Raw genomic sequence first — 72,089 nt, 5'->3', positions numbered from 1 at the left:
AAGAAAATCAATCAGGAAAACAACAGAAAGGTAAGGGAGTAAAATTCTGAAAAAGGCAGAACCTATAGGTAGATTTGGCAAGGATATACTGAATTAATTAAATGTATGCATGAGATGAAACACATAAAATAACCATATTTATTTTGTTTCATTAGCTTGTGACCCATGGAAGAAGGGGGTATTTGTCAAAAGCAGAGATATGAGATTATAGCAGAAATGTTGCTACGTGGTATATACAAATGATAAACAGCTGTTTACCAGTCTAGTGGTTAGGAAAGGGGGGTCCCACAAGCTGCAAGAGAGCAGTGGAGCAGGTACTAGCACATATAGTACGGCATAATTTAAACTGAAGGCAGCAGATACTAAATTAAGGTAGATTACAATACATAAAGAGGACAAACATAGGAACAGTACCCCAGTGGAAAATTAAGTAGCTGAGAGCATATGTTTGCAAAACTTTGTTGAAAAGCTGGTGGGGAAGGGCTGCAATGCAGTGTTTTTGTACTTAGTGCAGTGCAGGTTACTTGGTGAATTATTTGCAAAGAGAAGGTACCAGGCAGAAGACTGTGGGAGAAAAAGAGAAAAAAAAGAAAAACAAACAAATGTCAGTAACAGATGTATGAATTAATCCAAAGTTTCAGAGTCAAAACTTTAGTCAAAGAGTAGAAGGGAGACCAAGCTGAAGGCAACAGTGAACAGCAAGACATTGAAGAGCAGATGAAGGTAAATGGACACCATTAATAAAGTCAAAGAACAGGAGTGTGCCACCAACTCACAACATTAACCATACATTAAAGTAAAACTTTGTAAACTGCAGTTTAGAACAGACAAAAATAACATGCACACAGTGGATGAATAACGGCTATATTAAGTAACAGCAATTGTTGCAGTGTAACGTGTGAACACTTATTATGAAGCAAAATGTCCCAAATACTGCATCTTCAAGCATTTCAAACCATTGTTTTATCACTAAGAGTGAACTTGTACAGATAATGCCTGGCCAATGATACAACATTTGCTAGTTCGAATTACCTTAAATGGGCACCTCAGGAACACTAGAGAGCAATGAGGATAGGCAGTTATACAGATGAGTCCACACTCATATGCACATCAGACAACATGGCACATCTCCAAAAATTACTCAAAAAGCTTTAAGAGCCACTAAAACATGGCTTTGTATGTGACAACTCATGCTCAACATCCCCCCTCCAACCCCCCCCCCCACAAACTAGTTATATTTCCCCTTCTCTCACATGAAAAACACAATTTAAAATCCAATTTCTTAGTAATACAAATTATTAGGGATGATACTTGATGATGATCCTAAATTCAACATGAATAGACAAAATTAAATAAAAACTCACCAAAAACTAGGGATGCTTTACAGAACCAAAAACATTCTCATTAACACAATTATAACTACACTTGCCACTACTTACCTTCTCCACCCACTAATTTCTGGCACTCTGACCCTTACTAACCTCTGGGCATGGCAAAAAGCAAAACTAAATAGTGTTATAATAAAGTGGCTACCTTAGCAGCAAATGCCCTTTCAGAACCCACCACTGTATAGCACTAAGAATCCCAAACTGTTTAGAACTACCCCATCAACTAACATATGCACAGCTTCTCGCCACCTATAAAATTATCCCTCATCCATGTGCTTGTCCAGCACTAAATACTATTCTATATATTTATGTTCCCACTCAGTAATTATGATCCACTGACCAAAAACTCCTGTCTGTCCACAAAGGTATCAAATCTACAGGGGATGGTCTGCACTTGTACCATGTTGATAAGGCTTGGAGCTCCTTACATGTACCCATCAGGTTAATACTTTCCCTCCAGTCCTTTACAACCATTCTGAAAAATTTCCTAGCCAAAATATGGTTTTGTTCTTGCTTAAACCCAGGATGAACTACATCTCTAAATATGAACAAGTACCTGTTCATACCTTGTACCTCTTTGCCCCCCTTCTTCACTCACTTTCCTACTTTAATCAGTTTATTTCACCTTACTCTCCATCTAAATATGCCATAACCCTGCTTTCTTTTCTCCCACTTCACACTGCAATATCTGTTTGCATTATACTAACTTACCTTGTTGGTTACAATTTCTATAACTATTAAATCATTGTCATATAAGTTGTATCTATTCTTAACCAATGCTTTCACATTATGTCTAATATAGTATAATTGTTTAAACTATAGAATTTTTTAAATTTTTTTTATCGTATTATTTTTGAAGATTGTAAAATTACTGATGTCCTTACATTCACTGCTGCCTTATTCTTAACAGATGGGATTCCTTGCACTGAAGCTTGAATGTCCAGCCAGTCTACCAAGGACTAATTGTTGCTTTTAAAAGGTACACTGGACAAAACCCAAATGATCCTCGCATAGAGTAGGGCATAAAGGCAACATTCAAGCCTGCCATAATCAGAACTTCCTTGCTTCCAGTCTGAACATATCTTTTTTATCATTGGTCTGTTTACCTGTATCCATTTTCTGCCAGTTGAACACATCTTCATTCTCTAATGACTACCTACACCTTTTTGCTGATTTCTTTTGAAGTTGGAGATAAGTACCCCATTAGGGATTTTGTTTTTTCTTACTGTTTTGTGCTCTTTGGGGTTATTGTCATCCATAAAGGGAAAATACCAGTGTGGGAGACAGATTCCTCATAAAGACTGTGACGATAAGTGTCTTTTTTGTCTAGGAGCTTTTCATGACCATACATCTTCCTCTATTTGCCAGTCGTTCATTCCAAACACCCTTTGCAGTAGACTTTCTTCCCTTTACTTGTGTCTTGAGAACCAGTGTTTTAAGCATCTTGCTAACAATATAGTGGAAGGAATCTCCCACCCTGAGGGTCAGCCGTTAGGGAACAAGAAGGTGAAAAAGATACGAGTGGAATCTTCCACTGTCCAGCCTCTGTCAGGTGTTTCTCCAGAGGTCATTACAAACCTGGAGGCTTGCCCGGCTGTGTTGCTGGATTTCTCTGCCATAAGTAAGGGTCTGGCTGGTAGCACATCCAAAGAGGTCCATCTTGGACATTCAGGGGGAACTATGGTTAATTTTTTTTCCGAGGAGTCTAGGAGAGTTCCTCAGTTTTTAGTTGGGGAAGAAGCTCCTACTATGGTTCTTGACTGCTGTCCTGGGTCTGAGCCTTCTCAGTTTATTTTGGAGGGGACATTCCCTTAAAAAAGAAACAAAAAATTTAACAAGTTTCTTCTGCTCCTAGGGATCTACCAAGTGAGTGCCAGGCCTTCACTCAGGGGCTATTTGCTGCTTTAATATCCTTAAAGCCTCCTCAAAGGGTTTTGGTTCCTGCTCCTCCTTGGTCTTCTACTCCCCTTAAAAGGCCTAGAGATCAGGATTCTTCTGAGGATGAGTCAGATTCAGATAATGAATCCCTTACATATTTTACTCAGATTCCTTCTCTTTTAGACTATGGATCAGAGGAGGAGGAATCTATTAGTTCAGATGTTCCTTTTGAGGAAATTTCCTTTGGAGACACACTCTCTAGGATGACAGATTTTTTTTCAAGTGGGATTGTGCTCAGGTCTCTGATATCAATAAGAGTTACTATGAGCTGCTACAGTTGGAATCCCCTAAACCTGTGGCTATTCTTTTTATTTTGGCTGCTATGCTGGATGCTTTTTTCCAATGCCTCTCATGCACCTGTTTCTCTGCCCCCTGCTCTTAAGAAGCCTGACAGGTTTTATAGGATGCTCGAGGATTGGTCTTTCCTATATAAATGTCTTGCTGCTGATCCCCTCTGTCATATCTGTAGCCTCTGATAAGCCATACCAATTGCTTCATTCACCCAAATTACTGCCTTTTGACAAGAATAGCAGAACTATGGAAAGGTTGGGTAAAAAAGTTTACACTTCTGCTACCCTCACTTTTAAGGCTAATAATTATCAGACCCATATGTCCAGGTATGTGCTGACTCTTCTTTCTCAGGCCTGTAAACTTATTTCTGATTTTCCAGACTGTGAGGGTAAAACTTCTGTTCTTTCCTTGCTAGGGACTTCCTCTCAAGTCATTCATCATTCTATTAAATGTAGTTATGATGCAGCAGATGCCTCTTCTAGGGCTGCTGTTTTTGATTCAGTGATGAGGACGTATTCTTGGATTAGGCTTCAATCTCTACCTGATGATATTAAATCTAAGGTGATGGGTGCTCCTTTGGATTCTAAACTTTTGTCTGGGGAAGCTGCTGCTGATTTGTTTAAGTCCCTTCAGGATAAAGGTAAGGTCTTAGAGGAGCTTAACATGAGTTTGTTTCTCCTGTGCCTAAATTTCAGAGAAACTACCCTGCTAAGCCTGCCTTTATTCATAGGCAATCCTGTCCATTTACTAAAGGTACAGGCTCCTCCTGCTAAGGCTACTCAGTTTTCAGGGACTCGAAAGCTTTCCTTTCTGGACAAACCAGGTACTATATTACTGTCCATCTTTTCCCAGCCACATTCCTCTTTCTGTTTGTCTTTCTCTTTCTGTTTGTCTTCAGATCATTCATGATTCTTGTGTTCTGTCAATTATTTGTCAGGGCTACTTCATGGTGTGGAAATCCAGTCCTCCTTTTATGGGCATTCCTTGGCCTCCTCAGGAACAACTTTCCTTTTTCACAGAGTTTCTTCAAACTCTTTTGACTCAGGGTACTATTCAGGAGGTGCCAGTGTCCCAAGGGGGGAAAGATTTCTATTCCAGACTGTTTCTAGTGCCCAGAAAAGAGGGCACTTGGAGACCTATTTTAGACCTCTCTCATCTAAACACTTTTCTGAAAGTGCCCTCCTCTCAGATGTTGTCCCTTCAGATTCTGTTTCCTCTCTTGCTTCCTCAGGCCTTCATGGTGGCTCTGGATCTCAAGGATGCTTATCACCATAATCTGATCAATCATCTTTTCAGGATGTTTTTGCATTTCTCTTTTGCTTCCTGGCATTTTCACTTTTCTGCTTTGCCCTTTGGCCTTTCTACTGCCCCACGGATGTTCACCAAATGCCTTGCTCCTGTGATTTTTTGCAGGCTTTGAGGGAACCAAATATGTCCTTACTTAGATGACCTGTTGATTCAGGTGTCCTCTCCAGAGACCCTTTTGAAAAATCTTCAATTTGCCATTTCTCTTCTTCAGAGCTTGGGGTTCACTATATATTTCAAAAAGTCTTCTCTGACTCCTTCTCAGGATCATGTTTTTCTGGGTTGCAGGATTCAGACTGTGCCAATGCTTGCATCCCTGCCCCCTCCAAAGGCCTTAACTCTCATTTCTTTCTTTCAAACTGACTTCCATTACCACCATGGAGTTTCTGAGAGCTTTGAGTTTCATGGCATCCACCATTCCGATCCTCCCTCTGGCCAAACTTCACATGACAAAGTTTCAGTGGTTTCTGAAGTCAGTGTGGCTTCAACATGCACATCCTCTAGACTTTGTAGTTCCTCTTCTTCCTTGTCTCAGATAAGAACTGCACTGGTGGATTCAGCAGTTGTCTCTGAATCTAGAGATCCCTTTTTATCTCCCTCTTCACTCTCAGGAATTGTTCTCAAACACTTCAGACAAGGGATGGGGTGGACATTTGGCCCCCTAAAAGTACAGGGGGAGTGGTCGCTTTGAAAGCAGAAGGGACACATCAGTGTCAAAGAGATGAGAGCTCTTCTGCTGGATCTTCAGGTCTTTCATCCTATTTTCTCCAGGGCCTCTCAAGATGTTCACAGACCATACCACTGTGATGTGGTATGTCAACAAACAGGGAGGAATGAGATATTATCTTCTTTGCTGGTTGACACGTCTGGTATGTGATCTTGCTGAAAAGTATCATGTGACTCCTCAGGCTATTTATATCTCTTCTGGTCAGAACATTGTGGCAGACACTCTAAGCAGGTCTTTAACTCAGTCCCATAAATGGATGCGTCACAGGGATATGTTTCATTATTCGCCAGTGTGGTACTGCTCAAGTGGATCTTTTTGCCTCCCCTCTGAAAAGAAAACTTCCTCTGTTTTGTGCCAGAGTCCCAGTTCCTCTGGTATGAAAGGTGGATGCCCTCTCATTTTCTTGGAAGGGGATGTTTCTTTATGCATTCTCTCCCCTTTATCTCATTCCAAAAGTCCTATTCAAAATTCAACAGGATGCTCCCAAAATCTTGTTGGTGACTCCCTTTTGGCTGCTGCAATACTGGTTCCCTCTACTTCTGCATCTTGCCAGGGGCAGTCATCACAAATTACCTCACGGAGTGGATTTAATCACACAAGACAAGGGATCTCTCATCCATCTCCACCTGTCCATACTTCAAATGACACTGTGGGTGATAGGATTTTAATTCTTCAGACACCTTTTCTCTGAGGATGGGCTGCAAGTCCCGCAGGAAGCCAGGAGACCTACTACTAGGAAATCCTACTTATTCAAATGGAAGAGGTTTTCTATTTGGTATCTCTCTCATCACCTGGACCCACTTACTGTGGATGTTCCTTTGGTTCTCTCTTATTTGGGTGAGTTGCTCAATGCTGGTTTGGCCATTTCTTCTATTAAGGCACAGTTATCACCTATCTCTGATTGTCTGCCTTTTTCTCCTCCTTTAGCTTCTAGATTTGAGGTTAAACAATTTCTTAAAGTCAGCCTTAATATTAGACCTCCCAGGCAGCCTGTTTCTCCTCTCTGGGATCTTAATTTTGTTTTGGAGAAATTGACCGAGGCTCCTTTTGAGCCTACTGCTTCAGTTTCCTTGCTACATTGTTCCTGGAACATTGTTCTTTTATTAGCTCTTACTTCTGCCAGACGGGTGTCTGAGTTGCAGGGCCTTATGTCTTGTCCTTTCATGAGGGCAGGGTGTCCTTGCACACTAGCCCTTCTTTTATGGCTAAGGTGGTTAATGAGCTGTCACTGAATTAGTCTATTAATCTGGATACTTTTATCCCCCTTTGCACAATCTGACAGTGATAGGGTGCTGCATATTCTGGACATGCGTAGGCAACACAGGATTTATTTGGATAAGACTAAGTGTATTAGAAAATCTGATCAGTTATTTGTTTCTTTTCATCCAAGATCTTTGGGACTTGCTATATCCAAGCAAACTATTTATTCTTGGATTTCTAAGGCTATTTCCTTTTTTTACACCTTTCATGGCTAGAGCTTTCCTTCTTCAGTTGAGGCTCATTCTACTAGAGCTGTGGCTTCTTTGAGCATTTTTTTTCAATGTCTTAGATACTAATTCTATTCTTGAAGCATCTACATGGACTTCAGTGCATAACTTTACCAAGCACTACAAGTTGGATAGTATCTCTAGAGCTAGAGCTGGTTTTGCTAGTGTCATTCTTCATGGCATTTTAGGGGACTATTCTGTGCCTTCCCCCTCCCAAGTTTCCTCTTGAACTTTAGCACTCTCCCATCTCTTAAGAATGCTGCAGCAATGAATGTAAGGACAGTTGTGTAAAATCATACCATAACTGTAGATGTCCTTTATTTATTTTATTTATTTATTCACATTTGCTTACTGGGAAATTCCAACTGGACACAGGTCCTTTTTCAGTCGAGGCCCAGGGAGAAAAGCTCCACAGAACAATAAATGAGCAGCAGAGTACATGAAGAACAATTGAATATACATACAATAGCAAATAATACAAACTGCAGCAAACATTAGCTATACATACAATATGAAACATAGTAATAAACAGATTCATAGGTTCATAAGTTCATAGGTAGGTACTAGGCTATTGGCTCTAGGGCCTGTATAAGCCTAGCCAAATGGTACCCTGGCTTTTGCCACCCAAGAAAATTATTTTCCTGTGCCCCTGTCAAGCAGAGCCACAGAAGTGATCCCCGGGGTGGATTTCCTATCTCCCATCCAATCATCAAGATTTTTCTTGATGAGTGCTAATGAGGATCTTTGTTTGATATAGATAGGTAGCTTGTTCCAGAGTATGGGAAGTCTCTGGGACAGGACTATATCCCTCCAGCATGTTCTGTTTATTGTGGTGACAAGGTTTAGGCCCCTAGAGCGTGTAGCTTGGAGGGATTGGGATTTCTTTAAGTGGAGCATGTCCAACTGCTCTGGGTTTGACATAGCTTTGTATGTTAGGCAGAGATCGCCTCTGAGTAGGCGATATGCGACAGATTAAAGCTGGAGTTTTTTGAAATGGTCTGCACAGGGCATCTATTTGAGGCCGGTAATCCTCTTTGTGAGGTATTTCTGTGGCCTTTCCAGTTGTTGTAGATGTAGGAGCTGCAGCTGCCATGTGCGTAGGCCTGCGTCTGCTAGCCACGTGTTGCATACTGTCTACGTTTGCTCTGGAGCCTGCTGAAACCATGCTGTTATCACTTGCAAACATACTTGTGTGCCTTTCTGTGAGCTCATGGATTTGACAAATCTCAATAGCTTTGCTCAATGTTAAATCACTGTCATGAAGCAAAACCTTTCTCACTGCAGAATTAACACCACACACAAGCCTGTCCTTTATTAACTCGTCTTTCATATCACCAAATCTGCACGTTTTAGGTTTGTTTCTCAAGTTAGTAATGTAAGATCAAAAGTTTCTCCTGGCTTTTGGTCTCTTGTAGAAAATAAGTGCTTCTGTAATGCAACATTTGTCTTGGGGTTACACATTTATCTAAATTTACGTTTCAAGCACTTGGGGTCTTCTCTTAACTCAGCCGATACAACAAAACAATTTCCCCCCTCTCCTGCATATACTGTCGGTGCATACACAAATGAACATTCTCTTTCAGTGGCTTTTGACCCAGCTAAGTTAAGCAAAATGAATGACCTGGTATGTGCATCTTTATCAGAAAAAGGTGCTTGCATGAAAATATCATATCCTTGCTCAAATACTCTCCAATTCTCTGCAATATTATGATCAAATACAAGGGGACTTGGTCTGTGAAATGCCTCTGGCATATTAACACACACTAGTGAAGGCTTTTGTAATTATGTACAAACATACACACATATACATATGCCAGAAAGTCATGCCAGAATTTGTAATCATGCCCAATAGCACAAGAAGCCTCTAAACAACTGAATTCTGCAAAATACTTTGCAAAATAAGTCTCTGTGGCACAAGAACACTTTTGAAATCACTGTACTTTGCAAAACCACCTCTTAGTGTAAGAAACATTTCAAAATAACTGCACTTTGCGAATAAACTGGGCAAAACAAGCTCAGTGTAAGAAACATTTTGAAATTATTGCACTTTGCGAATAAACTGTATACAGCATACTGAAACTCTTCCAGAATGGCTGTACTTTGCTAAATAACTCTGTACAGTGTAAGAAACACTCTGAAATGGCAGCACTCTGTGAATAAATGCACACAGCACAAGAAACTTTTTGAAATTGCTGTATTCTGACTGTACTTTACGAAATAGTTGCACTTTGCACACAGTAAAACTCTTTGAAATAAAATCACAGTAATAAAGCACACACTGTAAGCACTTCACACACTCTGAGATACTTTGAACAACTTTAGTTATACTTTCAATAGTTTTGGTCAAAGTGAAATAGTAGCTCATGCCCAAAATACAGTTGTTTACCAAAAAACATGTAGTCGGCTTGCTGTACTTAATCACAAAACTAAGAACACAAACTCTTTAAAACACAAAAAACCCACAAAAAACCCCACCAAGGCTGGGAAGCGGAACCTTCGCAGCTTATTGTAAGCGCTTTCGTCTTGAACAATGTCAAGATTTCATCAGACAAACACTAACGTATCTGGATACATTTTAAAAAGACTACAATGTCTGACATCATCAATGCAATTAACATTTAAAAACATATAATACCTCAACTTCACAGCAAACACTGGAAAAGAAATACAAAAATGATATACACATATATGCATCAAATATTATATAAAACACAGTAAATACAAATATCTGCCCCTTATCTACACAAAGCTTTTAATTTTAAAATGCAACCAACAGAAGCAAGTTCATTAAGTCCTGCCCATCCAACTGCCTTCAGCCGGAGAATCCAATATAATTCTTTTTTCTCCAGCCATAATTGCCATGGACCTCCCCTACTATTTGGTTTAACTTGTTCAGTCACAATAAATTTAAAACAATTATCAGGAAGTTCATTGATATGACGGTATAAAGCATTCATCATTTTTTGCTTTTTAATATCATCACAATGTTCATAAATATGGGTCCTTATTTTTCGCTCAGTATTCCCGAGATAAAACCCCGGGCAACTCTGGAACAAAGCCCAATACTCCACACAGGAAATGTTGCAATTGAATCTCCCTTGAATGTGTAATAAATAACCGTTCAAACAAAACAGTTATCCGGTGCTAATATATGAACAATAATTACAGCACCCACATCGTGACATCTGACAAACTCTATGTTCATCAATTCTGGGTTTCACTGGTCTTTCCATTACATTTTTCAAATTGTTACCCTTCCTGTAAGCAATGGAGGGTTTAGCACTAATACTAGTTCTAATGGCACTGTCTTCAATTAAAACAGGCCAGTTCTTAAACAAAATATCTCTTATTGCACTCGAATCCACAGTGTATGTAGTAATATAAGATAACCTATACATCGTTTCCCCACTTGGATCAACATTCACCCAAATAGTCATGATGTTCCTGATGTCATTGACATCCATATTCTCCATACCCAAAATGGGGCTATAAAACCCATGGGAACATTTATTAATCACTTCCAGCTTAATGTCACCCACAAATTCACCAGGATAGACTCTCCTTATGAACATACTTTCCAATAGGGTAAATTCATTCAGAAAATCCTCAAAGGTTGAGACCATTCTGGCAGCTCTCATGCATTGCCCTTTTACTACAGCTTTTTTATGGGTCATAGGGTGACAACTGGAAAAATGGAGAAAAGAATTAGAGTATGTTGGTTTTCTATATATGGTGGAACCTTATCTACCATTCACCCAATCTTTAACCAACTGAACATCCAGGTAATTTATAACTTCAGAGTTAACAACATGGGTGAATTCCAAAAAGGTAGTAAAAGATTTAATAAATTCCATTAAATCATTGATTCCATCCATGTCCCCATTCCGAATGATAAACAAATCATCAAGGTATCTGAGATATAAATCACAATGTAAAATTAAAGGATGGCTAAATACAAATCTACGTTCCTATTCGCACATAATGTTATTCGCATATAGGGGCCCACAGGCTGCCCCATGGCCACCCCTCTGTCCTGTAAAAATAATTGTTCATCAAATATAATATAATTATTTCTAAGGACAAGTTCCATCATTTCTACATATAAGTTTACATTATCCTATATAAGTCCTTTCCTCACTAAATATTCCTGGAGCTATTCCAGCCCCACATCATGGGGGAATACAGGAAAACAAATCTTTTACATCAATCAATAAAAAATAATGCATTGGTACAAAATGAATTTTATTACATTTAGTCAAAAAGTCCCAGGAATCAATACATAAATACAATTCTTGTTTCAAATAACCTTTTAATTTCCTATCCAAAAATGTGGCAATTGCCAAAGTAATTACCCAATTTAAATTATGTGGAGTATGAACTGGTTAATTATCTTAGACAACTACCAGTGAGTGTTATCCAGCCGGATAAAGGTGGGGGGTTGTAATTATGGATCATCATGATTATGTTGAGAGGATATATGCTATTCTGTTCAGTGATCAATATAGAGAAGTGTCAAAGAGTGAATTAAATGTAGCCTATGCTAGAATTGCATCTCAACTCAGTGACATGCTTTTAGAACAACGAATTACGATGGATGAGTTTAACATTTTGAAAGTCCAATTTCCAGTTATTCCTACAATATTTGGACTGCCCAAGTTGCTCAAGGATTTAAATAACCCCCCATGTGCCTGATAGTCAATGCATGTAATTCAATTGCTTCGGCAATTGCCACATTTTTGGATAGGAAATTAAAAGGTTATTTGAAACAAGAATTGTATTTATGTATCGATTCCTGGGACTTTTTGACTAAATGTTATAAAATTAATTTTGTACCAATGCATTATTTTTTAATGATTGATGTAAAAGATTTGTTTTCCTGTATCCCCCATGATGTGGGGCTGGAATGGTTCCCTGAATATTTAGGGAGGAAAGGACTTATGCAGGATAATGTAAACTTATATGTAGAAACGATGGAACTTGTCCTTAGAAATAATTATATTATATTTGATGAACAATTATTTTTACAGGACAGAGGGGTGGCCATGGGGGCAGCCTGTGGACCCCTATATGTGAATATCATTACGTGCGAATGGGAACATAGATTTGTATTTAACCATCCTTTATTTTTACATTGTGATTTATATCTCAGATACCTTGATGATTTCTTTATTATTTGGAATGGGGACATGGATGGAATCAATGACTTTATGGAATTTATTAATTCTTCTACTACCTTTTTGGAATTCACCCATGTTGTTAACTCTGAAGTTATAAATTACCTGGATGTTCAGTTGGTTAAAGATTGGGTGAATGGTAGATATGGTTCCACAATATATAGAAAACCAACGTACTCTAATTCTTTTCTCCATTTTTTCCAGTTGTCACCCTATGACCCATAAAAAAGCTGTAGTAAAAGGGCAATTCATGAAAGCTGCCAGAATGGTCTCTACCTTTGAGGATTTTCTGAATGAATGTACCCTGTTGAAAGGTATGTTCATAAGGAGAGACTATCCTAGTAAATTTGTGGGTGACATTAAGCTGGAAGTGATTAATAAACATTTCCATGGGTTCTATAGCCCTATTTTGGGTATGGAGAATATGGATGTCAATGACATCAGGAACATCACGGCTATTGGGGTGAATGTTGATTAAGGTGGGGATACGATGTATAGGTTATCTTATATTACTACATACACTGTGGATTCAAGTGCAATAAAAGATATTTTGTTTAAGAACTGGCCTGTTTTAATTGAAGACAGTGCCATTAGCACTAGCATTAGTGCTAAACCCTCCATTGTTTACAGGAAGGGTAACAATTTGAAAAATTTAATGGAAAGACCAGTGAAACCCAGAATTGATGAACATAGAGTTTTTCAGATGTCACCGTGTGGATGCTGTAATTATTGTTCATATATTAGCACCGGATAACTGTTTTGTTTGAACAGTTATTTATTACACATTCAGGGGAGATTCAATTGCAACAGTTCCGGTGTGGTGTATTGGGCTTTGTGCCAGTGTTGCCCAGCGTTTTATGTCAGGAAGACTGAGCGAAAAATAAGGACCCATATTTATGAACATTGTTATGATATTAAAAAGCAAAAAATGATGAATGCTTTATACCGTCATATCAATGAATTTCCTGATCATTGTTTTAAATTTATTGTGATGGAACAAGTTAAACCAAATAGTAGGGGAGGTCCATGGCAATTATGGCTGGAGAAAAAAGAATTATATTGGATTCTCCGGCTGAAGGCAGTTGGATGGCCAAGACTTAATGAACTTGCTTCTATTGGTTGTATTTTAAAATTAAAAGCTTTGTGTAGATAAGGGGCCGAAATTTGTATTTACTGTGTTTTGTATAGTCTTTGATGCATATATGTGTATATAATTTTTGTATTTCTTTTCCAATGTTTGCTGTGAAGTTGAGGTATGATATGTTTTTAAATGTTAATTGCATTGATGATGTCAGACCTTGTGGTCTTTTTAAAATGCATCCAGATACGTTAGTGTTTGTCTGATGAAGTCTTGACATTGTTCAAGATGAAAGCACTTACAATAAACTGTGAAGGTTCCACTTCCCAGCCTTGGTGTTTTTTTTTGCTTTACTTATACTTAGTTTGCCCTTTTTGCCCTTTTATTCTATTTGCTGTGCCCATTTAATCTCTTTCTATGTTCAGTGCACTTTCTTGTTCTCATTTTACTCTAAACATGCTCATTATGCAACTCTCAGGCAACTCTGAACCCCTTATGAACTTTTCTGATAATTTTGTCAAATATCCTAATTCTGAACATCTCATTTAATCAGTAATAAACTTTGTGCCTTTCATTTGACTAATAATGTGTTTATGTGCTATTTGTTTGATTTATAATGTGTTCTGTGCCCTTTGAATGCTCTGTATTATTTCTTTTATAGAATAAATAATTTGTGCACGTTTTGGTTATTTGTAGTCCTGTTTGGGGTGTTTTTTACACCCCGTGTGTTCACCAAGCCTTTACCATTAACTCTGCACCTCATAGCTTGAAGAAACCCTCTGCTGAATTCCAGTTCTGACACCATGTTGCTCATCTGGTCAGGATAAAACAGATGAACAGTTGTGGGTTCTATTCAAGCAGCTTTATTATATACGAACACATCAGGATTCAGGCTTAGCAAGTTAAACTTAGATAAACTTATAAACAGACTGAGTACCACACTCATACATGTCCACACTCTGGCTGCTCTCTCAAAATGGCACTGCTGCTTGCATGTGCTCACTATTTATATGCATGTGCCACACTTGGAAATGCTTCTTAAATATACAGCACACACACACTGTTCTACACCCTTATTGGTCATTGGTAATAAAGGCTGCACCTTATATCTAGCTTCTGGGCAAATATATCTGTGAATTACCAAAGATTCTATACCAACTGCGACACACTGACAAGTTGGTGAGCAAAACATTTACTCAGTGAAAACACTGTTACAAATATTTGATCTTCTCTCTCTCTCTCTCTCTCTCCTTCAACTCATCAGTCTCTTTCAATAAATGTCCTCATATCTAAACTAAAATATAGCTTAACATTAATTTCCTTTTATTCAAGAAAAAAAAATACAGGTAGTTATCAATACAATTTGCAGATTTGCTCATATAGTTAATAACTCAGCCTACCACTGAGTCCTCTTGATGCATTTGATCTGGCTATCACTAAATTCCAGAGGTACTCTACTGCTCAGTGTTCAGATCTTCAAGATAAGAAAACCTGGGCAATTACCCTGATTAAAATATAAACTGCTAGTCAGAAATCAAACTTACAATCTTAGAGAGGACTTGGAAGAATAACTAGCACTTATTAAACCCCATTTTAAAACTACTCTAGGTGAAAGGACCTTCCCAAAATATAGACCAACTGCATGGAGCTAGATTCCTGCTGAGACAAGAAAACAAACACTAAGTCAGTTTACGTCTTTCTTAAAAAAATCTTTCAAAGGAAAGCTGCTTACAATTGCTTCAAAGATAAAGGCTAAAACCAGGTTCATAATCTAAAGCAATTTGTAAACTGTCTTTATTTACATAGCTATGTTGTAAAATAAATATGTAAATACTGTACCTTTTTATAACCTGCATGTACTGCTGTTTTGAGAAAATATGTAAATACGGTACATCTTTTCAAAAGTGTTTACTATTGATTTTATGTAAATACTGCACCTCTTACAACTATTGTATACTCCTACTAGAATTATTCATTGTATATCTCATTCTTCTGACTGCTACTGTTGCTGATGTCATAGGTGAAAGGTGTCTTTGGAACACTTTACTTACTCATTTAACAAAGTGAAATACATAAAATGTGATTACTCTACCTGTACTTCTCTCTCTCTCTCTGTGATATATCCTCTGTAAAAAGCAATCCTAACAGACAAACCCCTCAATGAACATTGCATTCTTCAGGCTCTTCTTTCTTAAGTCATTTTTTTCCTTATTTCTTCATTAGTATTGGTATGTTAAATATGTTATAATTGATTAGTTTTATTAAAAACTCAGATGTGCAGAAATGCAGATGTGTATGTTTATTGGAGTCAGAGAATGTGAATAATTTTACAAGTAATAAGATTGCTCTTACTAACATCACTTATTAAAAGATTCAGTAAAACTGGAAAGGGAAGTAAAGGGAAAATAATAATTATTTGATAAATATATATCTAACCCTATTTGAAAGTAAAACAAATGAACAATGTAATATAGGAATGTGATATGAGGGAGCAAGTTATTAAAAGGGACAACTTTTCATTCATGTATTTATTTGTTTCAGCTATTGCCAACATATAGTCTATTAATTGAAATAAAGTTTAGAAACAGTTTTAAATCTATTAATAAGTCTTTTATATTAGATCTAAAGCTTAGATTTAATTGATAGAATATTTCTTTATATTTGTCTGACCAGACTTCTTTCTGTTTCGTTGTATTTTTTTTAAAGATGTTTAAAATTAGCACAGTGAGTAGAATTTAGAAATCTATACTGTTTGCAATTGAAACACGAGTAAGTTGCTACAGATCCAAAGTCTACATAACCCAGATTACTCTTGCTATACTCCAATAAAACCTTAAATTAAAAACATTTTTATATAAATTGTGGATGGTCAGATATAACTCAAGCAACTCTTCTCTTAACTTATAATATTCCAAACTGAGGGCACATCCCTTTTTTTCAATTTCCTGTATGCATTCTATAAAAAGTTCTATAGCATCTTCCTGTAGCACCTTCTCTTCAATTTCATCCTATGCCATCTGTTACTCTGTCATATGAGAACTCACTGGCCTGTCACTTCTCAACATTGACTGCATCAGAATTTCCACAGTTTCCTGTTCCTTTCCTTGCTGTTCAGCTTCAAGTGAATGTTTATACTGATTTCCTGTGGAAGGCTCCAAAATATCTTGACCAATTGACCAATTGCTTCCTGTTCCACTGGTTTCCCCTTTAATTGGATATCCATTGTTCTATCCTGTTGTGGTGCTTTCTGCATTCGATTTTCTACACTGAATCCTTCACTTTGCAGGTACTCCATAACCTCGGTTTCTATTTCTTTAACTTCTCCATTACTAATTTCCTTTTCTACTTTTCCTCTTTGTCTTCTTATTTCTTGTATTGTAAAATTTTCCATGTCCAGATTCCTTTGCCTGTATTTCTCCTCAAATATCTTTGGTGCTGCTCGTTTTGTATTAGTTTTGCTTTCTCCTTTTCATAAATATCACACCATATTAAATCTCTTTTTCTTTCTTTTATCAATAAGGTTATATATATGTTGGAAAAGTTGACTGGTATTTACTATTAGCTGATTCATTTATCAGCAATGTTTTAGAGCTTGTTTGAAAAGTTTAATAACTAATTAGTTAGATGTTTACTTACTTGTAAACATGCTCTAAAACATTATCAATAAAGAATTAGAGAAACAAACTTAACTGCTTTAATTGGTAGTTCTGGCACTACATGATTTTTGGTACTGCAGTATTTATTATTTGTACATGCATGGCCTATTATAAATAATAATTATCATGACATGCAAGGGAGGGGGAATTGTATAGAATCCTGCGCACAAAACGTATCTCTGACCATAAGCATTTATTCAGCATCACTAAGTATCTGTGCATGAATGCTCTCACTTTAAATGAATATGATACTCAGGGCACCTGATTCAGTTGGCACATGGTGTAGAACCAATCACAACTGAAATGATATCAAAGGTGAGCACAAAATGGATATAGTTTGCTACTCCCCCCCACACCATTATCTATCTTGCTACAACTCTGGCTATAAGCATTTGTGAGAGTACTACAGATATTTGTACCACATAAATTTGAGGTAGCATGGAATGATGTTTGTTTTTCTGTTGTGAAAATACATTTCTATAATAGCCTATGATAAATTTGATAGGACATCTACATTCGTTTGTGAAGTTTCTAGAGGTAGACATATGATATGTGGAAGTTGGTAAATAGAGTTAAAGCTATGAGCTATAGTTCCTGGAGTGCAGGGTTTGATTTTCTCAACCTCCATTTTCCTACTGGTTGTCCCTGAACAACTCAGTTAATCTGGGTTGCCTCTGAAAAGGTATTTTGTACCCAGCAGCCCTACTTGGTTAACAAGTGTCATTATTCTTAAAAATCCTTTAAAGAAGCAGTTTAGACCTCAGACTAGACCAACTTCTGGAGTAATGTTTGTAGTACTTGTAAAGCATGACAATAGGTTCACCAAGCAAGTACTTTTGAGTTGTAGAGGACAATAATGACATAAGCCACACTATAAAAGGACACGTGCCCACAGTGTAAAAAGTATCACAGGTAAATGTGCGGAGTACTATAAAATTATGTGGAAATATGGCTGCGAAATGAGCATTTTCATTTCTTGCATTCTCTAAGCAACACTGAATTTATGCAAAATTAGTTCAGAAGAAGGACGGGCTTTTTAAATAATACATAAAACAGAAGTTTGACTATTTTCATAGTAACAGTCTGACCTATATTTTAGACCTGCAGGTTCATGTGAACATTAACTGTTTAGTGCCACTCTAGTGGTATAGAGGAGTGAAACCCTATGGCCTAGGTAACTCAGAATCTATTTGCAACAAAGGCAACAGACAGAACATCAAAGAGGGATTGGGTATTTGGACCTACAATGATAAAGAAAAGTGAGCTATATGTGTATTAATCAATAATATATGGAAGGGACATGAATGAAACTCAGGTAAATAAGGAAGACCTAAAACACTGATGGTCTTTTTGTTAGGAAGGGGTGTACTCCAGGAGCTATTAGGACTTTCGCTGTAAATAACAGATGCACCATTGCTGGAAATCCAGATGTTTAATCACAAACAGCACTCATGAGTAGATCAAAATTAGCATTTTTGCAGCAGGCTAACCCTGTACATCCACATGCTGGGAGAAAGGCCACCCTAACATATATAGGAGTTATATATATGATTATATTAGCAATTTCCAAATGCAGTTTTGGCCCACACTCTAAACATCAACTGAAACATATAGAATCTGGGTTTTAACATGGGCCCTGTGTAGGGCTGATCTATTTTTCAGTGTTCTTGTCTGGTTAATGAATTGTGCTTTGACAGATTTTAGCTAACGTTCTGTGCTGACTTCATCTATAGTTTTTGCAGCCTGAAATGGACCCTCCCCTTATGTATGGGAACCCCCACTTCCTCATACTGTAGTTCAGTGCATAATTCTGTAGTGTCTTACAGAGTAGTACTGATAGAGGTAACAACACTATTCTGTGTTAACAACCCTTGGGTACTTATATCCATGGAATTTATTTTTAATTTTATTTCTGCTACTTTTGCCATATCTACAGGAATGTAATATGCATCATCACTATGTCGATATTAGATACTGCTCCATCATGGTTGGCATAATGGATAAGGTCTTTACCTCACAGATGCAAGGGACATTATTGATTGTGATCTTTGTTTATTGGCTAGGCTTGCAATAGTCTGTAGAAGGAAAGCTTTGTGTTTACCTATGAATTTACGGGTAAGCTGCTTCCAATGAAAGCAGAGTATGTTTGAAAAAAGAATGTTAATACCTCTTATATCTATTTTGAAGCCTGGATTTACATTTCGAGTGCTCTGTCTGTGTGACCTTTTTACCTTTGTTGTGGATGTTACTTAAGATATTTTACACTCAGTTTATTTTTAACCTTTTGTTTCCAAACTTTGGCTAAAGTATCCACTTATGCAGTACTGACAAGCTCAAAAAAGGGGTAAAGCAAGGCATGTGTACAGCTAATGGAGTTAGGCTTTCTTGGCCTGAGTGTACCAGCAAAAACTTAAAAAGTAATGGGTATTCATAAGCCATGTATTTGAAACATGGGTATGTCCTTAAAGGGACATTTGCATGTATCCTATTGATCTCCACTACAGGAGGTTTATGTATTATCCAGTTAAGACTCTAGCTTATCCAGGTCTTTCTTGCAGTTTTTACAAATGATTTGTTTGTGTGACCATTTTATCCTTTTGTTTTTCAGTTCCAGTTACAGCTGCACTATATTTGTGAATGTCCTGACAGTATACCTCCCAACTTTTTCCCCAAGATTTCTGGACAAAGTGAAAGATAATGGGGTGGAAAAGGCCTGCATCAGGGACATTTCTGTTTGTATAGTTAGCATTCACACATACTATAGTTAAAAAAACAAGCTTTCACACTATCAAAGTCATTTTGTAACTACTACTAAATAGCATCATTATTTGTAAATAGTTGAATATATGCTGAGCCATATTAGAGGAAATACTTTTAAAGTAATCTTGAAACAAATTGCAAACATTTAGCAGCAAACTTCTATGTACTAGTGTAACCTGCAAAACAGGATGTTGGGGTTGCTTTTAGAGTCAGTTAAGACTATAAAGTTTGAAGATTTTCTTTCAGTTTCCATAATCCAGGTTAAATGTACCTTACAAAGTACTATAAAAAAGTTTTCCTTTTCTTTTGCATTCCTGGAGGAATCATTGTTGTTATCTGTATAGCAGCAGTAAACTTTGTAATCTGATCTGCACTGTCCCCTGTAATATAGTCTAAAAATACAAGTCCCTTGAAATGCATCGACCAAATAATTGCTTTTCCTTTCTGCAGGTAGTTTCATTATGTGAAGTACAGGGATCTGTCTAAAGTTTGGGCGTAGACTGGTTATTGAGGTTAGTAGAAGTAAAGCAGGGAGTATGACATCAGAATGTATTTTGGTCTCTGAACATTCCAACGATGGTGGCAAACGTATTTCCTCTGTTTCCTTAACACTAATCAGAATGAAGAACAAAATAATGTAACTTCTAGTAGTTTCCAAATGGCAGTTCCTCTGAAATAATGAGTATCTTTAAAATGAAGACAGAACTGTTAGAGTAGTGCTCTTGAAATGATTTAAGCTGATTAATTTTAAATTGCTTAGAGTATAGTGAAAAGAAAGACTCCTGACAGCAGTATTATCTATTTATCAGTCTATCTATATGTATATATAGATCTATCTGTATACATGCACACATACTGTCACAAGCTGGTATGTGCCTAGCATTAAGCAGCAGTTTACCTTCATAGGTTCATAGGTAGGTACTAGGCTATTGGCCCTAGGGCCTATACAAGCCTTGCCAAAAAGGTACCCTGGCTTTCATCACCCAAGAAAATTATTTTCCTGTGCTTCTGTCAAGCAGAGCCACAGAAGTGATCCCTGGGGTGAATTCCCTATTACCCATTCAATCATCAAGTTTTTTCTTGAAGAGTGCTAATGAGGAGCCTTGTTTGACATAGATAGGTAGTCTGTTCCAGAGTATGGGAAATCTCTGGGACAGGAATCTATCCCTCTAGCATGTTCCGTTTATTGTGGTGACAAGGTTTAGGTCCCTAGAGCGTGTAGCTCAGAGGGATTGAGATTTCTTTAAGTGGAGCATGTCCAACAGCTCTGGGTTTGACATAGCTTTGTATGTTAGGCAGAGATCGCCTCTGAGTAGGTGATATGTGACGGAGTAAAGCTGGAGTTTTTTTAGACGGTTTGCGTAGGGCATCTGTTTGAGGCCAGTAATCCTGTTTGTGAGGTATTTCTGCGTCCTTTCCAGTTGTTGTAGATGTCTTGTGAGGTACATACCAAAAGGGGCATTGTACTCTATAATGGGTCTAATGAGTGACGAGTAGAGGGGAACAATGACCTCTTTTTTTCTGGATGAGAAACCTTTTGTGATGAGGTGTGCCACGTAGAAGGATTTCCTGACCACTGTGGTGATGTGATTATCAAAGGAGAGACTACTGTCCACCTGTGTCCCAAGGTCTCTTATCACACTTTCGGTGTTAAGTAGACTACCGCCTATGTGGTAGTTCATGGGTACAGAGTTTTTACCAAAGGGGATGACAATGCACTTTTTGGCATTGAGCTTGAGGCCATGGCTTTGACACCAGGCATCTGTCTCAGTGAGGCCCTTTTGTAGGATGTCCACATCATTAGGAGTTTCGATTATGGATCCTAGTTTGCAGTCATCTGCGAACTTAGTTAGCCAAAGACTTTCTGTGTTAGCCTGTACTTCAGAGAAGTAGATCGAAACAAGAGAGGCCCCAGGACTGAACCCTGTGGTACTCCGCTTGTCACTGGTCTGATTTGGAGTCTGCTACTTTCACAGTGTGGGTTCTGTCAGTAAGCCAGTTGGCAACCCATCTTGTGACATAAGGATTTATACCTAGTATAGTGAGTTTATCTTTAATTCCAGAGTGGGGGATGGTGTTGAATGCCTTGGTGTGATCTAGATAGGCTGTGTGAACCACCTTACCCTCATCTATGGCTTTGGTGACTGCTTCAAAGAAGTCTATCAGGTTTAGGAGACATGATCTGCCTTTTACAAACCCGAACTGTGTGGGGTCCAAAGTCTGGAGACCTCCAATGTTTTTGTTTGAGTTCCGTAATGATACATTCCATGGCCTTGCAGACCAGGCTTGTCAGGCTAATGGGGTGTTAGTTCCCGGGGTCTGTCATGGGTCCCCCTTTGTGGAATGAGATAACCGTCATGGTGCACCATTCAATGGGCACAAAGCCTGAGGTGAGGCTATGACTGATCATGGTACTTAGGTGGGGTGCCAGTTCATTCTGTAGTTCATGTAGAAGGCAGGCTGGGATGTTGTCAGGTCCCATGGATGCTGTGTCCTTGGCTTTGGAGAGTGAGGTTTTTACTTGTGCAGCCATGATTACAGGAACTTTGCATTCTTCCGGTTTGGGAAGATGGGCCCTTTAGGGGGTGAGAGGGGGGTGAAGTTAGCACTGAACCTATCTGCCAGGATGTTGGCAATATCAGTTGGTTCTGTATATTTAGTGCCATTGTGCTGTAACTCAGAGCAGATCTGAGTGTTGCCATTGAAATTCTTGACATAGCTATAGAATGCTTTGTGGCTGTCTTTAGAATCAGTGGTGATTTTGTTTTCATAACTAGCTTTGGAGGATTTTATGAGGGATCTCAGCTTCTTACTGAGGCTGACCAGGGAGTTCCTCCACTCATGGGATTTTACTCTTTTTTGCAACAGTTTCTTTCTTCTGTTGTAGAGTTTGCTTATTGCAGAAGACCACCAGATTGGCTTCCTTTTTTTGGAGGATAACATCTTGGTTCTGTTAGAGATAGCATGATCCATGCACTCGTGTAAGTGCTTATAAAGTGCATTTGTGTAGGATTCAGCAGTCGTACCTCTAGTGTCCATCTGCATGGGGTGTCGTGAAGTTTGCCACTTCTGTCTTAAGAAGCGTGAAGTTGGCTTTGGAGATTTTTTTACGGTTGTTTTCCTAATGGGGGTGTGAGCAGGATGTAGATATCTAGGGCAATTAGCTTGTGGTCGGATCTGACCAATGAGGAATTGATCTCTGGTGTGGAACACTGGTCGCCCATGTTGGTGATGACCAGGTCTAGGATATTGCTGCCCCTGGTGGGAGTGTGGATAAGTTGATCCAAGGCATTGGAATTGATAAATTCCAGAAACTGTTGAGCAAAAGAGTTGGTACATGAGTAGTTTTCTCAGTTAATGGTGGGGTAGTTGAAATCACCCATTATTAAGGGTGTTGGGCTGTACCCTAATATTTTCCAGTGTATCAAGAAAAGAGGAGTGGGAATCCTGGGGCATGGTGGGGGGTCTGTAGCAAGCTACAATCTGGATTGCCGTCTTGCCCAGAGTTAGTTGAACTTGGATAATCTCGGATGCATTATGCTGAACAACTAGCTTGGAGGTGTGGATATCCTTAAAGAATATGGACACGACTCCACCTTTAGTGTTTCGGTCTGGGTTAGGTGGCCGAAAGGTGTGGTATGAATTATAGCCTGGTAATGCAGGGGTGCTCTCTGGAGCTTTGAACCAGGTCTCTGTCACTGCACAGATGTTGATGTTTTCCATTTTAAGGAGTGCCTCGAGGGAGTGCATTTTGAGGTTTAGACTGCTAGCACTGACTAGCATTACCCTCAGATTTTGTTTGCTTGTACCTGTTACGGTGGTGAATTTGTCATTTGAACCTTGCCTAAAAAAAGGCACTATAGGGGAGGCAAGAGCCTTTGCCAGTATCTGGAATCCCAAGGGCGATAGGTGCAGGCCATCTCTAGCAAAGTATCGTGGTCTGTCAATCATGTCATCCCAGGCAGACAGATACTGGATTCCCTTAGAATGACACCAGAAGCTTAGCCAATTGTTGAAGTCAATAATTTTGTCCTTGTACTGTGGTATGATTCTGGGTGATGGCAGGATGCTACTCAGGGCTAGGGTCATACCTGCCTGGACTACAAGATCGGAGAGCTCCTCCATGTCTCTTTTCATGTAGTCCAGGGAGGTACATCTCAGGTCATTCACACCAACATGGACAATGACAGAGTAATAATTGTACTTGTTGTGGAGTGACCTGAGTGCATGCGTTATGTGGCGGATCCTGGCACCCGACAGGCAGCTGACAGTAACTTTCTCCTTGTTTAGCCTGGTCAGTGGAACATCAGTGTGCCTGACTATAGAGCCACCTATGACCAGAGTGTTGGGTACGTTATGCCTTATGGGCTGTAGTTGAGTGGCACACTGAGTATGTGCGCTATATGTCATTTGGGTTGTGTTGGGAGGTGGTGGTTGCTTGCATTTCTGCTTTGGAGGTCTCGATTGTTTGGGCAGATTTTTATTGAGAGCCTCCATGAATGTAGGCATGTGTTTTGTTCTTCTGTCAAGCCCGGCCTTAGGCATAGGCGAAGTAGGCGACCGCCTAGGGCGCCTTGCAGGCCGGCCTCAAAAGGGCGCAATTCACGGACTGGAGTTCTGTTGTGATGACCCTTACCTGGGAAAAGCCAAACAGACAACAACATTTCTTTTTTTTTTTTTTATTTCACCGCCGCTGCCCTAAAGACTACAATTGCACCCTCCCCGGCATCAAAAGAGCGCAATTTACGGAGCGGAGTTCTGCTGTGACGATTCCTAACTGGGAAAGCCAAACAACAACAAAAACATTTTTTTTTTCTTTCACCGCTGAGAGGCTAGCTAGCTAGCTAGCCTAGCAACAATTGCGCTCTCCCCCACTGAAGCCCCCGCCCTCAGCCATGTCCTGTCACTCATTGCCTCCCCCTGCATGACGTACATGCTGGAGGTGATGCAAGTGGCCGCTCTTATTGAGCATTATTTAAACAGACCTATCAGTGGTGATTTCCCACCACTGACATCATGGCCACTGAGCCAATGAGAGTATATAAAGGGCTAACTCCCACCTCTCATTCCTTCCTTGACGAGCTAGAGAGGCGGGTGCACCTGTTTTTTATTGTGACGTGAAAGGTTCATTTTGGGACTTAGTGGACGTGTTTGCCGGGTTTTGAGTTGGAGTTGTTCCACGTGGGCTACTACAGAAGGAACCGAGCGTGTTTTAGGTTAGAAGACCATCCTTTTCGCTTATTATTTGAATTTCGGTGGCTAGAGGTAAGTGAAGGATTGGGGTCTGGGGATTTATTATAGTTGTGAAGGAAGCAAGCAGGCAAGGTTGTTTTTTTTTTATATATGTTTTTCTTTTTTTTTTTTTGTTTGTTTATGTAGAAAAAGCAGGGGCCAGGGAAGCATGTAATTGTTATTTTAAAGAAGCAGGGCAGCGCTTGGGATTTATTTGTGAAGGAAGCAGGCAAGGTTTATATATATATATATATATATATATATATATATATATATATATATATGTATATTTGTGTGTAGAAAAAGCAGGGGCCAGGGAAGCATGTAATTGTGTGTAATTTGAAAGAAGCAGGGCAGTGCTTGGGATTTGTATTTGTGAAGGAAGCAGGCAAGCATTTTTTTTACCATGTGTTTGTGAAAAAAGCAGGGGCCAGGGAAGCATGTAATTGTGTGATTGAAAGAAGAGTCATTGATTACTTTGGTCAGCATCCAATTTAAGGTTAAAGTATGTTTAGCCATAGTAACAAGGGTTAGAGTAACTGTAATATTAGTATGTGAGTGTCCAGTTTAAGGTTAAGTATGCTTAATTTCTACTCATGGATTTTTTTCCCTTGTTTTCAGGAATATTTTGATTGGTTCACTCTGGGTGCCCTTGTTTAGTTCACTTCATTAGTATTGATTCACAGCGCATAGTTTCTTGGTACTCAATTTAACATGTATTAGTGGTTTGCATTGCCAGTGTTCCCAAGTGGTCCTGTCATGTCTGTTTGTTGCGTGCACCTTAATGGAACCTGTGGACTTGTTTTGTTATATAGAGTTGATGTGTATTCTATCGGAGTATATTGTTTTTTAAATGCAGTATATTTCTCCAGCACCGTACTTATGTTTGTTAAAGGGAATTTACACAATACTCATGTTCGGTTAGTCCATAGCTATCAAGACTCTGAATTGAGGAGAAGCAGGGCCAGGTAAGGGGATGCTATTAATGACCCCTCTATAGTGCTATTTAAATATAGGCTGTTTGTGTATAAATTTGATTAACTGTGCAAGCAGAATTTTGTGAAAGTTAATGTCTGTTAATGTGTTGGGTTCTACAGCAATAACTACGTAACAAGCTGGCTTGAGGCAGTTTTATTTTAGCTTGTGTACTTGTGTATTATCTGATAACAATTTTGTTTGTTTCTTTTCTTTTTTTTTGATTAAGTGAAATATAATGCAGGCTTTTTTGCATGGTACAAGGACTGTGAGGAAAATAGAACTATTAGAATGTTTCATGAAGTTAGCTTTTTGCTTTATTTAATTTCACGCATTGTTTAACCATAGTAGCCTATCTGGCTGAACAGATTTCTGCTTTGATTTTTGTGATGTACTTGATTTTTTTTACTGCAGATCAGTAGTATGTGAAAGCATATTTGATAGCAGCATAAGCATTGCTAGTGCAGCTTTTTGAAGGTATATTTGTGGTGACTTTACCTTCTGATTTTTGTCAAATGCTATATAACTCTCGCTCACCTTTTTGCTTTTGGGCAGTGCAGTTTTACACGGCTGAGTTTCTTTTGTGTTACATTTTGGTGTATCAGATTACTGTCAGTTTAATGAGCAGTGGCAAATTAAATGTCGCAATGTGGGTGCTTGGGGAAACAAAGCTGAGTGAGCATGCGTGCACTGGAAGTTTGTGTTAGTTTCTTAACTCTCTCTGAACTGCATTTGAATGCAGATTTGTACTTCTACTACCATAGTTGCAGTGCAGATGTTTAGTATTTATGGCTTATCTTACACTGCTGCATTTTTTGTTTGAGTTGCTAACACTCAGAAATGTTTTAAGTTGTTGGCTGCTGTGAGAATGACGTTACTAGTTGTTGGCTGCTGTGAGAATGATGTTACTAATTGTAAACGTAGAGAAAGTGTGCAATGGTTATATACCACAGTGCCTGGCTATTTAGCTGTAATTTTCCTTTTGAAAATGTGTAGGACAGTTCATCAGTGCAGTTACCTGCAAAGGTATTTGGTGGTGTAGATTTTTTTCTCGCATGCTGCTGAAGTTCAGAATACCTATTGATTAAAACATGTAGGAAGAAATAATTGAATTTACTTGGCATTCTTGCCATAGTGGAGGAATAGCAGTGTGAGTGATGGACTCTATGTACAATAGCAGTGACCTTTGTAAACATGGTGTGATTTATTTCTACTGCTTCAGTGTGACTTTCTAACAATACATCAAAAATGTGAATTTGTTTTCAATTTGCAGTACACTGATCTCACATCAAAAATGGTAATATGATTTAACATCAAGCAATTTGTGTGCTGGTTTATATATAAATATTTTGAAGTACAAGTGAAAGAAGCAATTGTGGCTGTCTTAATAGGTCCTATCTAAGGAACAGACTGTGCTATAATATCTCAAGGAGATGTTGTACTGGCAGTAACAATCATATTATTGGGAGGTTCTCCAGTGGAAGTGTATAAGTGACTTAGGATTGTCTGTGGGTAGCATCAATGGTGTCGGGGATTTTTTGTAGCGTAACATACAGTATGTTTACATTAATGTTTCGTCCTTCATAGATCTTTCAGAAACTGGTTACCTTGAACTTGATTGGAACCAACTTAAATATTTGGAAGCTTCAAGTGCTCCAATGAATACCGCATCCTCTGCCAAATACCGCATCCTCTGCATCTGTGAATCGGTAAACACTTCCATGACAACTGAATAGCATTCCTGTTGCCTTACATTGTAGGCACGATCTGTGTGGACAGTAAATTAGATGAAATTGAGCCATGTCGTCACTTTATAAACTAGTACAGTAATGACATTCGAAATGTTTACAAATGGATAGAATGAGATGGGGGTAAATGTGCTCAATGTATGCAAGCTGTAGTTCCAGATGACTGATTCTTGATTTGAATTTGCTGTCTAGTGGCAGAAATTGACAAGCCTGTACAGTGTTCTGGTGTTCTAATTTTGTATAGTGTAATTTTTTATAGTATAAAGTTGGCTCTAATACATGTACTTAGTAATACAACCAGTTGTAGTTGCAAGGTCTGGTTGGGTGAATTGCAAGACTTGGGTGAGTAGGCAGCTCTAAGAATTGAGGGAGTTTATGAACATTGCATTTTCCTTTCCTAACATTTGAATTTCAAAATTTATTTTTAACACACAGCCTGGAAAAGGTCCAAAGAAGCTTTCTGGTGCAGCAAATAGAAAAAGAAAGGCTCAGAGAGAATTGCAAGTGGCTAGTTTACATGCTTCAATGATGCGATTTATGCAGTCTAGTCAGACATTAGACAGCAGTCAGTGGCAAGACAGTGAAATGCTTCAATAGAGAGATTTCCCTGAGGTGCCAAGCAGTCCTTCCAGATCAGGTGAGAGTGACAGTTCCTGTCAAAGTCCCAGCGATGCTTGCTGTATGGTAGATGTTGAGAATACTGGTACTGGATGTGCAGATAATGAATCTGAGTCAGAGGTGTGTGATAATGGCTCTGACCTTGCAGGTGGTAATGCAGAGTGTGACAGAGTGTGGAGCTCAGTCAGTGTCTGGGGCATCCATTGACTCTATTCCTGTGTGGTCAGAGCTAGGAGCAGCTCATTTATCTGACCAACTAGATGTATGTGAGGAGGAAAGTAAGGAAGTAGATCCAGTAACACACAGGGAAGTCTATAGTGACCCTGGTAAATGGCCAGATCACATGGATGATAAAGTTCGCTGTCTGTTAAGTGCTGCAGGGCCTGTTCAGATAATGAATCACAGTTTCCCCTATGATGATCACCATAGAAGATTCAATCCCATCTTTTATAATAAAAGACTTACAAATGGTGAGACAGTCAGAAGGTCTTGGTTGGTGTATTCCGAAAGTAGTGACTTAGTATTTTGTTTTTGCTGCAAACTCTTTAGCAGTACTCATTTAGTTGCCTTGTCTAGTACAGGAACATGTGACTGGAAAAATCTGGGACAAAAGCTTATAGAACATGAGCGGTCAGTGAAACATAAAGAAGCTGCTGCTAAGTGGAGTGACTTGCACTTGAGGCTTAAGAATAGCTCCACCATTGATCACCACCGTGAGAACATGATTAAGTCTGAGAGGAAATACTGGAGAAATGTTCTGGAAAGACTGCTTGCAATCTGTCAGTACTTGTCCCAACATAACTTGGCCTTTAGGGGTAGTGAGGATAGACTCTTTACAAGTGGTAATGGCAACTTCCTCGGGTTAGTGCAGCTGTTGGGCAAGTTTGATCCAGTAATACAAGAGCATCTTCGTCGTATCAGTAATGCTGAGATCCATGATCACTACTTGGGGAAAACCATTCAGAACGAGTTGATAATGTTAATGTCAAAGTCTGTCAGAGACACTATTTTGCAAAAGATAACAGATGCAAAGTACTATTCCATTATATTGGATTGCACTCCTGACTGCAGTCATCAGGAACAGATGTCACTGACTGTCCGTATTGCTGAATGCAATGAAAGTGTGGAAGTTAAGGAGTACTTCTTGTCCTTTCTCCAGGTTACTGAGACTACTGGTGGTTTTCTGACTGACATTGTATTAAATTAACTCAAAAGTTTGGGAGTTCCCCTTGAAAACTGCAGAGGCCAGGGTTATGACAATGGCTCTAATATGAAGGGGAAACATTCTGGTGTTCAGGCAAGAATCTTGGCCTTAAATCCTCGTGCATTTTTTGTACCCTGTGGCTGTCATAATCTCAATCTAGTAATTGGTGATGCTGCAAAGTCTTCACTAGATGCTGTTTCATTCTTTGGTAATCTGCAACGAATGTACACTCTGTTTACATCCTCTACTCAGAGGTACAAAATATTTCGGGATAATGTGTCAGGCCTAACTGTAAAGCCACTGTGTGAGACCAGGTGGGAGTGTAGGGTAGAAAGTGTGAAAGCAGTGAGATACCAAGTGGGTGCGGTTTATGATGCCTTGGTTTCAGTGGCAGAAGTTACAAAAGGGAAGGATCCTAAGGCATATTCAGAAGCAGCATCACTGAGCAGTACAATGAAAAGTGCTAAGTTTTTAATAGCGCTGGTAGTCTGGTATGATGTATTAGTAAAGGTTGGACAAATCAGTAAACTTTTACAAAGCTCATCCATGCAAATTGATCAGGCAGTAATTCTGCTTGAAGAACTGAAAAGGTTTTTAACAGAATACAGGGCCACAGGGTACGAAAAGGCAAAAGTGACTGCTACTGAGCAAGCTGAAGAACTGATGCAGATGAGGTGAGACCCAGGAAAAAGAGGAAGCTTATTGGTTATGAGGCTGATGATGAGTGTCTAATTAGTCCTGAACAGAATTTTAAAGTACTTTTTTAACTCTCTTGTTGATGTTGCACTGTCATCTGTGCAGGACAGGTTCACTCAACTTGCAGCTCATAGTGCTACTTTTGGCTTCCTCTACAACATACAAGACCTCTCTACTGTTTCCGATGATGAGCTATTGCAGCTCTGTAAAGACTTGCAGAATCTTTTAACCCACAATGACTCTGCTGATATCGATGCAGTAGAGCTGTATGAGGAATTGAAAACCCTTTGCCACATTATTCCAAAGGGATTATCAGCACTGGATGTCCTTAATGTAATGAAAAAGCGAGGGTTAGTGGAGATATTCCCACAAGTAGTGGTAGCTCTACGCATTTTGTTGACTCTGCCAGTGACAGTTGCATCTGGGGAGAGAAGCTTCTCCAAACTCAAACTAATCAAAACATACTTAAGAAGTACTATGCTACAGGATAGACTTGTGGGCTTGGCTATGATTTCTATTAATAATGAAATATCTTGCCAGATAGACTCTGCTGATATAATTGATAGATTTGCTCAGTGCAAGGCAAGAAAAGTGCGGTGTTAGAAAGTGGCTAGGTATGAATAACAGTGTGCAAATTTTGTATGACTTGCTTACAGTTGTAAGCAGAAGGCACAACAGTTCTGTATGTGAGTTCCTGTAGGGAAGCACTACAGTGGAGTTGGCAGGTAAGCACCAAGTATGGTCAGCTATGCACTTCTATATTGTAACTTACCTGAATGGGTATAGCGAAGCTGACCATGTTTCTTGCATGTGTACTGAAGGTATAGTTGCCTACTGCCAAGAGGGTCATTGCCAGTCTCAGATCAATTATCTGACAATGGTACAGTTTAACATGAATTGTGACAAGCCTACTGTTTTTAAGTGACTCTAGTAGAAATGACAGTTTGAAAAGTGTAACATTTCACTGAAACATTGCATATAGAAATGTCACTGACTGTCTGTATTGCTGAATGCAATGAAACTGGAAGGAAATGTGTACTTTTCTCCTTCCTCCAGGCTACTGAGACTGCTGCTGGCTTTCTCAGTGACATTGTGTTAAATGAACTGAAGTCGGGGAGTTCCACAAAACTGCAGTGGCCAGGGTTATGACAATGGCTGGAAACTGTTCAGGCAAGAATCTTGTCTTTACATCCACTTGCATTTCTTGTACCCTGTGGCTGTCACACAATCTCAATCTAGTAATTGCTGATGCAAACCTTTCAGTAGATGCTGTTTCATTCTTTGGTAATCTGCAATGAATGTACACTGTTTACATTCTAACTCTAGTACAAACTATTTTGCCATGTGTCTGGTCTAACTGTAAAGCCACTTGGATCAGGTTGAAGTGTAGGGAGAAAGTGTCAAAGCAGTGTGACGGGTCTAACTGTAAAGCCACTTGGACCAGGGTGAAGTGTAGGGAGTGTCAAAGCAGTGTAATCTGAAGTGCGTGCACTTTGCAATGCCTTGGTTTCAATGGCAGAACTTACAAAAGGCAAGGATCCTAAGGCATATCTGAAGCAGCATTGCTGAGCAGTACAAGAAGTGTTAAGTTTTAATAGCACTGCTAGTCTGGTATGATGCATTAGTAGGTTGGACAAGTCAGTAATCATTTGCAAAGCTCTTCCATGCAAATTAGCAGTGATTTGCTTGATGAACTGAAAAGGCTTTTAACAGAATACAGGGCAGCAAGGTAAAAAAAAAATGGCAAATGCAACTTTTTGATTGAAAAATTAGATTGAAGGTTCCTGGTGCAGAGCAGGTGACACCCAGGAAAGAGGCTCCTTGGTTATGCACTAAATGATTGTAATTAGTCCTGAACAGAATTTTAAAGTCAACTTTCAACACTCTTGTTGTTGCACTGTCATCTGTGAAGGACAGGTTCACTCCGCTTACAGCTCACAGTGCTACTTTTGGCTTCCTCAACACACAGGAACTCTGGTAGTTACTGAAGATATTTCAATTGTCTGTTAACCCACTTTGCATTTACTGATATTGATGCAGTACAGCTGTATGAGGAATTAAACACTGATAATCCCTTTGGAGTAATGTCAGTGCTGGAGGTCCTTAATGTAATAAACGCGTATTCGTCGATGTCTTACTAGAGGTAGCGCTGCGCATTTTGTTGACACTGCGTGTGACAGTTGCATCTGGGGAGTGAAGTTTCTCCAAACAAGTACTATGTTACAAGGTAAACTTGTTGGATTGGCTATGATCTGAATTAATAATTGCTCTTGCCAGATGTTGTATGCTGATATAACTGCTTTGCTCATTACAAGGCATGAAAAGTACAGCTTTTGTAAGTAGCTAGGTAGAGACTGAACAGTCTGCAAAGTATGCATGATTTCACATCTGATGTACCCTGTAGTCTGATCCTACAGCGTAAGGCATAACAATACTTTTCAATGCCAGAGTTCCTGTAGGGCAGCAGCACAAAGTACTGTCAACTAGGCACTATTCTGTACTACTGTAACTGGCTTACTTGAATTGCTAGGACAAAGTTGAACCCTATTCTTCCATCTGCTAATGTTTCTGCATGCATAATGGAAGGTGTGGTTGCATAATGGCAGTAGGGTCATTGCCAGTCTATCTGCCAGTTGCAGTGTACAGTGAACTGTGTGCCAACTGAACACTAAGTGCCTCATGCAGACATAACAATACAAGTGTAACATGTCACATGTCACTGTCCATTTTGTGAATGCAATGAAACTGGAAGGAAAGGGGTACTTTTTGTCCTTCCATGTTACTGGGACTACTGGTGGATTTCTCACTGACCATGTTAAATGAACTTAAGTTTGGGAATTCCACTAGAGAACTGCAGAGGCCAGGGTTATGACATATTGGCTCGAATATGAAATGAAAACATTCTGGTGTTGCAGGAATCTTGTCTTTAAATCCACATGCATTTTTTGTACCCTCAGGCTGTCACAGTCTTAATCTTGTAATTAGTGATGCTGCTAAGTCTTTAGTAGATGTTTCATTCTTTGGTAATCTGCAACGAATGTACACTTTTCAGAGGTACAAAATATTTTGTCATGTGTCAGGTCTATATGTAAAGTCACTTTGTGAGACCAGGTGGAAGTGTAGGGTAGGAAGTATCAAAGCAGTGTGATCTGAAGTGGGTGCACTTTCCAATGCCTTGGTTTCAATGGCAGAACTTACAAAAGATAAGGATCCTAATGCATATCTGAAGCAGCATGGCTGAGTAGTACAAGTGCTAAGTTTTTAATAGCACTGGCGGTCTGGTATGATGCATTAGTGAAGGTTGGAAAAGTCAGTAAACATTTGCAAAGCTCTTCCATGCAAATTGATCAAGCAGTGATTCTGCTTGATGAACTGAAAAGTATTTTAACATAATACAGGGCCACAAGGTACAAATTGGCAAAAGTAACTACTACTGAGCTAGCTGAAGCACTGGAGGTAGAATTCCAGTTTCCTGGTGCAGATGAGGTGAGACCCAGGAAAGCGGAGGCTTTTTTGTTATCAACCAAATGACTTAGTCCTGAACAGAATAAAGTCAACTTTCAACACTCGTGTTGATGTTGCAGTCATCTGTGAAGGACAGGTTCACTCAACGTCCAGCTCAGTGCTACTTTTGGCTTCCTCTACAACATACAGGAACTCTTGGTAGTTACTGAACATATTTCAACTCTGTCTGTTAACCCAGTTGGAATCTGCTGATATTGATGCAGTACAGCTGTATGAGGAATTAAACACTTTATCGCATTACTCCAAAGGGTTTATCAGTGCTGGATGTCAATGTAATAAAGCGCGTATTACTTAAGATATTCCCACAGGTAGTGGTAGCTCTGCACATTTTGTTGACACTGCTAATGACAGTTGCATCAGGGGAGAGAAGCTTCTCCAAACTACAACTAACATATTTAAGTACTATGTGACAAGATAGACTTGTGGCCTTGGCTATGATCTCAATGAATGAGGTATCTTGCTAGATAGACTATGGTGATATAATTGATTTGCTCAGTGCAAGGCACGATAAGTGCAGCTTTAGTAAGTAGCTAGGTAGGTAATGAATAGAGTGCAAATTATGCATGATTTCACGTCTGATTTACCCTGTAGTCAAGATTTTACAGTGTAAGGCATAATTGTGCAGTATGCCAGAGTTCCTGTAGGGAAGCAGTACAGCAAAGTTGGTAGGGAAGCTCAGAGTACTGTCAGTTGTGCACTTCTCTACTACTGTGACTGGCTAACCTGAATGGCTATAACAAAGTCAAACCCTGCTCTTGCATCTGCTAATGTTTCAGGGAATTGGTTATGGCTAGGCTTGTAGAGACCCTAGGGCCAATCTTAGGTTCATTGTGTAGTTGTGTAATGCCAATAGGGTCAGTGCCAGTCTTTAATAAATTACCAGACAATGATACACTTATCTTTCAGAGGGAATGTGCCAACTGAAATCTCTAAGACTGCAGTAGACATGACAGTTTGTACAAGTGTAACATTTCACTGTGAAACATTGCATATAGAAATGTACATCAAATGGCAGCAGGGGAATAAAACCAAACTATTACAATGTCTGAAGCATGAACCAGCTAAATGAAAGTGTCTTCAAATTATTCAAGTGTACCTGACAGTTTGGCAATTTAAACATTTTAAGTCTTTAACATGAACTATGCCTAACCTTTTCAAAATTACTCAAGCAGACCAGACACTTTTTTTTGTTCACGTTACACATTTATTGTGAAGTATTGCATATAGAAATGCATGAATAGCAGCAGATGAAATGTGACAAATGTTGATGTCTAACATGAAGTGCACCAACTGAAATCTAATGTCTTCAACTTAAGTGGACCTGACAGTTTGTACAAGTTAATCACTTTTTACTGTTGAACACTGCATTTAGAAATGTACATCTAATAGCCAGCAAAGGAATACTTGAGTGACAATTGTTGACATGAAGGGTGTCAATTCAAGTGGACTTCAAACATTTCATTGTGAAACATGTACATATAGAAATGTACATCTAATGGCAGCAGTGGAATAAAACTGGACTACAATGTCAAGCATGAACTGAACCAGCTAAATGAATGTCTTAAAGTTACTCATGTGGACCTGACACTTTGCAAGTTAAACATTTAACTGTCAAATATTGCATATAGAAATGTCTAGTAGCCAGCAATTAAATACAATCTGACTATTTCAATGTATAGCATTAATTGTGCCAACTGAAATCCAATGTTTTAAATCAAGCAGACTGGACAGTTTGTACAAGTGAAACACTTTTTATTGTTGAAGACTGCAGTTGGAAATGTTCATCTGGTAGCCAGCAAAGGAATAATTAAATGACAATTTCCAATGTCTTTCACATGAAGTGACAATTCAAGTGCACCTGGCAGTTTATACAAGTGTCAAACATTGCATATAGAACTGTACATGTAATGGGACAGCAATGCAATAAAGTCATCTGATAATAATAAAATTTGAGTATGAACTGTATAAAGTAAATGTCTAGTAGCCAGCAATGAAATAAAATCTGACTATTTCAATGTCTCTAGCATTAATTGTGCCAATTGAAACCTGTTTTCAAATTGGTCAACCAGACCTGACAGTTTGTACAAATGCAAACTTTTACTGTCAAAGATTGCATATAAAAATGTACTTGACAAGTAATGGAATAAATCATTTGACAATATCAATGTTAAGTCTTAAATATGTCTTCAAATTACTTGAGTGGACCTGATAGCTGAAAGTAGTACACTGCTGTTTAAAACTGAATTTAAAGGTCCCACATCCATCTGCAACCCATAATGGATAAACACTGCCAATACAATTCTGAAATCTGCTTGATGTTGGTAAGTTGTATGCAAAATTCAAGAAGTCAATGACTGTAGTAACACTGCTTTCCTTTTTGGCCTCTGGGTCAGCATACAGCTGCAGCGCCACCACATCACAATATGTAGCTGTCTGAAGTATGTAGACTTGATGGCTGACCTGTGAAGAGCATGAAGCACATCAGGGTATATAGTAAAAATGTAGAGTTGCTGCTACACTAGACCAAATGAGAACTAAACATCTATGAAACATCAATGCACATTGCAAAAAAGTTAATACTGTCTCATGACTGCAGATGAACACTACACAAGCAACAGATCAACTAGGTTTAAGGATATTCAGCCTTCAATTGCAGTCAACTAAACTACAAGGTGCCTTACAGTATGACTTGGATTTTAATGCATTTAATGGAAAGAACTGGAGTGTTTTGTGAGAGTGACCCTTCTGAGGGCGTGGCTCAAATAGGGGTGTTCCTTGTGTTCGGTGTGGATGGGGCTTAAGGGGCACCAGAGCAGTGCTTCACCTAGGGCGCGGTTTCAGCTAAGGCCGGCCCTGGCTTCTGTTTGTGTGCTTTGGTGGTGTAGGTTTTGAGGGACTATGTGATGAGTGTGATGTGGTGCAAGTGTTTACCTTCTCCTCTTGACTGTCTAGTCCAGTCTTCATTGAAGAGAGCTTTGCTTCCAGTTTGGCTATATAAGTGCATCTCTCACAGGTCATAGTGTTGGGTGGTAGGAGGAGAGGGTTGCCTGTGTACGTGAGGCAATTGCTGCATTGCCCCAAGATGCCCAGATTCATCAGGTAGACAGGAGAAAACACCGGGAGCTGACCTTTAGACATGCCTGGATAGGTGCTTATTTATTAAGTACTAAAAACTGTTTTCCTCTAGACAAGTCAGGAAAGTTGAGTGCTGTAGCAATTTGTAGCTCATTTAGTGCTTACAATGAGTTCTGAACAAGTGCTGAGCTCAAAGAAACAGAATTATGTGCTAAAACTAAAAAACTGGCTAGTTGCAAGGGAAAATTTGAAGAGCAGACTTTATGGCACCAGGAATAGTTTAACCCTAATTAAGCAGGGGGGGGGGCTCAGGAGCTTACAAACAGTACTGGATACAGCAAATCTGTATCTGTACTAGACTTGTTACAGGAAAGGGGGGAAACAAGCTTAGAATTTTTTTTTCAGTAAAGTGGAAATGGAGAAAGCTGGAATAGAAGTTAATTCAAGGTTAAGAATCTAAGTGAGTTGGCCTTCCCAAATGTTCTCTATTAGATTGAATGAATTAATGACACTAGACTGGGAGGAGTGTCACAGATCAAATATACAGTATGGGCGGGCAACTGCAAAGCCACCAAGTATAAGAACACCACAACACTAGGGAGGGTTGGAATCTTGGAATCTTAAGGAATTTCTGCTTAGTTTCAGTAATGAAATACCATCCACAGCCTGATAAATACAAGCACAACCTTTTCCAGACACAGGGTTTATATACCAGTAAGGATGGAAGAGTTAGAAGATCAAATTAATACTCAGTCCTATTAGCCCCTGCTATTACCCAATCACTCATACTACAGAAGGTCAGGAGACCCTGTTACTCTCAATTATAATGAAGACAGACTATCAGCAAAAAATGGCTGCCAGAAACACAGGAAACTCATACAAAACTACCAGGCCTAGACAACAGCAGGCCTCTATCAAGATTATGCCACCTGAGCAGAACACAGAAACCTCACTTTAAATGCATAGAAAGAACACTCACAAAGAGAAAATACAAGTCTCAGTATGAAAAAGCAGTTTACAATTTAGTAATTAAATAAAAATGCAATTATAGTAATGCACACTTTTACAACTCCTAGCTGTAGCCACTAAATGAAAGTTTTAAACAGATCAAGGAGCAAGCAGACTCTAGAGAATGCTTTTAACTGCAAAAGACTAGACTAGAACACAGAAACCTCAAAAAATCAAAAAAGCACAGAAAAGCTCAGATAGAGCACTCACAAACAGAAAATACAACTCTTAGTATGAAAAAGCAGTTTACAGTTAAGTAATTCAGTAAACCTGCAATTAGAGTAATGAAACAGTATCTAGCAATGAAAAATAGAGTTAAACAGTATAAAACAGTACATAAATGCAGTGAAACAGTAAAAAAGCTTTATAACAGTGCAAAATTTAGTAGATTAACTGTATAGCACAATTATAAGCATTTCAGAAGTGCAGTTCAATGAAATAAGTGTAAGAAATAACTTATCCTGCTCTTGGAATCTTAAGGAATTTCTGCTTAGTTTCAGTAATGAAATACCATCCACAGCCTGATAAATACAATGATACCACAATATGAACATAAGATGATTGACTTTCATAGTTAGCTTAGGTTTTGGTGTCATTTTAGGGTGGATATAGCATTTGTCAGTGTTAGGACATGATTAGCAAACCATGATGCATAAATGACATACTTAACAACTATTAAGAACAAGACAAATGACATACATGCAACTATTAAGAACAAGACAAAAAAGTAAGTATGCATATACATACAAGGTGCAAAGTGCAACTCAGTGCAAGAAATATTGAAATAAACTTTGAAAGAGACAAGTATTAACATGTAAACAATACTGTAGAATCCTTGGAGGCTTGGGAAAAAGAATAGCCCATCCTAATAAGCTGAGTTAACCATTTATGAACTTGATGGCCTGTGGAAAAAAATGTTCTTAAATCTGCTTGTTTTGGTGCGTATTAATCTATAATGCCTGGCTGATGGTCTTCTTCTTCTTTTGGCTTTTTCCTGGTTAGGGGTTGCCACGGCAGATCACTGTCCGCTCATGATTGGCAGTGGAGTTTTACGGTGTTGAGTTGCCAGTCCGGCGCCCAACCTTCCACAGAAGGCACACACATGCACACACTCACACCTAAGGCCAATTTAGAGTGTCCAATCCATCTACAGCATGTCTTTGGGATGTGGGAGGAAACCGGAGCACCCGGAGGAAACCCACGCAACCACAGGGAAGACATGCAGACTCCGCACAGAAGGCACCCCAGCCGAGGATCGAACCGGAGAACCTCTTGCTGTGAGGTGGCAATGCTAACCGCTACACCACCACGGCCACCGTGATGGTAATAGTTCAAAAAGATGGCGGCCTGGATGTCAATGGTCAGTGATGATTTCCCTGCCCTTTTCATGACTCTGGAATAGGACAGGTCCTGTAAGGAGGGTAAACTAGCACCAATGCTATTTTCAGCAGGCCTGACTATTCGATGTAACCTATTTTTGTCATGCTTAGACAGAGATCCAAACCACACTGTTATGGATAAGCTGAGAACAGACTCAATGACTGCTGTACAGAACTGAATCAACAGTTCCTGTGGGAGGCTGAACTTCCTCAGCTGTCGCAGAAAGTACATTTGCCGTTGTGCCTTTTTTATGATGGACCCTACATTGATCTCTCACTTCAAGCCTCAGGAGATTATAGATCCAAAAAACTTGAAGGATTTCACAACTGACACAGTAGTATTAAATATAAAGAAGGGAGTGGGTAATATTGTAGTACCACTTCTAAAGTCCACTGTCATCTCCACAGTTTTAAGAGTGTTCAGTTCCAAATTATTTTGACTACACCAAAGGGCCAGCTGCTCAACCTCCCATCTGTATGCAGACTCATTACCATTCCTGATGAGACCAATGATAGTTGTATTGTCTGCATATTTAATAAGTTTGACAGAGGGGTCCTTATAGGTGCAGTCATTAGTGTAGAGGGAGAATAGCAGTGGGGAGAGCACACATCCTTGGGGGGCACCTATATTGATCGTGCGATAGCTAGATGTAAATTTCCCCAGTTTTACCTGCTGCTTCCTATTGGTTAGAAAATTGGTGATCCATTGACAGGTGGAAGCAGGAATGGAAAGCTGGGACAGTTTCAAGTGAAGAAGTTCTGGAATTATTGTATTAAATGCAGAGCTGAAGTCTGCAAATGGAATCCTTGCATATGTCCCTGGGTTGTCAATATGTTGCAAGATATAGTGCGACCCATATTAACTGCATCATCCACTGACCAGTTCTCTCGATAAGCAAACTGAAGGGGTCCAACGAGGGGCCTGTAATATTGTTCAAGTGTGCTAATACCAGCCTCTCAAGAGTCTTCATGACCACCAATGTCAAAGCAACAGGCCTGTAGTCATTCAATTCTGTTATAGTGGATTTTCTAGGCATTGGAATGATTGTAGCTTGTTTGAAACATAAGGGGACTTCACACAGCTCTAATGATTTATTAAAAATCTGAGTAAAGACAGGAGCCAGTTGATCATCACAGGTTTTTAAACAGGAGGGTGAAACCCCATCTGGACCAGCTGCTTTCTTAATTTGCTGTCTTTTGAAAGAATGATACACATCCTCCTCAGAGATAATTAATGCAGACTGAATGTGAGAATGTGTGGAAGAGAGAGTCATATAAGTCTGAACACTGACAGAGCTGGTAACAGTGTCATTTGTAGCCTTGGGCTTATCAAACATGCAGTAAAAAGCATTCAAGTCATTAGCCAGCTGGTAATTAGCTGCAGTGTAGGGGTTGGTTTCCTGTAGTTTGTATTGTTTTCTAGACCTTTCCAGACTGATGCAGGATTACATATCCTAGCACATGACAGATCATACTCTATGTGCCATGAAACCCATTGCTCATACTTAAACCTTGGAGACACTCACCATTCAACCAAATACCATATCCATATAGGACTTCAATTATCTCTCTATAAACTAGGAATCCTACACAACCCCAAATTTGCAAGTGCTGATTCCTAGACTTTGTAAACACCCATGACCTGTTAGTGCATACACCTACTAGAGATACAAGCATATTGGACCTGATACTCACAAATATGGCAGAATGCTGCACTTCCCCCCCAGTGTTGTGTAATTTCTGCTAAGATCAGACCATAAGACAATAAGAATCAATTCTGCAACCCCAGAAAACTATGTAACAGTTAGAAACTACTCCAATACAAACCACCTTTTATTAAGTGATAACATCTCAAAATTTCAAGCTTCTCCAGAACCCAGAAAACACAACATCCTATGCAGAATTATTCACCAAAGCTATGTACAAATATGTTAATGATTGCATAGAGACAGCTATGCCTACCAGAGGTAATCCCTAAACTAATTCAAAAAACAAACCACCGTGGTGAAATCCAAAATTAAACAGGTGGTATAAGAAAAGAAAAAAAGTCATATCTAAAATTTGGAAGTGTAACACCAAAATAAAAAAAGATAAACAAACTCTCTCATCAAACTGAATAGACAACTAAGATGACTAGTTAAGTCCAACATAGAAAAGTTTGAGGTAAAGATCAAGTCCCAGACCAAGAACAACCATAAGACCTTCATTATCTGTGCCTGAAACCTCAAAGGTGCTGAACAGTTGGAAAATGGAGCCATGTTCATGGAACTGTGAGATATAGCAAATCTTCTGGCTGACAAATTAAACTCCAACTTTAACTCCTACACACACACACACACACTCACAGCCAACCCCAAGGAAATATCATCTAATTTAATCCCTACAACTATCAGTAAAAAGCAGGTCTTAGATGTGCTCTCTAAAGCCAAGAATACACTTCAATGGGCCCAGAAAGCATGACCACAATAAGTGAGAAAATAAAAAAACACAAAAAATCAAGAAAAATTACACTTATGGTCTAGACACTTCAACTAGCAACTTTAGGGAAGTCAAAAAAACAAAACTTTATTATTGCTTTTACGCTAAAACCATTAAACACAGTGCTTTCATCCGCATGTACTAGGATTCCATCAGAATTACATATATTATTAGTATTCCTGTTTGCGTACATTTTCCCATAATTGTCATTTCTGTTGTGTGCTTGATAGATATAAATGTATTTTTACTTAAAAATCCTTAACATCTATATAAAAACTGTTGTTTTAAACCATTTCCAAGAAATAATAATAGGATCATAGGCTCATTGGAAGCTACTAGTTTATTGGCCCTGAGGTTCTTACAAGTTTAGCCAAGAATTTAGCCCATGTTCCAACAAGTTAGTACCCGATGCCACTGTCCAGCAAAGATACAGGTGGAATCCCAGGGGTATATTTTCTGCTCCCCATCCAGTTATCCAGGTTGAACTTAAAATGGTTAAAATAACAATCATTTAAATAGTGATTTAATAGTAATTAAAAAAAAACTGGTTTGGGACCATATGATAAACTCAACCTTTTGTTATAATCCATATGTTTTATGAAACTGCCGTACGCTATGTTATAGACCCTTTAATAAAATACATACACACGCACACATATATATATATATATATATATATATATATATATATATATATATATATATATATATATATATATATGCACACACACACACACACACACACACACACACACACACACACACACACACACACACACACACACGAACCACTAAATGTTTTGCTGGCTATATTTTTTTCTTATTTTTGGTCATGTGTGTGCCTTTACTTTCAGTAAGTCTATTGAAACATTGCTAACCCATTATTCAGGGGAGTGTAGCTTTATAAACTTATTAAAATAAAATGCATTTCACAGGTAAATCATTTTTGATATTTTTGCACATTTCACCTACTGTTCTGATCAGCAGTCTGTCTACTTATTAATTTACAGTGAATAATGATGATATTGTTAATACAACTTGTGACGATAGGAGTAGCCAACCATGCCAGGAGAAATAGGGCAGTGGATCTGTAACATATGCCAGCACAGCTAGCTGGAATTTTATAAATAATTGTATGTCATTTGTACATCAAACTGATTTATTCAGATGCTTGTGCTGAAAACGTAGTTGTGAGGTTTGCTTGTGTTAAACTGTATCAATAGTGCAACTTGCTGCAAGGAAAATAAATGTACATGTATTATTGTAACTGAATTAAATGTGTACATTGTAACAGCATATACTGGAAGTGAAGAGGTTAATCTTAATCCACCTGACTTTGCAAAATATTCTTGAAATTAAATTACTTTATGGATTAAGCTATAAAGATGTTATCCCACAGTTGTGAATGTAGTCAGAGATGCAACATCTGTGTTAGAGAATAGGTTGTAGCTCCTGTAGGAAGAGTGGAATGATTTTATGTTTTTAAGACTTTCAGGAGATCTGATCAAAACTCTGTCTCTGAGTATGGTAACACATAGGTGTTAAAATCCTGTCAGCTTCTAGTGTTGGTGATAGCATGGGAAACAGATGGGATGACCAGTTGTGCGTGATGTCATTCTGTAAACCAAAAATAATATTTAGATATTATTAGGAGTTTGTTTTCAGCATTCTGCATTTTGCCTTGGATCTGACAACAAGGCCCACTCACCCACATCATCTTTCCTTGCAGTATTAAGTAACTTAACCAAGGAACAGTAATTATTTTAGATTAGTCAGGAAATATAGTGAGATTAGAAGTACTGTTTTTCTATAACTGTGTAAAACTTTCCATCAATGTTATTTTTAATATTCTCTGTAACTGAAACTCTGGTGTTTACTGTAAATAGATATTTACTATTTTCATGTTTTTTTGTTATTTATTATTAAATATATTTCAGCTTTTCATTGTGGCTTGTCCTTTTTAGAAAATATTTAAACTTTGAGAGTATTAGCACATATTTACTTTGGCCACTTCCTTCCTGTTTGGTCAACATTACCATTTGTATTAATATTAACTGCACTCAGCATAACTGGATACCCTTTAAGAGCATTATACTAACCGATTGGTGGCAGTGATAACTACCTTATAGTCTGGGCAGAAGAGGCTACAGCAGGTAATCTGTGCCAGACTTTTCCAGGTGTGTGTGTGTGTGTGTGTGTGTGTGTATGTGTGTGTGTGTGTGTGTGTGTGTGTGTGTGTGTGTGTGTGTGTGTGTGTGTGTGTGTGTGTGTGTGTGTGTGTGTGTGTGTGTGTGTGTGTGTGTGTGTGTGTGTGTGTGTGTGTGTGTGTGTGTGTGTGTGTGTGTGAAAATTAAATCTCAAAGAGTGTGTGTGTCAGCTACTTGGAGCAGGGACAAGAAGCACTGTTTTCATAGAGAAGGTGCTGGAGGACTTGGGTTGGACACTCAGACCTAAACCTACAGCTGTACCACTGAGGAGTCTTATTAGGGACCTGGAGGGAGACAGATAGAGAAATCCAGACCCCAGTATGCATGTGCTTCCTGTGTGCTCTTAACAAAAATTGTGCTTGATGCAGATAGGTCTGTATCAGGAAATACTGAGTGTATCCATTTCTATTCCAAATGAACATACCTCTCTTTTGTCAATAGTGAGGATTCATGCTCCTTGATTACTGGTCTAGAGTGGGGACATCACATATTGATGAGCAGTGGTATGGATATTGAAGTTCTGTAGCCTGTAAGTAGTTGTCACAAAAGGTGCGCATTCTCTCAGTAGCCACAAGGTAGACATTCAGAGTTTCATATCACAACAGTTTTATTCATTTTTTGTTAGCTTAGTTTAGTTAGGGACAGCAGGCAAAAATGTCAGCAGAGGATTATGGAAAGCTGAAAAGAATCAGTTAGCCAAGGTGTGCAAAGCCAAAGGACTGGTAAATGTCAAGCTGACTAAAGAGGAAATTATTTCATCTATATTCAAAGCTCAGACCAGCAACCAGGAGGATAACCAGTCTGGTGATAGGAATTTGCAGTCCTCAGAAACAGGACAGTTCACCTTTTCCTCAGAGGACTTAAAATCCATCTGGAGTTAAAAAGACTTGAACTGGAGGCCAAATATTGGAAATTAGAATCAGCAGAGAGACTGTGGCATTTGAAGGATGAAGAAAATGAGAAGCAGCTTCAACATGAGAGGGAAAGGCTGACTCTTCTCCAGAGTCATAGAGGTAATGGGAAAGGGAATAACCGAACCTTAGAAGCAATAAAGATCAGTAAATTTCTTCCACAGTTTACAGAAGGTGATAATTTTTATAGTGTTTTTCATATATTTAAAAGAGTATGTGAACAGTATAATGTTGACCAAGGGCTCTGGGTACGGATCCTGACCCCCTTACTCCATGGTAAAGCTGTAACTGATGTTTCTAAATTGTCTGATATTGATTGTTTAAATTATGGTAAAGCCAGATGTTGTTTACTTGAATGTTTTAAGATAACACCTGAAGCTTACAAAAATTTTTTTTGTGAGCATAGATGCAAGGCAGATGAAAGTGGGTTTGATTATATTGCTGAATTAAGCACTGATTTTCATAGGTGGGTGAGTGGGTGTCAGGTCACCATTTTTGAAAGGGTGGCAGACCTTTTGGTGAGGGAACAAGCCCTTAGTAATTTGCCTGAGGACATGTGAATCTGGTTGGCAGACCGAGAATGAAAATCTGCAGATGAACAGGGGAAGAAAGGGGATCTCTACTTAGCAAGCAGAGCATCACTGCACAGGATAGGAAAACCCAGTGTTACACATGGATATAAGGGAGCTCATGGTGGGCAGCATAAACCACCACAACAGAGTCATCCAGTAACAAAGGGAAGCCACTAGTTCAGGTACATGGCCAGGATCAATGGTTAAATGTTTTAAATATAACCAGTGGGCCTATATAGCATATAGATGTCCATGGAGGCAAGGTATGGAACAAAAGGTGGGGGAGCCAACAAGTGGGAATAGCAGTATGCCAGTGGTAAGCTGCCTGGAGACACCAGGGGTACCAAACTATCACAAGAGGTTATATCCTATCTTAGTGGATGGACAACAGGTCCTTGCTAAGAGAGACACAGCCTCTAGCATAACCACTGTGAAGCCTGCAGTGGTTAAAAACGAACACTACTTACTTAGGCAGCCCATTCCAGTCAGACCTTTAGGAGGGATCCCATTCCAAATGCCTTTGGCCAGGGCTCACCTTGACTGGAACAGTGGAGAAGGAGCAAGCAAGTAGGTGTGTTTGAGGATATCCCTGCAGATGTCCTGATAGGCAATGATTTTGATAATGTAGTACCTTGTGTTTATGCAGTTACACACAGTCAGGCTTGGAGACAGGCATGTGGTTCTGGTAGCCTGGGAGAGACCCAGACAGATACCACACCTGAAGCCAGGGCTGTGGTATGGCTATTTCAGGGAGGGAGCTACTCTGTAGCAGTGAGCCTGAAGGTGAGCCACAGCTGCTGGTAGGTACTGATGTTCCCTTGAACACAGTGACTGCAAGGGCAGAGGAGAGTAGTAGCACCCAGGCTGACAGTGAGGCACCTTTGTCAGAAGATACCAGACTCCCTGTGGAAAGAGAGCTGGGAAGAGTCACAAAAGTAGAGCTGAGACAGGTTTAGTTCTCAGGCCCTACACTAAGAGTCTTGAGGGAGGTATCAAGGAAGGCACCTGATTCTCAAGGAAAAGGGGAGTCTGTATCCTGGAACAAAGGGTCATTTTATAGCAAGAGGACCCTTGACGGAGGGGTAGAGGTTGAGTTAATTCAGTGAAAGATAGGGCCAAGAGCCTACCATCTGGCACTTCTAGCCATAGCTCATGACATTCCTTTTGCAGGCCATATGGGCATAAAGCATAACAGGAGACATAGCATGCATAACTTTTATTGGCCTGGGATTGCAAGGGATGTAATAGTGTACTGCAGGACCTGTGAGCAGTGCCACAAAGTAGGCAAGGTAGGAGACAAGGTCAAAGCTGCTTTGATGCCTTTGCCTGTGATTGAGAATCCACTTTAGAGGGTAGCTATCAATATTGTGAGGCCTCTGAGCATCTCAAGCTCCACAGGGAAGACATATAGCCTGGTGGTAGTGGATTATTCTGGTAGATACCCTGAGGCAGTGGTTCTGTCCTCCATTGAGGCAGAAAAGGTGGCAAATGCTTTGCTAGAGATTTTCAGCTGGGTAGATTTCCCAAGAGAAATACTGACTGACAGAGGTGCCAATTTCATGTCAGACCTGCGGGCTTGTCTGTGGAACCACTGTGGGGTGAAGCACCTAAAGACCACTCCCTACCATCCTAAGACTAATAATGGTCTTTTGGAGAGGTTAAACTCTACACTAAAGACCACATTATGAGCACTTATAGACCAGTTTAAGGGAGAGTGGGACAAATATTTGCCTCATCTGCTATTTGCTTACAGAGAAGTACCTCAGGAATCCACAGATTTTTCACCCATTGAGTTGCTGTATGGGCATGGGGTGAGGGAGGGGACCTGTAGATTTGTGATGAGTGGGAAGGTGAATGTGAATCTCACAAGAAGTCCTAAACCTCAGGATAAGGCTGATGGAGCTCATGGGCTTTGCCCAGGAGAACCTGGCAGGAGTCCAACAGCAGAAAAAGGTCTGGCATGACAGGAATGTTCAAGCCAGAGAGTATGCTGTGGGGCAGCAGATTATGGTTTTCATTCCTGTGAGACACAATAAGCTACAGGCAGCTTGGGAGAGACCCTTCAAAGTGGTAAAGATGGTAAGTGATGTTAACTACATGGTATAACTGCTAAGTAGGAAGCAGGGGCACAAACTGTACCATGTTAACTTGATGAAACCTTACCATGACAGGGAGGCCCTTGCGCTAAGTATTTGCAGGTGGCAAGAGAAGTCTGAGGGGATCTATGGCTACAGCAAGCCAGCCATTAAAATGACAAGTTACTATGGTGTAGCCTAAGGTTGCAGGCATATGATATGACAGTGGAGTGGGGTTAACAATGCCAAGGCAGATGGAATCTCAAGACAGGGTATGGGATAAAGTATTCCCCAATAGGTTCATTCCTCTCAAACAATGTTTCTCAAAGGGTTCTTGAAAAACTGGCTTGAGTTTTCAAAGCGGGGGAGATGTATGATGATAATAGGCACTGTCAGCCATGCCAAAAGAAATAGAGCAGTGGATCTGTAACATATGCCAGCACAGCTTGCTGGAATTTTGTAAATAAGTATATGTCATTTGTTTATCAAACTGATTTGTACAGATGCTTGTGCTGAAAACATATTTGTGAAGTTGGCATGGGTTAAAATGTATCAACAGTGCATCTTGCCGGAAGGAAAAGAAATGATATGCATTACTGTAACTGAATTGAATGTGTACATTGTAACGGCATATAACAGAAGTGAAGTGGTTACTCTTAATCTACCTGACTTAGCAAAATATTTTTGAAATTAAATTACATTATGGGTTAAGCCATAAAGATGTTATCCTACAGTTTGAATGGAGCCAGAGATGCAATGTCTGTGCTAGAGAATAGGTGGTTTTATGACTTCCAGGAGATTTGAGCAAAATTATGTGTGTATTGCAACACATAGGTGCTAAAATCCTGTTTGTCAGCTTTTAGTATTGGTGATAGCATAGGAAACAGGGTTAGATAACCAGATGTGTGTGATGTCATTCTGTAAGCCAAAAATAATATTTAGATATTAACATGAGTTTGCTCTCAGCATTCTGCATTCTCCCTTGGATCTGACAACAAGGACCACTCACCCACATCATCTTGCCTCATGGTATTAAGCAACTTAACTAGGGAACAGTAATTCTTTTAGATTAGTCAGGAAAATACAGTGAAATTAGAAGCACTGTTTTCTATAACCATGTGAAACTTTCCATCGGTGTTATTTTTAGTATTCCCTAATATTCCCTGTGACTGAAACTCTGGTGTTTACTGTAAATAGATATTTATTATTTTCATGTTCTTTTGTTATTTATCATTAAATATATTTAAACTTTTCATTGTGACTGGTCCTTTTTAGAAAATATTTAAGCTTTGCAAGTACTAACAAATATTTACTTTGGCCACTCCCTTGCTGTTTGGTCAATATTACCATTTGTATTAATATTAACTTCACTCAGCATAATTGGATACCCTTTTAAGAGCTTTATAGTAACTGACTGGTGGCAGTGATAACTACCTTATAGTCTGGGCAGAAGGGGCAGAGTGGAAAACCTGTGCCAGGCTTTCCCAGCTGTGAGTGTGTGTGTGTGTGTGTGTGTGTGTGTGTGTGTGTGTGTAAAAATTAAATATCAAAGAGTTTGTCTGTCAGCTACTTGGGGCAGTGACAAGAACCACTGGTTTCACAGAGAGGGTGCTGGAGGACTTGGCTTGTGCACTCAGCTGAGGACCTAACCCTACAGCTGTACCAGTGGGCAGTCTTATTGGGCACCTGTAGGGATACAGATAGAGAAATCCAGATCCCAGACTGCGTGCTTTTCCTGTGTGCTCTTAAGGTAAATTGTGCTTGATGCAGAGAGGTCTGCATCTGAAAATACTGAGTGCATCCATTTGTATTCCAAGTGAATGTCCCTCTCCAGTGTCAGTGGTGAAAATTCAGGCTCTTTGATTACTGGCTCAGCATGGGGATGTCGCACAGCCATCTGGTTAGTCTATACTTTTTCCTCACAGATGGTCAGTTAGATAAACATGAAACCTATAACATGCAATTTTTTTGTAGATCTTCTTTATTTATTATTCCATCACATTTAGCTATCATAAAGTTTACATCCTTTGTTAAGCAACAAAGTCAGAGCTGCAAGGTATCAGCATGCATGAATACAGCGAATGAGGTTTCTGTATGACCACAGCTATTGTGATTCACATTAGTAAGCATAAATATCTGAAGTTCCAGGAATTCTCAGTATTCATTACATGGATGTTTCCCAGTTAAACCCTAATTTTCCATGCAATAAGAGACTGGCTACATTTTCTGTAATTTACAAAAAAAAGTATCTACAGTTCTAATTTATCTACAGTTCTTACATAAGCAGAGAATAATGTATAACACATTTAAAGGAGTCTTTATTTTGTTGGGGTAGTCAGGAGACAACAAACATAACAAAGGTAACTGCACAAGATGGGTCCTATCATTTTAGGAAAGTTGTGAATCTGTATCTAATCAGGAATCAGGGTTAATAATGCTTTGACAACTTTTAATTTCAGTTAAAGTAATTCAATAATTATGTCCTTCTTAGCGAGTAAGACCATACAAACACACATGCATGGTCAGTCTAGTTAAATTACTGGGTTTGACTTACACAAGGTGAAAAAATATAGAAATACATCTGAAACTTGCTTGCTAAACTTCACTGACATTGTAATGCCCTGTTTGCTATATTATACTGGCATTCATGGAAATACAGGAGAAATTTTACATGATGCAGCTAAGGTAATCTGTCTGTCTGTCATGTAAAGAAACACTCTAAAACTAAGGATGGACCAGTTAGCAGAAAAAAGTAATCCAAAGGACCAGCTAGCAGAAAAAAATAAACAAAATAAAATAAAATAATGACTTAAAACAAATGTGTCTTAATTCAGCTACCATTAGTGCCGAGAATAATCTTTTAAAATAATCTCTGTTTAATTTTTCAAGTAACTGAACATAATTAGACTATTGGACTATGTCCTATTTGCAGAGAAATACAATACACAGCACCAAACATTTTTACAAATCTTAGGCATAAGAATAAGCACATTTTATAAGAAATGTATAACCTCCCACCCCATTTTAGTGCCAGCCCTCCTCCACACTAATTATAGTGAAACAGCGTTTACATAAAATACTATATAACATATGGAAAGACTGATGTTCCTGAATTTCCTGTAGGCAATATGTTAATTCTGAGCAACCAATTACCACCACAAGAAGGTTACCTGGAATTATTTACTGCTTTTAGTATCTGGCATCTCCCCAGCCATAGAAGCACTCTTTGCAAATAAACCAGGAATACCAGCAGAATCTCTATACCCACTAACACAGTCTAGTGGGTGTAATGCCTGTGCACTGGCCCAGTAATCAAGGAGCCTCAATCGTTACCACACACACACCAGTGAGGGGCATCCACATTAGGAAGAATAACAAATATATACACATGATTTCCCTTAAGAGCACACAGAGATCTTAGTCAGTCTGGGGATGGTTTCTCCCTTTCTATCCAGATCCCCAATAAGACTCCTCTCTGGCACAGCTATAGAGTGGAGTCCTTAGCCAGGGTCCCATGCCAAGTCCTCCTTGCACTCTCTCTGTCCAACCAGTGCTTCGTGTCCCTGCCCAAGTAGTTGACACACACACACACACACACACACACACACACACACACACACACACACACACACACACACACACACATGCACATACACTTTGAGATTTGATTTATATACAACCACACAGATACTCCTGGGGAAGGCTGGCACAGGTTCACTAGCTGTGCCCCTTCTGTCCAGGCTATAAGGTAGCAATCACTACCACCAGGACCCTTATTTATGAGCTACTAAAAAGGCCCTTATCTAAGGGTGTCCAATTATTACTGTGCAATATTATTATCCAAATGGTACGTGTGACTGAGCAGCGAGGCTTATTTGGAGTGGCTTTGTACAGTATCACTATATACATGCAATGTACTCTAGAGCTTAAATTATCTCTACACAAAACAGCCACAGTTGAAAGGTTTAAAAATATTTAATAATAAATAATAAAACACAAGACAATACTTCTTATTACACAGTGCCAGTCAAGGCTTCAGAGATCACAGGAAAATGCTTAAAATAATACAGTATAATAGTTCTGACGTCAATACAGAAAACAGGTAGTCTAAACTTACTATTTTCTATCTATTGCTAGGAGAGACACTGAAGTCTAAGATCCTACTTCCATACAGACAGAGCAAAACAAGTGCTGGTGAGTGGTCAGTTCTGAAGACAAACACCAAAATGCTCTCTCTCTGTCTCTGAGAAAGTCCTTTAAATTGATAATACATCCTGCTGACTCATTTTAGATTACATCATTCTTAACAATTCTCTGGTTTTCCAGGCTAACAGAAACTCTACATTTACATTGCTTTGATCTTGCGCCTGGTCAGGAAACCACAGTAATTAAAGACATTATATATGTAAAATCTAGCAATTAACTCTGGTCTCAAAACAATAGAAAGAATCTGCTGGTTCAGACACCATGGCTCCGAGTTTGAGATCAAACAGTCATACAAGGCTTGACTTATCAGCTTTCTTCCAGCAGAGTGCACTGTTGTTACATTTTTGACATTCAGCATTTAACACAAATTTCTTCCATTTAAGAGAACAAGCCTGTGGCTTATATTAATATTTACAAATGACAGAATTATCTACAAAATTCTATCTTGCTAGGCTGGCAGCCTTGACATATCTTCACAGTGGGGTTTGAAGCTAGAAATAGGAAGTGAGAATTCACAAAACTTAGCATCATATCTAGGAAGTGATGCACTTAGCCATAAGTGGTGTACCTACGTATAAATGATAATGAAGTAGGTAGAATTGCACTCAGCAAAACAGCATTGATATCACAGAGCAAATGATGGGAAGTATTTCACATGCCTACAAAAAGAGCAGAGTAAGCATAAACAGGTAAATAATCCCAAGGCAGTAAAAGAAATAAGAGGAAACATAACATTTCTCTTATGTCTTTTATTATCCTCATAAGATTAACTTTTAAACCTATTTCCCATCATGTTTCCTTCATCCTACTGATCCCATTCAAGCTTATCTCTCATGCTAAGCTCTGACACACTAGAGCATACTCATCATTTCAACTGCCCAGCTGTAATTCTGCAGGATACTTTGTTAGCACAATCTGTCTTACATCTTTTGTTGAAATTTCATACCATGTTAAGATTCTATCATTGTAGAAATAAACATTTTGTCCTTGATTTTTAGTATCTGCATGCATGTGAATATGTACAGTTTTTTTGTAACTCAGATTTTTGATGAATTTTGTATGTAATTCCTTCTATGTGGAGCTTTTCTCCCTGGGGCTATGCTGAAAATGGGTCTCCACCCAGTCAGACTTTCCTGGTTAACAAATGTAAAATAAAATAAAATAAAAATAAATAAAAATTAAAATTGCTGCTCTCTCTACCCTAAGCAGAAGTTCACAAAAGAATGCATTTATGTATTAAACAAGTATATGCAAGAGCCTGAACATGTGCAGTACATGAGCTACCTAATAAAGCTTGATATTCAAATATTTAAAACTTTGATAATTATGCACTGTGGTAGTGATACACAGTATGCCCCATGTGCTACAGGTGCAAATATATAAAGTAACCATAGGCAACACCACCAGTAAATAGTGCCAAGTGTGCTAATGTTATTATTCCAGTCATTGGCCATAGCATATGATGTCTAAACATGATGCGTTGGAAGCATGGCATGCAGCAATTCCCTGCTGTAGACAAACTCTTGTATAGTCTTATTTTTTTATTTTTATTTATCATTTGCTGATTAGGTTAGTCCCACTAAACTACTGGCCTCCTTTCAGGGGAGACCCAAGGTAGCATTTCTACTACTAGGGAAATTTGACCAGGGGATCAGGGAACTTCTCTTAATCTTTTTGGTTACGTTGCCATAGGATGACTTCTGTAAGACTAGAGGACAGATGTTATAGTACTGGCGTAATGGTGTCTATGCAGTATGAGCAGTGCTCCAATAACATAGTGAGGAGTATGGAATATGATACAAATAGTGTGAGTTCTACATATAATTGTGGTGAAATTGCAGTCAGGGTGATTGCAAAGTGATATACTTGAAAAAATGATGGATGAGGCAGCAGTTTAATGGTCTCAGTTCATAGATGAAGTGTTTCCAGGGGATATAGAAGCAAATATGGATGTTAATGGAGAACTGGTGGAGCACATATTCCAGATGCAATATGATGAGGCTAGAGAAGATTGTACTGCTGCAAGCAATGAACTGGAAAAGGTAACTGATTTTTCTGAAGAAATAACATGCTGAAGTTGTGGCTGAAAAGACTGCAAAAGAAAAAGGTTTTGTTAACAGCAGCATTGTGACACAAAAACATGTAATCGAGATAGAAGCCAAAATGTATCTATAGACAGATATTTTTATAGGACGATGTGATAAGTACTTTAGAGGTAAAGCTGGAGGATGTTAGGGCTTTTATCCATATCGGCAATGAATGTTTCAGCGAATTAACGTTTGAGACAATGGATTGTGCTGAAACTTTTCTGGCAAATTTTGATGCAAAGTAATTTTATGAATCCTGGAATCAATATCTAGGTGAATGTTTCAAAGAAGAATGAAGTTGCAGTTTAGAAAGGCTCATGTAAATAAAGATGAAATAAAGACTTATTTTGCAGATAAATGTAAATATGTATATGAAATTAAGAAATGTTTTGATGAAAGGAAACTATGGTATAGCCTATAGGGCATATAAGATTAAGAGAGAAATTAGATGAAATAAAAATACTTGTACAAGAAAAACTGTCAAAAGCTTCAAATACAAATCTGTGTTCGTTAATAGAACAGATTCATGAAAAACACTATACAGATCAATAAACCTTGGGTCATTTGAAAAAAGAAGTGATTGAGGAAGTGCAAAAATATCAAGAACAAAACCTAGAGATTTTTGAAAGATGTAAAGAAGGAACATGGGAATGGAGAAGGAAGAGACATCTGATATGATGCAATATTTATGCAAAAGAGAAAGCCAAACAAATCAATACAAAAAAGCAGCTCCAAAGATATTTGAAGAGAAATACAGGCAAAGGCATCCTGATATGGAAAAGTTCACAATGCAAAAAAAAAATGAAACAAAGGGGGGGGGGCGAGTAGAAAAGGGAATTAGTAATGGATAAGTTAAAGAAATAGAAAGTTTAGTTATGGATTACCTCTGAAGTGATGAGATTTCATGTAGAAAACCCAAATCTGATAATGTCATAGCATGAGAGAACAATGAGGCTCCAAACTAAGGAGAAGGTAGAACAGAAAGCATCTGATCACTTGCCACAGGAAGATACTCTGGTGCCTTTGGTAGGATACCAGTACAAAAGTTCATTTGGAGTTGCACAGCAAAGGAAGGAGCAGGAAACAGTGGCAACTCTGACACAGTCAATATTGTGGAGAGATAGCCCAGTGAGTTCCACATAAAAGAGCAATGTGACACAGGATGCAACTGAAGAGAATATGTCATAGCAAGATGTTCTGGAACATTCTGTAGAATGTCCTCAGAAAATGGAGAATAAAGAATATGCCCTCAATTTAGAAGAAAATGATCTAAGGGAAGAGTTGTTTGATTTAATAAAGATGGATAGACGTATTAAGATCAATGAAAGAAATAGATTACAGAAAGTCAATAAGACACAAACGCAAGATGTTAGAAGTCTGATAAAACAAATGAACACAGAAACGCATGTGATAGAATTAAATATGATATATTATTGTGCATCTAAATTAATAACAGATAAAGACTTCCACAAAAATATATGCCAATTAGGGAAAGAAAGGGAAAAAAATCAAATGCCATCATCAAAATATCAAATAGAAAAAACTATAAAGCAATTAAGACAAGAATTGCCAGTGCCAGAAGAGTACAGAAGATCGAACATAACAAAAATACTTAAAAAGATATGTGTGATAAAAGCAATGCACAGTATTAGAACAGACCAGGATCTATCATACACTACCGTATTTCTTTGTAAATAAGACCTAACCAGACAATAAGGCCTAACATGGTTTTCCAGGGTGGTCATGATATAAGCCCTACCCCAAAAATAAGCCCCAGTTAAGATCATCAACAACACACAACGGATGTGTTGAATTATAAAATAATATTATTGACACTCGTTGACTGGGTTTATCATACTCTGCTCACCATTGTTGGACCATTCAGGCACCCAACTTCTTCTCTTTGCAGAAAGTCATAAGATTCTTTCCCTGGGAGTCCTCCATGATTCTTACTGTAACCCTAATCATCACTCACACTTGACGGTTGAGATCCTTGGCCCATAAACACTGGCAGGTGTACTTTGATCAGACAAAGTACAGACAACGCGCGTAAAGCGCACGGACTTGATAACGAATGGCTGTGCCTTCTCTTCTTAACCTTTGCCATTTTGTGTTGCCACTCCGGTCTCATAAGTCTTCAATTAACCAACCCCCAGACAAGATGAATGCAAAAAGAAAGAGCTATTCTGTCAATTACAAGAAAGGAATCGTGGAGGACTCCCAGGGAAAGAATCTAATGGCTTTCTGCAAAGAGAAGAAGTTAGATCTCCAAATGGTTCGAAAATGGCGTGCAGCGTATGATAACCTCAGTCAACAGGCCAACGAGGGAAATGCTAAAAAGTGCAAGTGTGGATCAGATCGGCAACCATTCTTTCCTGAGCTGGAAGACATCATCTGTGAGTGGATTGCTAACAGGAGAGCAAAGGCATTGGTTGTGCGCAGGGCTGATATTCAAGCATTTGCCCTTACAATGGCACCACAGTTATAAATATCCCCAGAAGAATTCAAAGCATCACAACATTGGCTGGATGGCTTCCTCCAGCGATATGAATTGTTTCGAAGATCGACAACACTGTTCAAGCTGGAAGATACTGAAGTTATTAAATGTGCATTTGCGTTCAAGTCCTTTGTTGATGGCATTAACTTTTCTAAATACCAACTCTCTAACATGATAGCTATGGATGAAACTGCAGTGTTTATGGGCCAAGGATCTCAAACAACAATTGATCAGAGTGGTGCCTTGTCAATCTACATTCCCTCCACTGGTTACGAGAGTGCACGTGTTACCTGTATTTTGGCAATTCATCTAGATGGAAAGAAAACCCCACCTCTAATCATTAGTAAGGGCAAGAAAGATAAGATTGAACATGTTTCAGGCATTTACATTCTTGAAACCGAAAAAGCCTGGTGCACACAAGCAGCTATAAGGAAGTGGGTTGATGTAATGCTGCCACTTGTTTTGCGAGGTGACGAAAGAGGTCTGCTATTCTGGGATTCAGCCAGCACTCACCGTGCTAAAGAAATAAAGAAATTCCTTGCACAGAGAAGAATAGATCAAATAATGATTCCCACAGGAATATCTGCATCTCTCCAGGCTCTTGATATTGCAATAAACAAGCCATTCAAGGACCATTTGCACATGGAACTCAATGACTACATTGAAAATAAAATGGAGAGAAATCGGCATGGAAACTTTGTGAAGCCTAGCCTGCAAGAGGTCGTGACTTGGGTGAAAAATTCATGGGATGACATCACTGACAGCTGTGTTGCCAATGCACTATGAGCAGACTACTTGGACAAGCAGTGCTCATTTAAAGAGAGCTCTATTGCTAGGCATGACAGATTGGGGCCAATGATTCTACAGGAAATGTTGTTGCAAAAAATTCAGGCCAAAATTCGGGGTTTGGACACTTATGACAATGTTCCAGAAGAAGCTGACATGACTGTATTTGAATAACTGTGAAAGTCAGGGTGCAGATATTCTGAAGTTGAAATGTTTGTTGCACTGTTTATGTAGAATTCTCACACAACTGTTAATGTGTTACTTAGAAATGTTGTCCAGTAACAGAAAAGTACAAAATAAATGTCAGTTTGTGTACATGAATAAATGCCAATTTTTGTACGTGAATAAATGTCGATTTGTGTTCATTAATAAATGTCGATTTTTGTACATGAATGAATGAATAAAGGTAGATTGTTTTATGGTGCAGCTAAATAAGGCATCCCCTGATAATAAGCCCTAATGCGTATTTCAGTGTGGGAAAGAGTATAAGACCCTGTCTTATTTTCGGGGAAATATGGTAGAAGCGGCGGGATGTTACCCGGGGCTGGGACCCAGACTATGACGGGGGGGGCTCCGTCGTCCTTTAACTCCTGGAGGCTGCCAACCCTTGCCTTGTCCCCGTGCCCTCAGAGCCTCTCAGGAGGACCGTCGTCTGATCCAGGCTGCCCTCGCAGCACTCCCCTCAGTCACTCTCAAGACTTCCGTGTTTCCCTGCTCTCCTATCCAGAGCAACTCCAGGGACTTGGTGATTTTTTGGGGATGGAGTCATGTACCTGGTGAGGTCGGATGCCTTCCCCTTCCTGGCAGGAGCTTTCCAGGCCCCGCAGATGCCCACTGCACACTCCCTAATGGATGTCCATTGTGTGGGCCTCCGCCTAACCCTGCTCTCCCAGGGAGTAGCTCTCAGCGCCTCTGCAGCCATCCGCCCTGTTCTCCTTTGAGGACATCCATCGTGGGGTCTCCACCTGACCTAGCTCACCCAGGCAGGAGCACTCCTGGCCCCACAACCTTCCACCAGACACTCCCTTGAGGTCTTCCATCCCACTGGGGGGCACGATCCAGACCCTCCCACCCAGGACGTAGTGCTCCCTTCCTGGCCACTTTCTACCTCTCTCCCTCTTCCGGACTTCCACCCAGGAGGTGGACATGGTCCAGACCCCCCTCACCCAGGTGGTAGCTCTCCCAGCCCAGCCATTTTCCATCTCTCTCTCTCTCTCTCTCTCTCTCTCTCTCCCTTAAGGACTTCCATTGGAAGGGACCCCCTCATGGCTTCCACTTTTACACAGGAGGGAGACCTCTTTTCCCAGGTTACATAAATCCTGCAGGCTGCCATATCGTAATGTGTCAACCCTGCCTCCCTCAGGGGAGCTTCCCACTGATCCTTCCCAGCCTTGTGGAACTCTGCTGGGCTCTGAGGCCTCAGCCAGACCATCATCAAGACTTCCGTGTGCCTGTGCTCTCCCGTCCAGAGCACCTCCTGGGACTTTGCGATATTTTGAGGACTCTGTCTTAAGGACTTCCATCAGGAGGGACCCCCTCATGGTTTCCACTTCTACCCAGACAGGAGAGCTCTTTTCCTGAGTTACATACCATATTTCTTTGTAAATAAGGCCTAACCAGAGAATAAGGCCTAGCATGGTTTTCCAAGGTGGTCATGATTTAAGCCCTACCCCAAAAATAAGCCCCAGTTAAGATCGTCAGCAACACATGACGGACATGTTGAATTATAAAATAATATTACTGACACCCGTTAACTGAGGTTATCGTACTCTGTTACCATTTTCGGACCATTCGGACACCCAACTTCTTCTCTTTGCAGAAAGTCATAAGATTCTTTCCCTGGGAGTCCTCCATGAGTCTTACTGTAACCCTGATCATCACTCACACTTGGTTGAGATCCTTGGCCCATAAACACTGGCAGGTGTACTTTGATTGGTTAAAGTACAGACAACACACGTAAAGTGCACACACTTGATAGCAAACGGTTGTGGCTGTGCCTTCTCTTCTTAACTGGCACCATTTTGTGTTGCCACTCCGGTCTCGTAAGTCTTCAATTAACCCCCCCACACATAAGATGAGTGCAAAAAGAAAGAGATATTCCACTGAGTACAAGAAAGGAATCGTGGAGGACTCCCAAGGAAAGAATCTGATGGGTCTCTGCAAAGAGAAGAAGTTAGATCTCCGAATGATCTGAAAATAGCATGCAGCGTACGATGACCTCAGTCAACAGGCCGACGAGGGTAATGCTAAGAAGTGCAAGTGTAGATCAGCTGGAAGATACTGAAGTTATTAAACGAGCACTTGTGTTCAAGTCCTTTGTTGATGACATTGACTTTTCTAAATACCAACTCTCCAACATGATTGCTATGGATAAAACTGTAGTGTTTATGGGCCAAGGATCTCAAACAAAAATTGATCAGAGGGGCGCCTTGTCAATCAACATTCCCTCCACTGGTTATGAGAGTGCACATGTTACCTGTATTTTGGAAATTCATTTAGATGGAAAGAAAAACCCATCTCTAATCATTAGTAAGAGCAAGAAAGATAAGACTGAACGTGTTTCAGGCATTTATATTCTTGAAACTGAAAAAGCCTGGTGCACGCAAGCAGCTATAATGAAGTGGGTTGATGTAATGCTGCCACTTATTTTGCGAGGTGGCAAAAGAGGACTGCTAGTCTGGGATTCAGCCAGCACTCACTGTGCTAAAGAAATGAAGAAACTTGGGGTTGGGAGGGTGGCTTAATGGTTAAGGTGTTTGCCTTACAAACACAAGGTGCAGGGTTTGCGTCTCACAAGGGATCATTGGCTAGGCTTAAAATGGCTCGCAAGGGCAGTTAGCCTAGTACTAATCCATGAACCATGAACCATGAAATTCCTTGCACAAAGAAGAATAGATCAAATAATGTTTCCCGCAGGAATGACTGCCTATCTTCAGACTCTTGATATTGCAATGAACAAGCCATTCAAGGACCATTTGTGCATGGGACTCAAAAGCCAGGAACCCCACTCGGCCTTCCTGAGAACACTGGAAAATATGAAGGTCTCTCCAAACACCATTATATTGGGCGACTTCAACTACCCAAACATAGACTGGGAACATTACTCTAGCTCCAACACCCTAGCCCAAAGGTTCCTAGAATTTATAAACTCAAATGCTATAGAACAACTTGTTACCACTCCCACAAGAGGGGAAAACATACTGGACCTGATCATCACCAACATGGGGACTCTATGCTCCAGACCAGAAGTGTATCCCTCACTGGTAAGATCAGACCATAAACTAATCTCACTGGATATTCACATCCCGACCCCACCCCCTGCCCAGAAAACCACAGTGAAAAACTTCTCTAAAGCAAATTTCACACTCCTCAAAACTGAGGTGGAATCCTTCAAATTCCCCGGGCCTGTGGAAAATACGGCCCATACTGCAGAATCCTTTATAAACACATTCTATGAACACCTTCAGGAATGCATGGATCATGCGATCCCAAATAAAACCAAGACCCAATCCTCCAAAGGCAGACGTCCTGTCTGGTGGACCCCAGCCATAAACAAACTATACAATAGAAGGAGGAAGCTACTAAATGATAGAGCAAAATCCCAAAAAGGGAAGGCATCACTGATCAGTATTAGCAAAAAACTACGGGCACTCATAAAATTGTCTAAGGCAAGCTTCGAGAAAAAAATTGCACAGGACACTAAGGATAATCACAAGTCTTTCTTTAGTTATGTTAGGAACCTGGGTGGTAATTCCCAGATATGCTCAGAATTAGCCCAAAATGACAAAAAATACACTGAACCCACAGACATTGCCAACATCCTAGCTGACAGGTTCAGCGCAAATTTCTCCCCCCCCCCCACCAAAAAGGCAAATATCTATCCCAGCAGAGTGCTGCCCCCCTGACATCTCAGATGCTCAGGTAAGAGCCGCCCTCTCCAAAGCAAAAAACACAGCATCAATGGGACCAGACGTTGTCCCAGGCTGCGTCCTACATAAACTCCAAGAAGAGCTAAACCCTAACATAAAACTACTGTTCAATCTTAGCCTTACTACAGGATATGTGCCCAAAGAGTGGCGTACAGCAACAGTGGTCCCTCTCCATAAAGGTGGTGCCTCAACGGATCCTGGAAACTATCGCCCCATAAGCCTGACTAGCTTGGTCTGCAAAGCTATGTAAAGGATCATCATGGACCTCATAAATAAAGATATTGGGGACCTACAGACACTATATCCTACCCAGTTCGGCTTTGTTAAGGGCAGATCCTGCTTCTTAAACCTGGTTGATTTCTTTGAAACAGTCACCAAGGCAATTGACAAGGGGAAGGTGGTCCACACAGCCTACCTGGACCTCGCAAAAGCCTTCGATACAATACCCCACTCGGGCATTATAGATAAGCTCACCAGCTTAAATATAAACCCCTATGTCACTAGATGGATTGCAAATTGGCTCAAGGACAGAACCCACATGGTTAGAATTGCTGGAGCCATGTCAGACTCCAAACCAGTTACAAGTGGTGTCCCACAAGGCTCAGTCCTGGGACCTCTCTTGTTCGGTATATATTTCTCGGAGGTACAGGCCAACATGGAAGGATTGTGGCTGACCAAGTTCGCAGATGACTGCAAACTGGGCGCCATAATCGACTATCTAGCCGACACAAGCATCCTCCAAAAGGGCCTCATAGAAACAGACAACTGGTGCCAGAGCCATGGCCTCAAGCTAAATGCCAAAAAGTGTATAGTCATCCCTTTGGCAAAAACAAAGTGCCCACAAATTACCACATAGGTGGTAATCCATTAAGTACAGAAGAAGTAATTAGGGACCTGGGGACCCAAGTTGATAGCAATCTCTTATTTGACAACCACGTGGCCAAAGTGGTTAGAAAAACATTTTATATAGCCCACCTAATCATGAAGGGATTCACATCTAGATCAGGGGAGGTCATCGTGCCTCTTTACTCATCCCTCATCAGGCCCATAATTGAGTACAATGCCCCTTTTGGGATGTACCTTACCAGACACCTGCAGCAACTGGAAAGACCCCAAAAGTACCTCACCAAGAGGATCAAAGGGCTCAAACAGATGCCATATGCTGCCCGGTTAAAGAATCTCCAGTTCTACTCAGTGGCATACCGCCTGTTCAGAGGTGATCTGTGCCTGACGTATAAAGCCATGTCCAACCCGGAATTAATGGACATGCTGCACCTCAGAAAATCCAAATCCCATCGAGCTACGCACTTGAGAGACTTGAACCTCAGCACTGAAATAAATAGGACATGCTGGAGGGACAGATTCATAACCCATAGGCTCCCTTCACTCTGGAATAAAATCCCAGTCCAGGTTAGGCAGAGTCCCTCATTGACTCTCTTCAAGAGGAATCTTGATGAGTGGATGGGAGATCGTAGGTTTACCCCGGGTATCACTTCTGTGTCACTGTTAGACAGAGGCACAGTATACTAACCTCGAAAAAGGGCATAGCAAAATAAATTTAAAATGGGTGGCGAAAGCCAAACACATTCTGGCTAGGCTTATAAATGCCCTAGAGCATACAGCCTAGTATGAACCTATGAACCTATGACTACATTGAAAATGAAATGGAGAGAAATCAGCATGGAAACTTTGTGAAGCCTAGCCTGCAAGAGGTCGTGACTTGGGTGAAAAATTCATGAGATCAAATCACTGACAGCTGTGTTGCCAATGCTGCACTACAAGCAGGCTACTTGGACAAGCAGTGCTCATTTAAGGAAAGCTCTTTTGCTAGGCATGACAGATTGGGGCCAATGGTTCTACAGGAAATGGAGCCAAAAGAAATACAGGCCAAAATTCAGGGGTTAGACAATTATGACAATGTTCCAGAAGAAGATGACATGACTGTATTTGAATAACTGTGAAAGTCAAGGTGCAGATATTCTGAAGTTGAAATGTTTGTTGCACTGTTTATGTAGAATTCTCACACAACTGTTAACGCATTACTTAGAACTGTTGTCCAATAACAAAAAAGTACAAAATAAATGTCAATTTGTGTACATGAATAAATGTCGATTTGTGTACATAAATAAATGTCGATTTGTGTACTTGAATAATTGTCAATTTGTGTTCGTTAATAAATGTCGACTTTTGTTCATGAATAAATGAATAAAGGTAGATTGTTGTATGGTGTGGGTAAATAAGGCATCCCCTAATAATAAGCACTAATGTGTATTTTGGTGGGGGAGAGTAACAGACCCGGTCTTATTTTCAGGGAAATATGGTATGAGCGGTGGGATGTCACCCGGGGCTGGGACCAGACTCTGAAGGGAGACCCCGTCGTCCTTTAACTCCTGGAGGCTGCCAAGTCGTGCCTTATCCCCATGCCCTTGAAGCCTCTCATGGGGACCTCCCTCTGATCCTGGCTGCCCTCGCAGAACTCCCCTTAGCCACCGAGGGGCAGGTACACTCTCATCAGGACTTCTGAGACCCCCTCCTTTTCAGTCCAGGGCACCACAGTCCCCACCTCCTGCATATCCCCTGTAGGCTGCCAAGCCATGCTTTATCACCATGCCCTCAGCACCTCTCTGGGGGACCTCCCTCCGATCCTGGCCGCCCTTGCGGAACTCCCCATGGCTGCCGAGGGGCAGGCATGCTCTCATTGGGACTTCCAAGCCCTCCCTCCTTTCTGGTCCTGGACACCACAGTCCTCATCTCCCACATATCCCCTGCAGGCTGCCAAGTCGTGCCATGTCCCCATGCCCTTAAAGCCTCTCAGGGGGACCTCCCTCCAATTCCAGCTGCCCTCATGGAATTCCCCTCGGCTGCCAAGGGGGCAGGAATGCTGTCATCTGGACTTCCGAGCCAAACTCCTTTCTGGTCCAAGGCACCACAGTCCCTATCTCCCACATATCCCCTGCAGGCTGCCGAGCCATGCTGTGTGTCCGTACCCTCGGAGCATCTCAGGGGGCTTCCCTCCAATCCCGGCCACTGTCATGGAACTACCCTCAATGGCCAAAGGGCAGGCACACTCTCATCGGGACTTCTGAGCCCCCCTCCTTTCTGGTCCAGGGCACCACAGTCCCCATCTCCCGCATATACCCTGCAGGCTGCCAAGCAGTGCCATGTCCCTGTGCCCTCGGAGCCTTTCAGGGGGACCTCCCTCTGATCTTGGCCATCCTTGCAGAGCTCCCCTCGGCCACCGGGGGCAGGCACAATTTAATCGGACTTCCATGTCCCCCTCCTTTTAGGTCCAGACCCATTCTGGGGACTTTGAGACATTTTGGGGATGCCGTTGGGTACTGAGCAAGGTTGGATGCCTTCCCCCTGCCTGGCAGGAGCACTCCTGGCCATGCATCCTTCCACCAGATGCTCCCTTGGGGACTTCCATCCCACTGGGGTGGCATGATCTGGACCCTCCCACACAGGAGGGAGTGCTCTGTGCCCAGTCGCTTTCTGCCTCTATCCCCCTTTTGGACTTGCATTCCAGAGGAGGCAGTGGTCTGGACTCTCTTACCAGGTGGCAGCTCTCTCAGCCCAGCTGTTTTCCACCTCTCTCTCCCTTAAGGACTTCCATCGGGAGGGACCCCCTCATGGCTTCCACTTTTACACAGGCGGGAGAGCTCTTTTCCCACATTACATAACTCCTGGAGGCTGCCAAATCATAATGTGTCAACCCTGCCCTCGGAGCCCCGCAGGGGAGATTCTCACTGATCCTTCCCAATCTTGTGGAACTCTGCTGGGCCATGAGGCCTCAGTCAGACCCTCGTCAAGATTTTCTTGTGCCCCTGCTCTCCCACCCAGAGCACCTCCTGGGACTTTGTGACATTTTGGGGACACCGTCTTAAGCACTTCCATCGGGAGGGACCCCATCATGGCTTCCACTTCTACCCAGGTGGGAGAGCTCTTTTCCCAGGTTACATACTGTATTTCTTTGTAAACAGACCTAACCAGAGAATAAGGCCTAGCATGGTTTTCCAGGGAGGTCATGATATAATCCCTATTCCAAAAATAAGCCCCAGTTAAGATAGTCAACAACACACGATGGACGTGTTGAATTATAAAATAATATTATTGACACCTGCTGACTGAGGTTATCGTACTCTGCTCACCATTTTTGGACCATTTGGATGCCCAACTTCTTCTCTTTGCAGAAAGTCATAAGATTCTTTCCCTGGGAGTCCTCCACGATTCTTAATGTAACCCTAATCATCACTCACACTTGACAGTTGGGATCCTTGGCCCATAAACACTGGCAGGTGTACTTTGATCTGTCAAAGTACAGTAAATACACGGAAAGCATGCACACTTGACAACGAATAGCTGTGGTTGTGCCTTCTCTTCTTAATTGTCGCCATTTTATGTTGCCACTCCAGTCTTGTAAGTGTTCAAAAAAGAAAGAGCTATTCTGGCGAGTACAAGAAAAGAATCTTGGAGGCTCCTGGGGAAAGAATCTGACAGCGTTCTGCAAAGAGAAGAAGTTAGATCTCCAAATGGTCCAAAAATGGTGTGCAGCATATGATAACCTCAGTCAACAGGCGGACAAGGGAAATACTATGAAGTGCAAGTGTGGATCAGGTCGGCAACCATTATTTCCTGAGCTGGAAGACATCATCTGTGAGTGGATTGCTAACAGGAGAGCAAAGGCTTTGGTTGTGCGCAGGGCTGATATTCAAGCATTTGCCCTTGCAATGGCACCACAGTTAGAAATATCCCCAGAAGAATTCAAAGCATCACATTGACTGGATGGCTTCCTTCAGTGATATGAACTGTCCCTAAGAAGATCAATAACACTGTTCAAGCTGAAAGATACTGAAGTTATTAAGTGTGCACTTGTGTTCAAGTCCTTTGTTGATGGCATTGAAATTTCTAAATACCAACTCTCCAACATGATTGCGATGGATGAAACTGCAGTGTTTATGGGCCAAGGATTCCAAACAACAATTGATCAGAGGCATGCCTCATAAATCTACATTCCCTCCACTGGTTACAAGAGTGCACGTGTTACCTGTATTTTGGCAATTCGTCTAGATGGAAAGAAAACCCCACATCTCATCATTAATAATGACAAGAAAGATAAGATTGAATGTGTTTCAGGCATTTACATTCTTGAAACCAAAAAAGCCTGGTGCACACAAGCAGCTATAAGGAAGTGAGTCGATGTAGTGTTGCCACATGTTTTGTGAGGTGGTGAAAGAGGTCTGCTAGTCTGGGATTCAGCCAGCACTCACCACGCTAAAGAAATGAAGAAATTCCTTGCACAGAGAAGAGTAGATCAAATAATGATTCCTGCAGGAATGACTGCCTATCTCTAGACTCTTGATATTGCAATAAGCAAGTCATTCAAAGACCATTTGCGCATGGAACTCAATGACTACATTGAAAATAGAATGGAGAAAAATCAGCATGGAAACTGTGTGAAGCCTAGCCTGCAAGAGGTTGTGACTTGGGTAAAAAATTCAATGGATAAAATCACTGACAGCTATGTTGCCAATGCACTACAAGCAGAATACTACTAGGAGAACTCTCTTGCTAGGCATGACAGATTGGGGCCAATGGTAATACAGGAAATGGAGTTGCAAGAAATTCAGGCCACAATTCGGGGGTTGGACACTTATGACAATGTTCCAGAAGAAGATGATGACTGTATTTGAATAACTGTGAAAGCCAAGGTGCAGATATTCTGAAGTTCATAGGTTCATAGTTTCATAGGTAGGTGCTAGGCTATCAGCCCTAGGGCCTATACAAGCCCAGCCAAAAAGGCACCCTGGCTTTTGCCACCCAAGAAAATTATTTTCCTGTGCCACTGTCGAGCAGAGCCACAGATGTGATCCCTGGGGTGAATTTCCAATTTCCCATCCAATCGTCAAGAATTTTCTTGTAGAGTGCTAATGAGGAGCTTTGTTTGATATAGATAGGTAGTTTATTCCGGGATGTCTCTGGGACAGGAATCTATCCCTCCGGCATGTTCTGTTTATTGTGGTGACAAGGTTTAGGTCCCTAGAGCATGTAGCTCGGAGGGATTGGGATTTCTTTAAGTGGAGCATGTCCAACAGCTCTGGGTTTGGCATAGCTTTGTATGTTAGGCAGAGATCACCTCTGAGTAGGCGATATGCGATGGAGTAAAGCTGGAGTTTTTTGAGATGGTCTGCTTAGGGCATCTGTTTGAGGCCAGTAATCCTCTTTGTGAGGTATTTCGTCAGCCTTTCCAGTTGTTGTAGATGTCTTGTGAGGTGCATACCAAAAGGAGCGTTGTACTCTATAATGGGTCTAATGAGTGATGAGTAGAGGGGAACAATGACCTCTTTTTTTCTGAATGAGAAACCTTTTGTGATGAGGTGTGCCATGTAGAAGGATTTCCTGACTACTGTGGCGATGTGATTATCAAAGGAGAGACTACTGTCCACCTGTGTCCCAAGGTCTCTTATCACACTTTCAGTGTGGTAGTTCATCGGTACAGAGTTTTTACCAAAGTGGATGACAATGCACTTTTTGGCATTGAGCTTGAGGCCATGGCTTTGACACCAGGCAACTGTCTCAGTTAGCTGCTTTTGTAGGATGTCCACATCGTTAGGAGTTTTGATTATGGCTCCTAGTTTGCAGTCATCTGCGAACTTCATTAGCCAAAGACCTTCTGTGTTAACCTGTACTTCAGAGAAGTAGATACCAAACAGGAGAGGACCCAGGACTGAACCCTGTGGTACTCCACTTGTCACTGGTCTGATGTCGGATTTGGAGTCCGCTACTTTCACAGTGTGGGTTCTGTCAGTGAGCCAGTTGGCAACCCATCTTGTGACATAGGGATTTATACCTAGTTTAGTGAGTTTATCTATAATTCCAGAGTGGGGGATGGTGTCAAAAGTTTAAATGTTTGTTGCACTGTTTATGTAGAATTCTCACACAACTGTTAACACGTTACTTAGAACTGTTGTCCAATAACAGAAAAGTACAAAATAAATGTCAATTTGTGTAAATAAATGTCAGTTTGTGTACATGAATAAATGTCAATTTGTGTTCATTAATAAATGTTGAGTTTTGTACATGAATAAATTAATAAAGATAGATTGTTGTGCGGTCCGGTAAATAAGGCATCCCCTGATAATAAGCCCTAATGCATATTTTGGCAGGGGAAAGAATGTAAGACCCGGTTTTAATATTACAAATAAAAAAATTAAAGATATCAGCACAGGCAGAAAAACTTAGAAGACATGCAGATAAATATAAAGGAAAAGTACAAACTAAGCAATTCATTGATGACCCCAAAAAATTTTATAGAGAATTGGGAAACAAAGCAAAATGAATAGAAATACCACCAAAAAAGAAGAAATAGACACATTTTGGAGAAATATATATGAAGATCCTGTGGAACATAATAAAGATGCTGAATGGATATTAAAAGTAAAGAAAAAATAAGAAGTCCAAATGTAGAGGATATGAAATGGGAGGAAATAATGACCAGAGAAACTGAAACAAAATTTAGAAAAGCTCCTAAATGGAAAACCCCAGGCCCAGATGAAGTACCTAACTTCTGGCTAAAAGTACTACCATTGATAAACTAGAAACTGGTTCCTGGATAAAGATTCTGCCAATGGTATAGGATGACTAGACAAAAAAAAAATGAATGGATCAGATTCACCACAGCTTAAGGACAAAAATGCTTTAATGTAAAAAAATTAAGCTCTTTCATGACCTAACAGTTGCTTCTTCAGACTCTCACAGTAACAGCACCTGCTCACTATTTGAAATAAAGACACATCCAATAAAATAAACCAATTAGTCATGTAATTCCCTTAAAGATATTTACATATCATCTCATAGACATTATATAAAAAATTTAGCTAATTGGGTCTACTTTTATTTGTTGAAGTTATGTTTCATCGACAAACAAAAGTACGACCTGAATTACGTGAAAGTGCACTTCAATAAAAGTGCAAAAGTGCACTTTTGCGAATTACAGTTCACAGAACTGTTAATAAAAATAAAATCGAGCACTATCACAGCAGTTTTGCAGGATCATGCCCCCCTGCACCCCCACACCCCAACTACTTTAGATATACTAACTCTGAGATCACACTACACTGGGGAAACTTGTATATTCCCTTATCCCCATTGTAGCATGCTTGTAACATCGTTTTAGACAAAAAAGGAGTATTCCGAAGAGCCAGTTTATATGTTGTTCCAGGATGATGTTTATGGTTAATAAACAGCTGTCTGCCTGATCCACAGACTCGATTATTTGGACCTCTGCTGTTTGTGCCCTGGTTTTGTGATTTGGTTTCTGGTACTGGTGCGCACTTGCCTCCTTGTTGTTGATTACTAGTTTGCTTTTATGGAGGACTCAGAGGTTGGCTTTAACCCCAGACCCAAAGGGGTTTTGGAAGTGGTACAATTCAATGGGAGACTACAGAGGGTGGAAGGGCAGCTAACACAGTTGGTTCAACTATTTACCCAGCACTCGCAAAGAGTGGGGTCTACTTTGGGGGATCATCTCTTGCCATCATCTCCTGTCATGGACTTAACAGCATCGCACACCTTGTCGTGCAACCAGGAAGTGTTGTTTCGTAATTTGGATGACATGGAGCCCAACCAGGAAATGATGTCAGCTAGTTCGCTTCCAGCACAGAGGGACAACAGACTGGAGGGCTGTGGAGACACCAGAATGAGTATTAACACCTCTGCAGTTCATTCAATGCAGGGGAACGTCTGCAGGACTTTGGGTGCAAAGAAAAAACAGACCTGCTCAAGGAGCACCAAGTGACTGTTGTTTAGTGGCTTGCAATTGCATAACAGTTTGTAATGATAAACAGCAGGACAATATGTGTTCATGAAGCAACGGGGATAATATTACTGGTTGGCTTAAGCACAGTTGTTCTTTTTCAGAGTACAAACACTCTGATAATCACTCTAATGGCCAACAAGTTAACTTTGGTACCTACAGTTTTAATGTTAACAAATTACATGATGCTATTTTAAGATATCTACCCTGGGTATTGATAATAATTATTTAAAAGAGTGTACTTCTAGGGGAATAGTACCCAAGGGTCTTAGAATTTACAAGTATCCGACCTAACAATGTTAAGGAGGGTACAATGTTTCTTGATGAGTTGATTAACATTTTTGACAAATGCAGACAGGATATTATGAGAGCCATCATTAGAGAGAATGAGAGAGAAATGGATAGCTTACAAGGGGAAAGTGAGAAACTCAATCAGGTCATTACCACCGACTTAATGTTTTCCGTTGAAACGGAAAAAAATTAAATATTTTGACATTAAGAAAAGTACAGAGGATAGGTGTGACGTGTTATATAAGAGGAAATGAAGGAAACTTGACAGGGACCTGCGAGAGTACAAAGACAGGATTGCCTATCCGAAACCTAAGTCTGACCACTACAAACCTAGGTTTCATCAGGGGGGAGTACACGGTGACAGGAGTTATGGATTTGACAAGGGGAATAACAATGAAGGGAGGAGCAGACGTACTCATTTGACTGTACATGATAATGGATATGAGGAAGAATTTCATACACCCCACCCATATGACCCTTTAGGGTACCCAGAGTTAAGGAGATCTGAGAGGTTAAGGCAAAAAACACCTGTACAATATTACCAAGGGGGAGCCCCAAACTGCAAGAGGTATTAAACAGGAGGGACATTTGTGAAACCAACAGATTTAATACATCTACTCAATGTATACAGGTGGAAGGATGTAGGTACACTTGGAAGGACTTTAGTATTTTAACTACAGTGGGTTAGAAGTTACAGATAAGCACTTTGATTTATTTATCAAACGGATTAAATTTATACCCAGTTGTAGAAGTCAAATTTCCAGCATTTTGATTGACCTCAAGATGTTTTTGAGGAAGAAGAATTTTGAAGTCATGTTTGAGGGTAAGGGACCAGTTCTCCCATCCATTGATATTAAAAAGAAAAGTATTATCAACCCCCCCCTTTACACCCCCAACTCAAGAATTTTGAGAACCAAGTGGAAGTTGAAATAAGGGAGTGTTTAAACAACAAGAGTACAGTTCAATTTAACCAAAGAGGAAAATGAATTGTTGAAAGAACTCAGGGACAACAAGTATGTTTGAATTATGCAACCCGACAAAGGGGGAGGGGTAGTGTTCATGGACAGTATAGTTTACTCTGGCAAGATATTGGACATCTTGAATGACAGTAATAGGTGCACATGAGTTTCAAGGAATGAAATAAATTTATCTTATAGAAAAATAGATTTCATTTTAAAAGAAATGTTGGACGAGAATCTGATAAATCATGACACTTATGGATACTTGTTCATGGACAGACCAAAAAATACCCTCTATTTCTGGGATCCCTAAAGTCCACAAGGATCCTAATAACCCCCCTCTTAGGCTGATTGTGGCTGCTACGGGTTCTAAAACTTACCCTTTGGCCAAATGTTTGGACCTTAAGTTGAAAAACATTTGAACCAACAATGGGGGGATACTTAAGGATTCTTGGGACTTTTGAATGGCGTGGTTTGAGGAAGCCTTGAATCATCATAGAGACTCAGACAATACTTTGGTTTGTACTGACTTGATAGATTTGGTATTAAAATACAATTTCCTCTTTTTTGAGGGTGAATTTTATAAGCAGACACATGGAGTAGCCATGGGGGCGTGCTGCACCCCCAACTATGCCAACATTTTTTTGTCAGTGTGGGAGGACAAATTTGTATTTTCTTCAGAGTATGCCAGAGTCTGGAAATATTGCAGGCATTACCTGGATGACATTTATATTTTCTGGATGGGAACAGAGGGCAAGTTGAATTAATTTATTTGTTATCTCAACCAGACCACAGAATTTTTGAAATATACTCATTGCATTTCCTACAAGGAAATGACCTATTTGGATGTGACCATACAAAAGGTTGAAGGGGAGAGGAAATTTAAATCCATCATACACCGTAAGGACACTTTCTCTAACTCCTCCTTTTACTTTTCTAGTTCACATCCTTATATACAAAAAAAAAGACTATTTTGAAGGGCCAGTTTATAAGTTGTTCCAGGATGATGTTTATG

At 40.1% G+C, this 72,089-nt stretch overlaps 1 protein-coding gene across 1 annotated transcript; it reads left to right on the top strand.

Moving 5' to 3' along the window:
- Window positions 1–28,507: 28,507 nt before the first annotated feature.
- Window positions 28,508–29,584, top strand: LOC122810588 (zinc finger MYM-type protein 5-like). Its single transcript, XM_044082165.1, has one exon. It carries the CDS (start codon window positions 28,508–28,510, stop codon window positions 29,582–29,584), a length of 1,077 nt encoding a protein of 358 aa, XP_043938100.1.
- The last annotated feature ends 42,505 nt before the right edge of the window (window positions 29,585–72,089 follow it).

This window comes from Protopterus annectens, chromosome 9.part0, assembly GCF_019279795.1.
Source record: "Protopterus annectens isolate FY-2018-M chromosome 9.part0, PAN1.0, whole genome shotgun sequence".
NCBI classification, from domain to species: Eukaryota; Metazoa; Chordata; order Ceratodontiformes; family Protopteridae; genus Protopterus; species Protopterus annectens.
This window is presented reverse-complemented; position numbering and strand designations above follow the sequence as displayed.

Coding starts and splice junctions, on each gene's coding strand:
- LOC122810588 (XM_044082165.1), top strand. CDS start 28,508: ATGGCTCTGACCTTGCAGGTGGTAATGCAGAGTGTGACAGAGTGTGGA.